The 72,089-nt window shown below is 41.3% G+C and overlaps 1 protein-coding gene across 2 annotated transcripts; it reads left to right on the forward strand.

Annotated features, from left to right (window-relative positions):
• Positions 1-6,935: 6,935 nt before the first annotated feature.
• pik3cd (phosphatidylinositol-4,5-bisphosphate 3-kinase, catalytic subunit delta) lies at positions 6,936-60,248 on the forward strand. 2 transcript variants are annotated; one of them, XM_060938385.1, is made up of 23 exons: positions 6,936-7,215; positions 8,789-8,963; positions 9,604-9,832; positions 10,569-10,798; positions 12,259-12,438; positions 14,472-14,627; positions 15,442-15,531; positions 16,448-16,669; positions 21,312-21,408; positions 21,496-21,626; positions 21,748-21,792; positions 21,892-22,059; positions 27,480-27,601; positions 30,625-30,768; positions 30,850-30,949; positions 39,246-39,427; positions 40,497-40,606; positions 40,700-40,778; positions 40,981-41,148; positions 45,526-45,649; positions 46,781-46,926; positions 55,307-55,439; positions 57,767-60,248. In XM_060938385.1, exons 2-23 carry the CDS (start codon positions 8,820-8,822, stop codon positions 57,899-57,901), a joined length of 3,135 nt encoding a protein of 1,044 aa, XP_060794368.1. In that variant the 5' UTR covers positions 6,936-7,215; positions 8,789-8,819; the 3' UTR covers positions 57,902-60,248. The 2 variants fall into 2 exon arrangements, with proteins under 2 accessions (XP_060794368.1, XP_060794369.1); XM_060938386.1 differs by having other exon boundaries at positions 16,460-16,669.
• The last annotated feature ends 11,841 nt before the right edge of the window (positions 60,249-72,089 follow it).

The raw sequence follows: 72,089 nt of genomic DNA on the forward strand, positions 1-72,089 counted from the left end.
CATGGATGACAGATTAAATGGTACTGTTGCTCGGTGGTTTTTGTGTGTTGAACATGATGGCGAAGGTTGAGACTGTCCTGCAAATCCATCCATCCCATCCATTATCTGTAGCCAATCATCCTGTTCTACAGGGTCGCAGGCAAGCTGGAGCCTATCCCAGCTATGGGCGAGAGGCGGGTTACACCCTGGACAAGTCGCCAGATCATCGCAGGGCTGACACAGAGACAAACAACCATTCACACTCACACCTACGGTCAATTTAGAGCCACCAATTAGCCTAACCTGCATGTCTTTGGACTGTGGGGGAAACCGGAGCACCCGGAGGAAACCCACACAGAAACTCCACACAGAAAGGCCCTCGTCGGCCGCTGGGCTCGAAACCAGGACCTTCTTGCTGTGAGGCGACAGTGCTAACTACTACACCACTGTCCTGTAAATCATCTTGCACATACAGTGCCTTGCAAAAGTATTCATACTCCTTGAACTTTTTCACATTTTTTTCACCTTACAACCACAAACTTAAAAGTTTTTTATTGAGATTTTATGTGATAGACCAACACAGAGTAGCACATAATTGTGAAGTGAAACGAAAATGATAAATGGTCTTCAAAATTTTAAACAAATAAAAATCTGATAAATGTGGTGTGCATTAGTATTCAGCCCCCTGTATTCTGATACCTCTAAATACAATCCAGTGCGATCAATTGCCTTCAGAAGTCATCTAATTAGTTAATAGAGTCCTACTGTGTGTAATTTACTCTCAGCATAAATACACTTGTTCTGTGAAGGCCTCAGTGGTTTGTTTGGGAACACAGAACAAACAGCATCATGAAGACCAAAGAACTCACCAGACAGGTCAGGGATAAAGTTCTGGAGAAGTTTAAAGCAGGGTTAGGTTATAAAAAAATATCCCAAGCTCTGAACATCTCAAGAAGCACTGTTCAATCCATCATTCAAAAATGGAAAAAGTATGGCACAACTGCAAACCTACCAAGACATGGCCGTCCACCTAAACTGACAGAGTGAGCAAGGAGAGCACTGGTCAGAGAAGCAGCCAAGAGGCCCATGATCACTCTGGAGTAGCTGCAGAAATCCACAGCTCAGGTGGGAGAATCTGTGCACAGGACAACTATAAGTCGTACACTCCACAAATCTGGCCTTTTTGGAAGAGTGGCAAGAGGAAAGCCATTGTTGAAAGACAGGCATAAGAAGCCATGTAGTGGACACAGCAAACATGTGGAAGAAGTTGCTTTGGTCAGATGAGACCAAATTTGAACTTTTTGGCCTAAATGCCAAGTGCTATGTGTGGCGGAAAACTAACACTGCTCATCACCCTGAACACACCATCCCCACTGTGAAACATGGTGGTGGCAGCATCATGCTATGGGGATGCTTTTCTTCAGCAGGGACAGGGAAGCTGGTCAGAGTTGATGGGAAGATGGATGGAGCTAAATACAGGGCAATCCTGGAAGAAAACCTGTTGGAGGCTACAAAAGACTTGAGACTGGGAAGGAGATTCACCTTCCAGCAAGACAATGACCCTAAACATACAGCCAGAGCTACAATGGAATGGTTTAGATCAAAGAATATTCATGTGTTAGAATGGCCCAGTCAAAGTCCAGACCTAAATCCCACTGAGCATCTGGGCAAGACTTGAAAATTGCTGTTCACAGACGCTCTCCATCCAATCTGGCTGAGCTTGAGCTATTTTGCAAAGAAGAATGGGCAAAAATTTCAGTGTCTAGATGTGCAAAGCTGGTAGAGACATACCACAAAAGACTTGCAGCTGTAATTGCAGCAAAAGGTGTCTCGACAAAGTATTGACGCGGGGGCTGAATACTAATGCACACCACATTTTTCAGATTTTTATTTGTTTAAAATTTTGAAGACCATTTATCATTGTCATTTCACTTCACAATTATGTGCTACTCTGTGTTGGTCTATCACATAAAATCTCAATAAAAAACTTTTAAGTTCATGGTTGTAAGGTGGAAAAATGTGAAAAAGTTCAAGGGGTATGAATACTTTTGCAAGGCACTGTATGATGTATGTTTTGTGAATAAACAGTTTCTACCATTTAAGTGTTACCATAATTTTGACTAACCCTGCATTTAAATAATTTTACATACATAATGGACCGCTGATGCACATTTACACGTCAAGCTAATTAAAAGAACACGACATTCACCTTTCCAGTTAAAACATACAACAAAAGTAACACAGTTTCCTAGTAGACATAATGAACGTAATCGAAAGACAGTTTCCTAGTGACAAGGAAAAGTAGTTTGTCTCTCAGAGTGTACTTATATCACACTATATCATGCAGCACATTTAATAATCAAACCAGCCTCATGTCATTTTTGATGAAATACTGGCCAATGATTAAAGATGCTTCAGCTGAGACAAAAGCAGGATTATTTTTAGACTGTAAGGATGCACTTCAGTTTTGAAACTTGTCTCAAATCAAGCGTACAATCAACCTGATCTCGGGTAAGCTTTGTACGTTCTGTTCTAGTGAGTAGAGTTACATTTGGAAAGATGGAGCTCTGGATAGTTGAAAAACGGACAAGTCGTAGCTGGAAAGTGTGTGGGGGCGTCTCTAACAACTCCTGCTTTGCATACTTTTGCAAACTCAGAAAATCACGCCTTGCATCAGCAGTCAGTTTACTGGAAGCCCACCACAGAAGTAAAATTGGGCAAATGTTATTTAAGTATCATCATATTTTTTTTCCCTCTTACATTTTCTGAATGACAAGTTGAACTAGACTGACCTCTCTATGGGCCCATAATTATAAAACTACAAGCGGGGTAAAACCAGAAATTGAGCTTCCTTTATTTTCCCACAGGAACATACTGTACTTCTGCCAAATTTGTCACATAAACAGAGGAAATATGTAAGATACATGAAACTGATGAGTTAGTAGCTCTTTGCACAAATACTGGACATGGCCAAACTGTAATAACCTACACTTGAGGACAGAAACAGACAGACAGTCATGCACAATCCAAATGCAATAATACTACCACCACCACAACAAACAACACAGTGGTGTAGTGGTTAGCACGGTCGTCTTACAGCAAGAAGGCTCTGGGTTCGACCCCAGTGGCCGGCGAGGGCCTTTCTGTGTGGAGTTTGCATGTTCTCCCCATGTCTGTGTGGGTTTCCTCCGGGTGCTCTGGTTTCCTCCACAGTCCAAAGACATGCAGTTAGGCTAATATGGGATGGCCTTGGGCTGGGGTGCCTTTGAGCGACGCACCTAACTCCCAACTGTTCCCTGGGCGCTGTTAGCATGGCTGCCCACTGCTCTGGGTATATGTGTGTGCTCATTGCTCATGTGTGTTCACTGCTTCAGATGGGTTAAATGCAGAGCATTTTTTAAGGATTTTCCACTAGGAGACCAACTGGTCTGGGCAATACAATCACAGGCCCCAGAGTCCATGTGGCTGCACCGCTGCGGCATATTCTGTGATGCAAATTGCTGCATTACGAATCCTCGTTTCAGCCAGCATAATATCAACATACACTACAGTTCAAAAGTTTGGGGTCACCCAGACAATTTTGTGTTTTCCATGAAAAGTCACACTTTTATTTACCACCATAAGTTGTAAAATGAATAGAAAATATAGTCAAGACATTTTTCTGGCCATTTTGAGCATTTAATCGACCCCACAAATGTGACGCTCCAGAAACTCAATCTGCTCAAAGGAAGGTCAGTTTTATAGCTTCTCTAAAGAGCTCAACTGTTTTCAGCTGTGCTAACATGATTGTACAAGGGTTTTCTAATCATCCATTAGCCTTCTGAGGCAATGAGCAAACACATTGTACCATTAGAACACTGGAGTGATAGTTGCTGGAAATGGGCCTCTATACACCTATGGAGATATTGCACCAAAAACCAGACGTTTGCAGCTAGAATAGTCATTTAGCACATTAGCAATGTATCAGGGGCGATTTCTCAGAGACAAGGGAAGCCGAACTTCCCCTAAAATTCTCTCCCCAAACTGCGGCGTCTACGACGTTGAATTCTCATTAAAACAATAAGTTGCATAACATATGCCCAAGATTGTATTTACGTTCATAACTATCCCTATGTCATCCTGTAACTTATTTGAGTGATGTCTGACGAACTTGCAGTTCGCTATGAGAATCACCTTTGCTGCCAGGCTGTAACCTTTCTTATTTCAATGGGCTCTATGGACCGGCAGCAGTGTTGCCAGATTGGGCGGTTTTAAGTACATTTTGGCGGATTTGAACATATTTTGGGAAGGAAAACGTCAGCAGTATCTGGCAACACTGACAGGCAGCCGGGTATCCGTTGCAGTCTATGAGACGTCTCTGAACAGCCAATTTCGGCTAGTTGTTATTGGTTAACATCGACAAAATCGTCACTTCCGGGGAAGCCGGGCATCTCTGGGAGTAAATGGGACACGGGCGGCATATGGGCGGTCCAAGAAGCCGGGCGTCGGCGAGGAACACGGAAGCATGATGTCGAGAAAGTGTAGTCGTGTGCCAAAGTGCTGTCCGAATTTCTTTTCATATAAACGTTTCTTCTCATTGATGTCTCTGTACATTACTCTGTAAATAAATGTAAATATTACTCGTTGTGCTCCGTTAACTTTCATCCATTCTATCAGTTTGATCATTCGTGAATTCACTCGTTTATTTCATTTGTAGTTCAATCAACGTGGTTGTAGGCTAGCTTGAGCCTTATTGGGATCTGCAGTGCTAACTGCTAACAGCTGGTATCTAGCTGCTATAATGCCAAAGTACGGCCAGTCATTTTGCCCCGCCCCTGCCTCGCGCTCCGTCCGGTGCGGTAGTGATGTCCCGTTGCTCGCGCGCCACAGCAGAGACCCACGCGACCTTCAGCCGGTACAGTCGCTGTTCTTTTACCACCTCCGTTATTCTCATCTTTCCAGTGTGTTCTTGATTTTTCCATTGTGTCCTATTTCGCCATATCAAGACCCAAAATGGTATCGTATTATTCATATTTAAGTGAATAATCAATTCAGTCATCATAACTTGCCATTTTTAACCCAAGCAATCAAAAAGAGGAAATTTATTCAATATTTTCAAAAAATTTTACAAAAACATTTGAACTGTAATAAAAAAAAATTCCACAGTGGAGGCCAGATAAAGCACGACGCTATCTTTACTCTTATTAAACACGATAAAAGAAACATTGAGTGTTGGGTAAATGCAAAAAAAAAATAGTAAAATTAGAAAATTTATTTTTTGACCATAATGTCCCAAATGAGAGACCAGTTTCTGAGACAGACCCACATAACAACAAATTGACTCATAACATCTCATCTCATTATCTCTAGCCGCTTTATCCTTCTACAGGGTCGCAGGCAAGCTGGAGCCTATCCCAGCTGACTACGGGCGAAAGGCGGGGTACACCCTGGACAAGTCGCCAGGTCATCACAGGGCTGACACACAGACACCCATTCACACTCACTTTAGAGTCACCAGTTAACCTAACCTGCATGTCTTTGGACTGTGGGGGAAACCGGAGCACCCAGAGGAAACCCACGCGGACACCATGCAAACTCCGCACAGAAAGGCCCCTCGCCGGCCATGGGGCTCGAACCCAGGACCTTCTTGCTGTGAGGCGACAGCGCTAACCACTACACCACCGTGCCGCCCTGACTCATGACAAATAACAAATAATTGAAAAAATTGTATTACGTAGACCTAAAACTGAGCTTCCCCTATTTCAAAGCCCACCAGCCGCCACTGCAATGTCTCATCTCATTATCTCTAGCCGCTTTATCCTTCTACAGGATCGCAGGCAAGCTGGAGCCTATCCCAGCTGACTACGGGCGAAAGGCGGGGTACACCCTGGACAAGTCGCCAGGTCATCACAGGGCTGACACATAGACACAGACAACCATTCACACTCACATTCACACCTACGGTCAATTTAGAGTCACCAGTTAACCTAACCTGCATGTCTTTGGACTGTGGGGGAAACCGGAGCACCCGGAGGAAACCCACGCGGACACGGGGAGAACATGCAAACTCCGCACAGAAAGGCCCTCGCCAGCCCCGGGGCTCGAACCCGGACCTTCTTGCTGTGAGGCGACAGCGCTAACCACTACACCACCGTGCCGCCCCCACTGCAATGTATAGAGTGTATTTCTGATTAGTTTAAAGTGATCTTCATTGAAAAGAACAGTGCTTTTCTTTCAAAAATAAGGACATTTCAAAGTGACCCCAAACTTTTGAACGGTAATGCAGTGCCAAGTTTTCCTTGTTAAATGTATACTTACATGGTACTTGGTTAATTAATTGCAACTGATTGAACCAAATGATAAGACATAACTTGGTTTAAAATTTGGTCTCCCAGTGAAGCTGGTTTGGCATTGACTAAGAGACCAAATCTAGCCACTATGTTAAAAAATGCTCATGCAGAGAGGAAATTTCACAAGTGTGTGATGAATAAAGTTGTGCTTTCTTTCTTTCTTTCTTTCTTTCTTTCTTTCTTTCTTCCCCCCCCCAAAAAAAAACATGTAATGTGATCAAGCCTAGCTAACACAGTTACAACTTACAAACCAAATAACATCATAAAACTATAGTTACAAAATACGCATGCAAATCAAGTTTCATGAAACCTGCCAGGTGAAAAGGGGAAACATATAAACAACCCACTACAGCTTAGTCAAAAGAGGTCATTGGTGTTCACTACTACAACTCATTCTGTAAAAGTCTAGGGATCGTCCTGATTGTCCAAGACCTTATTGTAAAATCTAAAGAGTAGTCTAATGGTCCAATTTATCCACAAATCACATTTCAGTCGAATACCGAACAGTAAAAAAAAAAGATTAGATTTGTCTTGGTGTATAAATATAAAATAACTCCAGAGGAGGAAAAAAAAATAGCTGGGTTATGCGTTCGAGTTTAGTGAGAGGTTTTGAAAGATGATCCCTAGCTAGCCAGAACGCGTGCACACAGCAGGGTTCCTCGCGCAGTGCGTTCTTTGCCTGTCACTTCCCCACTCAGGAGAACTTATCAAACATCAGCCATTCAGCGGAGGCAAAATAAACCAACAAATAAAGACTCAGGAGGGAATCTGTACAGCTGAATGTTTGTGGGAGTCTAGATCAGTGTGAGCGCTGAACGGAAAAGGAGCTTTTTTCTTCAGTGTGAGCGCGAGGAGCCTGTGATTGGGTTCAGCATGGATTAATAAGCAGCCGGTGAGACTCGAACAGGCAAGTAGAGCACAGCTTTCATTCCCCTCTCGGATCGTTCCTGCTCAGTGAAAGTCCATCAGGCCGGGGTTTGTCCTCTGACGCATCAGTGAATCAGGAATAATGGAACTGGTTTGCTTTTTCTCTCTCAGCCAGTCTTTATAAACAGCCTTTGATCTGTCCTGATCTAATGCATATCTGACACTGTAATGAAATATTGTTGCAATGATCAGGATGTGATTTATTTATTTATATATATATATTTTTATTGCTCTACTAACATGATGTCCAAAAATGCACCAGAGAACAAGTTCTCGGTTTCCTATGATGGCTGAAATACAAACAGCCTGAGAAAGTCCTGGCACTGAATCACATAAGGAAGTGTGTGTGTGTGTGTGCGTGTGTGTGTTAATGCATCATCACTTAATTATATTGATTCCTCCTATCAATATTACTGAGTGTGACCATTCATAACACTGGATGATATGCACATGTACTCTTCTTTATACACTTAAAAACACACACAAATATGCTATTCATGTCTGTGCTAGCCTTTAATTCCATTTGTATCAATATTCTTTCCTATTTCTCTGTAAGATTTGAGCAAACAATGAATATTATCCTATTATTATTATTATTATTATTATTATTATTATTATTATTATTATTGTTGTTGTTGTTATTATTATCCCCTCTCTCTCTCTCTCTCTCTCTCACACACACACACACACACACACACACACACACACACACACATCCTATTCATGTCTGTGCTATCCTTTTAATTCCATTTGTATCAATATATCTATTTACTATTTCTCTGTAAGATTTGAGCAAACAATGAATATTATCCTATTATTATCTTGGCACACACACACATCCTATTTATGTCTGTGCTAGCCTTTATAATTCCATTTGTATCAATATTATTTACTATTTCTCTGTAAGCTTTGAGCAAACAATGAATATTATCCTATTTATTATTATTATTATTATTATTATTATTATTATTATTATCTTGGCACACACACACACACACACACACAAATATCCTATTCATGTGTATGTTAGCCTTTATAATTCCATTTGTATCAATATTATTTACTATTTCTCTGTAAGATTTGAGCAAACAATGAATATTATCCTATTTATTATTATTATTATTATTATTATTATTATTATCTTGGCACACACACACACAAATATCCTATTCTTGTGTATGTTAGCCTTTATAATTCCATTTGTATCAATATTATTTACTATTTCTCTGTAAGATTTGAGCAAACAATGAATATTATCCTATTATTATTATTATTATTATTATTATCTTGGCACACACACACACACACATCCTATTCTTGTGTATGTTAGCCTTTATAATTCCATTTGTATCAATATTATTTACTATTTCTCTGTAAGCTTTGAGCAAACAATGAATATTATCCTAATAATAATAATAATAATAATATTATTATTATTTATTATTGTTCTTGTTGTTATTATTATCTTGATGGGAATTTTGGTTCACTGATCTGGTAACGGTTTCTTTTACATATTTTGCATCACATACTGTGTGTGTGTGTGCTCCGAGCAGTGCAGTTGCCCTTAGATGAACGACCTGCACCATGCCACCAGGGGTTTACTGCGACCTGCAGGATGTGTGGGAGAAGGAGGGTCGGGAACAGGTCACCATGGAGTTCCTCCTGCCAACGGGCATCTACCTCAGTTTTTCCGTAGCATGCAGTGACACCATCGCCACAATCAAAAAGGTAAAAATGGTCTGCACTGTACTGACCTGCATTTAAAGCTTGGATCTTAAAATACAAGGAGGAAAAATACTGTAGGCGTTTGTGCTGTGCTGTACTGTGTGCTGTAAATTTTATTTCTCAATAATAACTTTCAACCCAACTCTCTTATATACGTAATGTAATGATCGCTATAAGGGTATGGTAGGAAACATTGTTCAGATTGCCCAAGTTTTACACTTCGCTTCACGCTTCAGTGGATAATCTCACGTCGATACTGTAGACTTGTACCCAAGAACTGCTGCTGTAATCATAAACACTGTTCTGTGCTCATCTCTGTACTGTTTGACTTTACTCTTTGACAACCATATGCTACTGTACGGTATAATCCCACTATCTGGTGTCACCCAGAAGAGAATGGGTTCCCTTTTGGCTCTGGTTCCTCTCAACGTTTCCTCATTACGTCGTCTCAGGGAGTTGTAATAATAACCTCTGGCTTGCTCGTTATGGCTCGAAATGTCCATCTAGATTTCTTTAAAGCCACATTGGGACAATATGTGTAGTCAAAAATGCTGAATAGAAATTTGACTTGCTTACAGTACACGTAAAGCTTAAACATTTCTCAAAAAATAAATAAATTCTAACTAGCCTGAATGTCTGTCAGATGTTGTGGAAGAATGCCCGGAGCGAGCCTCTCTTCAGCATCCTGAGCGATCCCGATGCCTACGTGTTTACCTGCATCAACCGGACAGCGGAGCGGGAAGATCTTGAAGATGAACAGCGGCGCCTTTGTGAGGTGCGACCCTTCATGCCTGTCTTCAGGCTGGTTGCACGTGAAGGAGACCGAGTGGAGAAGCTCATTAACACCCAGATCAGCCTGCTCCTAGGGAAAGGTCTGCTCTTCGATTTACCTGCGTCCTACTCCTCTCTTCCAGCTTGTAGTGTGGTGCTTTAGGACAGTGAGGGCAGCCAGTCAGCGGGCAGACACACATAGTGATGAACTTAAGTATAGTAAATTAAAATGTTTATTGTCGGGCACACACATCGACATGCCAGTGAAATATTTTTGAATGCAGGCGTTTTATTACGGTTTGATCAGAACTACAGCCACAACCAAAAAAATCAGATTATTTAAGAATAAATATGAGTCTTGGGCCAAAGAACCGATTAACTGGATGCTCTCAGATACTGACGAGATTGGAAATTAGTGCTGTGAGTGCTTAATTAGAGCGATTTTAATATCTTTCCAATTACATCTAGCACTTCTAAATTTGCTTAAAATTGATTTGGAGAACAGTGGAAGCACCCAGATTTGACATTGCCTGCAACAGTTAACTAAATCAATTGATTTATTCCTTTATGTGACATTAATATTATTATTATTATTATTATTATTCTAAAGAGTGTATACATTTGATCTAATTGTTTGATTAACTAGAATGTTAATATGGATCGTCCAAAAACTTTGGACTGGGTCATAGTGCATCATAAAAACAGGAAGTGTAAGACAAGATCACTTAAAAAAACAAAACCCCAATAACCTATGGTTCCAGTAGAATGACAGTTGCAGCATGTTATGTTATTTTTGCTTCATAAGCATCTGTTTGTATTTGTGTCTTGCGTTTGTAGGCCTGCATGAGTTTGACACTCAAAAGAACCATGAGGTGAATGAGTTCCGGATGAAAATGCGCTCCTTCTGTGAGGAGAAAGCTCAGGAAAGGCAGCTGTTGCCATGGCACCAGTGGATGGAGTACAACTTTCCCTGTGACTTAGAGCCGGTCTCCGTAACGTCTCAAAGTGGGCGGTTGCACACAAGCATCAAAAAGATTTTTATCAACGTCAAGTTTGAGGCCAGCGAGGTGAGTCGATGTGGTTTCTGAGTCCAGGCCCATCTGCTTGGTTTGACAAGCAATGTTTCGCTTCATAACCTTCAGTGTGTCTACTTGCTAGCTTAGGAGACATTCTTCAAGCTTGCAGTGTGTGGATCATGCTTGCCACTTTGTACGTTCGCTGCTAATTTTAGAACGATGTCTTTTAAACACTTAAAAGAGACTTTGAAACTGTGGTAATGTCACAGAGCAGCATGTGCGCTTCCATCCAAGGCCTGGTGACCCAGATTTCCTGAATGAAGAATTGTGTAAAGTAGTATATTTATACAACAGCATGTTGCATGTGAATCCCCCACCCACACTGCCTGTACCTTCAACTTTGCAATTTTTCTGTACAATAAGACTGAGAGAGTGTGAGTGTGTTTGTCAAAGGAAAAAAGTCCAGCACACCAAAATCCTAACTCTTTTGTGTATCTACAACATCTCTGCCTCTTTGCAAAAGGGTTCCTGTTAGTAATACAAGTACTTTCCAGACTGTTTTTCTCATTGACCCTTATAATATATGCTTTGAGTCAGGGATAAAAGACAACGATGTGTGTTAACGATGAAAAACTAATCAGTGACGGGGTAGTGATGCGACGCAGAGTTACAGTTACAAGCCTAAAGTTGATTCTTTACTAATAATAACACATCGTGAAGTGGTTTATTTCTCTACGCAAGCTATTATAATTAGAAATTGATGAAGAAATGTATATTAATTATAAAAAAAATGTTTATAGTTTAATTTAATGTTGTGGAACGTCTGCAAGACAAGTTGGTTCCTGTTATCACTTGCGTCGTCGCAAATCTAATCAGCAGTAACCTCACTAGCCTTGATTTTCCTTCTGTCTTGAAGTTACAGTAATAAGACAAAAAAAGCAGCTAGGAAAAAAAACCCCACAAAGTCCTTTGTCCTGAAGTGGTGTAACCGCCGGAGACGTCTTCCCTAAATAAATATCTTCCGTAAAATGTTCTCATATCTGCGATGATACGTTTGTTCAATAACAGCTAACTTGGATTATGTGGAGCGTCTGATAATTCATGCCCGTTCAGCTGTTACAAGAGAAATAATAAGAGATAATGTACTCGAATGAGTGTATTAATAGAACCCTGCGATTTGAATTAAAGGTAGGACTGCTGTCGGAGCTGTGCTTTTAAAGAAAATTAATCAGTTCAACAGTCGTGTGGTGTAAGAAAGAAAGCACAACTTTATTCATCACACGGTTGTGAAATTCCTCTCTGCATTTAACCCATCTGAAGCAGTGAGCACACACACACACATACCCAGAGCAGTGGGCAGCCATGCTAACGGCGCCCGGGGAGCAGTTAGGAGTTAGGTGCCTCGCTCAAGGGCACCTCAGCCCAAGGTCGTCCCATATTAACCTTAAATCGTAAACAAATTGATTCGGAGCAGTCTTTAACCAATCATTTTGTTACCGTTGCTCTTTCAGGAGAGCTTCATGCTGCAGCTGGACCCTCAGGATCTGCCTGTGGTCCTGATGAAGAGCGCGCTCAGGAAAAAAGCCACGGTATTCCGGCCAGTGAAGCAGGAGAAGCCTGAGGATTACACCTTACAGGTCAATGGGAGATGGGAGTTCATCTATGGAAAATACCCCTTGTGCAGGTTTAAAGTGAGTGCGCTGGATCTAGCATAGTATTTTAAATTCTCAGGTTTGCTCTGAAAGAAAAAAGAAGGAAGTTCAGAGTTGTGTATAGTTAGCAGCTCCTGCAGAAGTGTAAAGAATAAACCCAGTCGCTTTGTACTTGTGAAAATTCTTCGAACAGCATGTTGAGTTCAACTCAAGTCCTACTGAAGCAATTTATTTATTTTAAGATTGTAGCTCTACATTTAAAATTGAGCTAAAATCTCCGTTATATATTATTTTTTCTTTATCCGAGTTGTTAACGGGGTTAAACTGGACATTCAGAGTTTTAACCCTGCTTTAATAGACGTACTGTAGCATTCTCAGGGATCCACTGCAAAAATGATTTCTGTCTGCATTCTCGTAATATGTTTATTATTCATTTAAAAATGTCTAATATCTCGGTTTTTATCTTCGAGCAGTTGTTAAACAGGAACTTGTTCTTGAATCTAAGATTCCTGTTCTTGGCTGGCAGGAGTGGAACCCAATATGCTCTTCTTCTGTTGCATGCTGAGATGCTTTTCTGCTCACCGTGGTTGTAAAGAGTGATTATATGAGTTGCTATATCCTTCCTGGCAAAAAAGCGCGAACCAATCTGGCCATTTTCCTCTGATCTCTGTTATTAACTAGATGTTTGTTTCTACTCACTGAACTGTCGCCCACTCCCTCGATGTTTTTTTTTTTTTTCTTTTCTTTTTCACACAATTCTGTGTAAACTCCAGAGATTGTTGCGTGTGAAAACCCCAGGAGATTAGCAGTTTGTGAAATACTCAAACCAGCCCATCTGGCTCAAACCAACACCCAAGCCATAGTGAAAGTCACACTTTGAGATCACAGTTTTTCCCATTCTGATGTTTGAACATTGTGAACGCTAACTGAAGCTCTTGATCTGTATCGGCATGATTTTATGAATTGTGCTGCCGTCAAAGGATTGGCTGAGTACATAACGGCATAAAACAGCAGGTGGATGGGTGTTCCTATGGCCAGTGTGTGTATATGTTTCTGCGTTCAAGGATTACTTTTCCGAGCTACAATTCTGTAATTAAATTCGGAAAGGCGTTGCGTTTTCGGTTCTTCTTTGTTTTTCGGTCATGTCAGTATCTTGTGATTTATTTATGGCGAAGATAAATGATATTTTGCATTTTCCAGTTTTTCTATGAAGCAGTTTGAAACTATATAATTGTCGTTGATCTTTCCGTACTGTTGCTGTAATGGGGCTCGTCTCTGCTTAGGGTTTACAGTACATGAAATCAAAGGTGGGTGAGCTCAGGCTTAATTTAACTCCTGGTTATTATCAGTATGAATAATTTTTGTGGAAATAAAAACACAATCTGTTTGGATGCACGTGCTATTGGCAGGTACTGTATATGTGCCTTACATAATGTATGACTGTATATAAAAGGTGGATGAGATTTTTTGGTTTTATAGCCTTTTAAGAAATATATGGTTTACTTTGTCGTTCGCAGGTCAAATACGTTTTATGTTCACGATAAAAAATTAAAATTGCATCATCGTATTTGCGCTTGCAGTAAAAATGTAATATGGGTGCTTTTTATGACCCGAACATAAGGACCATTCCAAACTTTAATCATCATGCTTCGTGTCTGTGTTTTCTGCTCTGTCATAAGAACTTCTTCTAATTAAACTGATGCAGCGACGGCAGGCTTTCAAGCTTACATGTGTTTCGGCTTGTCTGGCACTGCTGAGGCAGTTGTTGATATTGAAACTGCCTGTACCTGCAGAGATGAGTCATCCACCTTTAGTAGGCTTTTAAAAGTCAACTACAGAGAGAGTGTAATGTGATTTGAGCTGCATTACACTAACTAAATGAACAGGCTGCAGGATTTCATGTTGATGACTCTTGTCCTGGTCTTGCTCTGGTCTGAGTCTGTGATGGGAGTGAAGCAGACCCCTCACTCGTGCTCCCACAGATCCCTTCGTTTACGTCACGCAGCCTATTCTGAGCTCTGGTAGAGGAAATTCTTAATCAGATGGCTTATGTGTGTTTCGTATCTTTGCAGTACATTTTCTCATGCTTGTATGGAGGCCTGACTCCCCATCTGACCATGGTGCATCATTCCACTATCTTGAAATACCAGGAAGAGCAGGGTGGCTTAAGCAACCAGGTCTCCAAGAGCCGCTCTCAGTCTAAACCTCCGCCTCTGCCTCTGAAAAAGGTAAGAGAAGGTTATTGCACTGGGGGGGGAGTGTCATAAACAAGGGAACTACTTTCTTCTTCCTCTTATCACGGTCAGAAATAGTGACCTTCTTGGAACCTAGTTCCTTGTGAATAAACGGAATCGTTTGCTTTATTTATCGAAGTCCTGTTATAGACAGTCTCAAATGTGTGTTGAAATAGAAAGAGGCCTATTATTAATTTTTTACTTCTTTTTTTTTAATTATTAATTTAATGTTATTAATATTGTTGGGGACACTTAAGTAATGAACGTAATATTTGAATAGTTGGGTTATGTTCATAATCCAAAGTCGGATCATGTGTGGGCGGTTTTTAATTTTAATTTATTTTTTAAAAATGAATTATTAACTGTATCCACACAAAGTTTGAGAACCCCAATTTACAGATCCATCATAAGTAAAAGTCAGTGAACGCATTATGCGGAAGCACAGCATTGTGGGTATTTGGCTATTTTAAGCTGTTCAAATTTTAAATCTGCTTGCCTTTCATTGATTCTTCCTCATACTGCTTATGATAGGAAAAGCAGTAAAATAGTAGTAAAACTGACTAAGTTTGGCCAAAAGTATTGGTTTCGTACTATGTTAGTTCCTCTTTTTGCCTTTAAGTTTTGTTTTCTCTCTAATCGAAAGACTTCTGTCACCTAGTACATTTGCGTCTCGTACGCCAAGTATGAAATGGCACTCATGGTTCTGGGAGTTCAAAGCTTTACAAAGCAAATAATAAACTATATCGTATCACTGATTTGCATTCTTCACTCAGCATGCTTTTCTGAATGCCTGGACTTCTTTCAACAGCAAAACACATCATCACTGTGGTCCATACTGGAGCCCTTCTACATCCACCTGCTGCAGGGAACTCGGGTCAACGCCGATGAGAGCATGAAGGTCAGGCTCCCAGTTTATTCATGTTTATTGTTAGCATAAGACTGTTGTGGTTGTTTACCAGGCTTCTAACTGTAGCATGCCACAGCCACTGTTGGAAATCATGAAGTGTGGTCATGTGACCCTGACCACATATTTCCCATAATTCATCAGAAGCGGTTGAGTAAAACATCAAAACAGGAAGTGGGGAGTGACTATCAGGCTTTTAACGCTCTCTTGGGCCTAGATTCTTAGAAGAGGACAGCGGTGTTGCTCACACTCGCCACTTGCATCTCTGTTGGTTTTGTTGTTGTTGTTGTTGTTGTTGTTTTTTTTAACTCATCAGAGAAGTGAAAAGTCATGCAGGGTCGTGTTGCTTACTGAAAGAATAAACTGTTGTACAGAAGGTCTAAATTTGTTCTGGTGCTTTAGAATGAAATGCGAACCAGTATTTGCAGTTGTCTCATCATAATGAACTGTGAAATATGAAAGTGCATGGTGTGAAAGAGCTAAACATTATTTTAGTTCTAGGGCATTAACTTGGATGAGAATTGCCCTCGGCTGATTTACGTTAATGTGTACTTTGTTAAGCGTGGAGTGCCTGTTCATTTCCGGATGTCAGTTGGATTTGTCATGTCATACAATTACCAGTCCTGTCTGCTGCTGCCACCAGAGGTTCTCCATGATAGCCATAGGGGAAACACTCACTTAAATATTTCCTCTTTGCTATCATGGAGGGCTTTCTATTCGGGTTAATGATAAAACTGGGAAAGTGGCCAGCTGCACGCTAGTCATGAGGCCTTGTGTCGTTCAGTCATTCATTCATTTTTAACTGAGCATGTCAGACATTTCTGAAACCGTGTTTCCGTTTTTCCATTCCCCTAAACACTTGTAAACTGTTGATCCCAGAGTGGTCTCTGTTTTTTTTTTTCCCACTCAGCTGGTGGTTCAGGCGGGTCTTTTCCATGGCAGTGAGCTTCTCTGTAAAGTGGTAACCAGCAGCGAGGTCAACGTGTGCTCAGACCCAGTGTGGGACCAGAAGCTGTCATTCGACATCTCCCTATGTGACCTTCCTCGCATGACACGCATCTGCTTTGCCCTTTATGGCGTGCTCGACAAGCCCAGGAAGCAGCGGTCAACCAAAAAGAAGAACAAAAAGGCCGTAAGTCTTTGAAAAGAGCAAGATCCAAATTGTTTTAATCAAATAAACTGCCGGAAATTGTCGGGGCCAACCAGCGGTGGTCTTTAGCTTGCCAAGAAAATGTGATGTGTGACAGGCAGAGTGTGATAGTCAAATCAAAACCCCAGTGACCGTACAGACACCGTCATTTTAGTAGAGACAGGAGGGGATGCCACAGCAAAGCTACAGGTGGCTGTGTGTGTGTGTGTGTGTGTGTGTGAGTGTGAGTGTGTGTATTTGTTTATGAGGATTTGTACCAACCACCTCTACTTCTGCTTTCTTTGCCACTTCCCTTTCATAGTTCGGGTAGAGAAGTCTGCTTAGGCTGAGGAGAGGAAATAAGACTTGCCTTTCTGTCTGTCTCTATGCCTCAGTGTGCTTATTTTAAACACCACAAAGCCATGTTTCACTGGGTTTAAGGTGAAATACAGTGGCATCACTTACAACAAAAAATAATATTGATGTAATTAATCTCTGAATATATTCGCTCTTAGTTTTAAGTCAATTATTTAATTTTTTTTATTATTTGATCAAGCTAGTTGTATTAAAAAAAAGTTCATAAAATAATAGATTGAAGTAATACAGTGCAGATTTTATAAAACCTGAGGCTCATTTACCATATTATATGATTCATCGTTTATAATCAGTACTACAAATACACTAACTTGCAAGGTTATCAAAGGTTCTCCGTCGCAAAGTATCTTGCGTAATGGTGGACGTGGAACTGGATGATACAGATATCAATGGTTTTTTATTACACAACTTCTCTGTTATTCACGGAAATGAATAAGTAGTTCATACTTTAAGTTGTATTTTTGTACCAAATTCAAAGAACCCAAAGTATATATTTTTTTAACTTTTACACTATTATTTTGTTGGTACTTGTAATATACATTGTGTGCCATTAGTCCTGCCTTAACATATTAGTATACAGTACCAGTCAAAAGTTTGTACACCCGACTCATTCATAGGTTTTTCTGTATTTTGACTATTTTCTAAATTGTAGAAAAATACCGAAGACATCACAACTATGAAATAACATCTGGAGCATATATGGAATTATTCTATCCACATTCACGGGATATGAGAAATCGCACGCTCTGATTGGCTACTCTACGACTAAGCTATCAGCTCCTATACCGTGAGTAGAGAAAAACAAAATGGTGGAGCGTGTTGCTGAACCAACCGAGGACGAAATTAAAAACTCTACTCAAAAACAAAACACCAAAAAATAAAAAAAAAAGCAACAAAATATGGAATAAAAGTATTTGATGGTAAGAATGTATCTTGTATTTTATTTTTCAAGAATTATTATTCTTATCGCATTTTTCACAACTTGCGCCTGTCGTTTCGCCGGTTTGTTTACATTCTAAGCGGAAATGATTTTGTCGGACGTTTTGTATAAAGTTTTTATTAATCGGATTTGCAAAAAATAAAAATGCTCCATTTCTCAAAATCCAGTGAATGTGGATAGAATAAAACAGTTATTCCACTCAATCTCGTCGTACATGGCTTATAGCCAACTTGGTGCTACGCGCCTCGTCGGCTGTCAGCTCATGTACGACTTTGCACACTATTGGAATTGTCTTAACCAGCTTCATAAGGTCGTCACCTGGAACGCTTTTCAATTAACAGGTGCCTCGTCAAAAGTTAATTAGTGCAATTTCTTGCCTTCTTAATGTGTTTTGAGATCATTAAACAAAAATAAATAAATAGTAAATAATAAGAATACAGTAAATAGCCCTATTCCACAACTGTAGTAATCCATATTACGTGAAGTACCGCTCAACTAAGTAAAGAGAAACGACATCCATCATTACTTTAAGACATGAAGTGACCTTTAATTAATAAAAGTAAAGAAAAAAACCATTGAATTAGAATTAAACTTTTGACTGGTGGTGGGTGGGTTTTATTTATTTATTTATTTATTTTTACAATATCATCCACCCCTAGATGAAAGGAACAAATATTATTTGGTCAAATGAAAGGCAGCAGGGAAAAAATGGAAAATTTATTTATTTTTATTTATAATGACATTTGATTAATAAGACAAATTTGAAGCTGGAGGAGTCTTCCCAAGCAAAATTATTAATATTAATTGATCAGTGCACTGGCTAAGCATTTGTTCATATCTGCTTACTTCAGGGATTAAATGATGACTTGACCAAATGCCAAATTAACAAATCATTCTTTTAAGCAATACATTTCTTTTTGCATCCCTTTCATATTTATCAAAGAATATTAAACTCAGTAAAAGAGTGAATTTAAAACATTTAGTACAAAATTATACTTTAACACCCAACTGCATGTATATTACAGTGAGTGACACTGTGAACTGGTTTGTGATATAAAAAAGTAGTGATATGTCATCTCCGAAATATGGGTCATTGTGTAAGTTAACACATATTTGTAATACAACCCTGATTCCAAAAAAGTTGGGACAAAATACAAATTGTAAATAAAAACGGAATGCAATAATTTACAAATCTCAAAAACTGATATTGTATTCACAATAGAACATAGACAACATATCAAATGTCGAAAGTGAGACATTTTGAAATTTCATGCCAAATATTGGCTCATTTGAAATTTCATGACAGCAACACATCTCAAAAAAGTTGGGACGGGGCAATAAGAGGCTGGAAAAGTTAAAGGTATGAAAAAGGAACAGCTGGAGGACCAAATTGCAACTCATTAGGTCAATTGGCAATAGGTCATTAACATGACTGGGTATAAAAAGAGCATCTTGGAGTGGCAGCGGCTCTCAGAAGTAAAGATGGGAAGAGGATCACCAATTCCCCTAATTCTGTGCCGACAAATAGTGGAGCAATATCAGAAAGGAGTTCGACAGTGTAAAATTGCAAAGAGTTTGAACATATCATCATCTACAGTGCATAATATCAAAAGATTCAGAGAATCTGGAAGAATCTCTGTGCGTAAGGGTCAAGGCCGGAAAACCATACTGGGTGCCCGTGATCTTCGGGCCCTTAGACGGCACTGCATCACATACAGGCATGCTTCTGTATTGGAAATCACAAAATGGGCTCAGGAATATTTCCAGAGAACATTATCTGTGAACACAATTCACCGTGCCATCCGCCGTCGCCAGCTAAAACTCTATAGTTCAAAGAAGAAGCCGTATCTAAACATGATCCAGAAGCGCAGACGTCTTCTCTGGGCCAAGGCTCATTTAAAATGGACTGTGGCAAAGTGGAAAACTGTTCTGTGGTCAGACGAATCAAAATTTGAAGTTCTTTGTGGAAATCAGGGACGCCGTGTCATTCGGACTAAAGAGGAGAAGGACGACCCAAGTTGTTATCAGCGCTCAGTTCAGAAGCCTGCATCTCTGATGGTATGGGGTTGCATTAGTGCGTGTGGCATGGGCAGCTTACACATCTGGAAAGACACCATCAATGCTGAAAGGTATATCCAGGTTCTAGAGCAACATATGCTCCCATCCAGACGACGTCTCTTTCAGGGAAGACCTTGCATTTTCCAACATGACAACGCCAAGCCACATACTGCATCAATTACAGCATCATGGCTGCGTAGAAGAAGGGTCCGGGTACTGAACTGGCCAGCCTGCAGTCCAGATCTTTCACCCATAGAAAACATTTGGCGCATCATAAAACGGAAGATACGACAAAAAAGACCTAAGACAGTTGAGCAACTAGAATCCTACATTAGACAAGAATGGGTTAACATTCCTATCCCTAAACTTGAGCAACTTGTCTCCTCAGTCCCCAGACGTTTACAGACTGTTGTAAAGAGAAAAGGGGATGTCTCACAGTGGTAAACATGGCCTTGTCCCAACTTTTTTGAGATGTGTTGTTGTCATGAAATTTAAAATCACCTAATTTTTCTCTTTAAATGATACATTTTCTCAGTTTAAACATTTGATATGTCATCTATGTTCTATTCTGAATAAAATATGGAATTTTGAAACTTCCACATCATTGCATTCCGTTTTTATTTACAATTTGTACTTTGTCCCAACTTTTTTGGAATCGGGGTTGTATAACTGGGAAATATTGAATGACCTCTTGATGATGATAAACTCTGTTCATGTTTTATAATCTGTTTGACCAAATCATTTTTGAACCATTAAATGGTCATTTTTATTTTCAAAAAATTTTATATCCGACAACTTTCCATTCTTTTACCTCAACTATTCATTTACTTGTTGTCAATTATTTTTAAACTCGGGATTTAAATAAAATGTTGCAATTTCCCTTTTAAGCAAGTCCCTTGAGAAAGATCATATGCACGGAAACATTCATGATCACATGTGTATTATGCAAAATAAAATGAATGGATGATATTATGATTGTTTGGAAAAGCATGCTGAGGCAATAATGCTGACATTTAGGACACGTGTTGTTCATAAAATCAAAATGAATGAGATCATTGTTCATTGATCCACTGCACTGGGCTGTACTGGCAAATATTTGGTTCTAGTTTTTATAATAATATTATAACTTGATGTTATTATGAATCCACATCACCACTTTGCAGACCCCCTTTTGGAAATTGGTCTCTTCGATAATGATTTTAGATTTATTTTATGTGTGTTCTGTGTAGAAAAGTAAAGTGGGGTGTTTATGTGTAAATGTGCTTCTTTCAGGACTGTCCTTTGGCCTGGGTGAACACGATGTTGTTTGACTACAAGGACCAACTGAAGACAGGAGAGATCTTCTTATCCACTTGGCCGTCAGCTCCAGGTCTGATTATAAATACAAATAACAAATTTATTATTATTAATAATAGTAGTAATAATAATAATAATAATAATAATTTCTTTACTGAAGATGACAAAGGTGATCTGCTGAATCCTATGGGCACGGTAGAGAGAAATCCCAACATCGACAGCTCTGCAGGCCTCCTTATTCGCCTCCCTAGTTTCAAACCTCATCCTCTCTACTACCCTCCCCTGGAAAAAGTAAATCGGGCTTCACTGTTTTTGCAATGGCTCGCTGATTTACAGTAGCCTGATATTTCTACTTGCGAATACAAGAGTTTGTGCTTCCAGCTTGTTTTATCTCATTTCTTGTCTTATGTAGTTGAACGAGGTAAACGGTGAGAAGGCAGCTGTCACGAAAGAGGAGGTAAGAGTCAAAAGATCTTTAATTTTCCTTTTAAATGAAGTACCTTCATGTACAATTGCTTTTCATATATGTTGTGATATTACTCTGCACCTTGCTCAGCACCTGAAACTGAAAGAGATAGTGGACAATAAAAACCACACCGAGTTCTTTGAGGATGAGAAAGAGCTGTTGTGGAAGTTGCGTGGAGAGGTGAGAGCAAATTACCCAGAGAGCCTCTCCAAACTGCTACTCATCACCAAGTGGAATAAACACGAGGAAGTAACCCAGGTACTACAGTCAGCAGCATAATCTGTTATATACTGTGTGTGTATATGTATGTGGTCCTGTGTAAAAGTCTTAGGCACATGCAAAGAAATGCTGTCGACCAAAAATGGCTTAAAAAATAATGAAATTAAATGTTTCAACATTTAAAAAATACTATAAACAGTAATCAGTAAGCCATAATAAATGAAACAAAGTCAGTATTTGGTGAGAGACGCCCCTTTGCTTAAAAAAAAAAAAACAGTCTCCGGTCCAATGAGTGCGGTTTTATGCGGAAATGAGCTGTAGGTTTTACTGAGCATTTTCCAGAACCAGCCACAGTTCTTCTGGACACTTTGACTGTCGCACTCGCTTCTTCATTTCGCACCAAAACCCAGCAGCCTTCATTATGTTTTCTTTTTAAATCTGAAAAATGGTCTCTTATGTGATATGCTGCTCAGATACAAACATTTTTTTTCCTGGAACATTTAATTTTGTGCTGGAAACCCCCCCCCGAACGTTTGGAACTCTGAAATGTTTTTGTACCGACTCGATAATGTAGAAGTCATAAAATAGAAATCTATAACAAAGTTTGTATTAAAAAAAAAATAGGGTGGCTAAGACTTTTGCACAGTACTATGTATGTATGTTTGCAGGGTGCGATTTGTCAAAAAAACAGAAGGGGGGATGTTTTTTTTTTTTTTTTTAAATCATGAAATGTCACAAAATTAAGGTAACAATAGGCTAACAGCTCAGTAACATCCGATGATATCAAATGAATAACACTAAATGAAAACGAACACTAAACCAGAGACAGTAAATTCATCTTCCTATCTCTCTGACTAAATACACGAACACTAACACACAACAAAGTTCGCATTGCTTGTCGCGTTGCTGTGATGTTTCTCTCCTTCCGGATTAAATGGACAGTGACTCGAAAATCACTAAAATACATGAATACTAAATGAACAGTTTGCTCTGATGGCGCAGTTATTGTGCACAGCTTTCTGATTTAAACTGTTTTTTTCTCATCCTTATACTTCCTGTTTCATGGACTGTAACGGATTTGCTTATTTAGTAATTTTAATACAGAATTTACTTTGAAATTATAATCAGACACTCCACCCCCCCCCACCCCCCCCCCCAAAAAAAAAAAATCGGCCGTGAAAAAGGCGGCATCCGCCAAAAGGCGCGCTGTTTGCATCCCTGCAGATATATTGATACATTGTAGATAATAACAATATCTTTGCGTTCTATAAGAACGCAAAGATATTGTTATTATCTACAATGTATCTATTTGCTGGGGACGTCCGTGAACATCAAAGCTGCCACTTCGGGTCATTTTGAAAGTGAGTGCAATGTAGACCATAGAAAACTGTGTCACAACATGCCTGTCATGTCAACTTCTTTTTTGGTTTGTTTGTTTTATTGACGGGGTTGTCCCCGAGGATTTTTTTTCAGCAGAGATAAAAACCAGAGGGGGGGAAGATCCCCCCCAGCAAATCGCACCCAGTATGTTTGTATACACAGTTTTAGAATTTTGAAAAATTTAAAGCAAAGGTTCAATATCTTGACTGTTTAGCCTTTTAAAATTCTGCATTATTTGTGACTATTTAAAATGGATGCAAATTTGTTATATTGACCCCATTAACTCAAAAGGTCAGATTTTCCTTGAGTCTTATCCCTTGCATTGAAAAAGTTCAGACGACACTCACACTTAGAAAAAGTTTATAAAACGGGGGAACTTACAAATACTAAGAAATTCTGAAATTCATGTAAATAGTCTACTTTTCACTCAAGTTGTTGCATATATTATAATTTCTTATTAATCTTTTTTATTAAATTAGAAAAGAATGCAAAAGAGAAGCATGGGCTCAGATTTTTGGATCCCACTGTACATAAAATAAATAAGCAAAACTACATTAGTCCTGTGTACTTGATAGTAGTGTACAGGGGTGGGTTTCCCAAAAGCCTCTTAACACTAAGAGCGTGTTCATTGTGCTGCTTGCGCTACCATTTAACGATGACCTTTGAGCTAAAATTTCTTTTGGAAAACTCGGCACAGTATGAACCAAAAGCTAAAATGGACACATTGTCAATTAGAAAACTTTAAGCAGATATGCAGAGCCTTTATTTTTAAATAAATTTCTGAGTGGATAGTATCTCCATCCTTGACTCTTGTATGCTGCATAAATGGGAATAAAAAAAATTTTTTTCAAGAGTTAAAATCGACCGCAAAGTTGGCATTGGAGCTGCCCCGCTGAGCCAGCCAGCCCTGAGTGCGTGACATCACAGCGGTAATCGGTTTTAAGGCCGAGGCCTTTTACAGCTATAGACCAAAGTCATATAAATAAAAATTTATGGTGAAAGTAAGAAATCCCGTTACCAACTTGCTCAACTGAGACTGATTTGACCTCATTGATTGTGGGTTGACTCTCATTAAAACAGGATAGGTGTTATAACTTATGCAACATACATGTACATGCATGCATTTTCACTGATAAAACGTATAAGGTGAATTAAATAATCAGATGAACTGAGACCAGGGCTCGAAATTAACTTTTTTTCTTTGTGTCCCCCAGTGGTCCCGAATTCTGTGTTGTATTGTCCCGAATGGAAGCAATAGTGTCACCATTTTTTCCTCTCTGAAATAACCAGTGGTTAATATTATCATATGAAGTTACTATTATATTTGTAACGATGCGATTTTGAACCCTTTATATCATTTTTACAATAAGTCACAAGACACAAGCGACACATGTCCTATACATCATCTACTTCAAAATTACAGTTATTGCATTTTCAGTTTATTAAACTTTGGCGATCTCACTGTATGAATAGATACCCGTTTATTTAAAGGGGCCAATTAGCTCATTCAGAAAATGTTTCAACTCCCTACATCTGCAGTACACTTTAGTTGAAAATAAGACCCCTTTTATGTTCATTTCATCTGCTTATACCTTGAATATCTGTTGGCATATATAAGGCCAACTTATCATTTTCACCATTACCGTTATCCATTTTTATGTAATATACCTGTTGCCCCATTCAGAGATGTTTTGAAAGCCATCAGCCATACCATCAATGGATGAAATGCCCTTGAGCAAGGCGCCTACCCCAACATTGCTACAGGGACTGTAACACTGTAAAAAACTGTAAAGTCACTTTGGATAAAAGTGTCATATCATATAAGTGCAAACAAAGCAGAGAGACGTTATGTCTGGGCTTTCAGTTTCTTCCCCGCGGTCGGTCCGCTTCAACCACTTCAGCATTTTTGTTCTGGCAAGAGTCGGCGCAGCGTGTGCGGTAGCAAATCCATTCCAAGTCCATATAATGCGGACTCCGGCCGAAGATTCTAGAACAGAATGCGCTGCTCTGTAGCCTACGGATGCAGGTGCATCGAAAGTGTAGCTACTAATGTATTTTTCGCTGTTAACGTTTTAAAATTAAAATTGACAAATTAGGTGAATGTCTACGTATGTGTCACGGCTTTGTAAATAATATTAATGTAGAACTTTTTTTCTAGATCTATTTTTTTCATTGTCCCGGGATTGTCCCAGATATGATAATTTTGTGTCCCGTTGACATTTTTTATGGTCCCCGGGACGTCGGGACACCGTTAGTTTCGAGCGCTGACTGAGACGATCACATTCTGAAGCAAATTAAATCATCTTATACCGCTAACTTAAACACACAATACAAGTTACATGTATTAATCTAAATGCAGGTAAACAATGTGTTGTTTTTGTTGTTTTGTATCCAAATGAGAGTCGGAGCTTACCCGTCTGTGTTCTCGCTTCTTGAAGGCCGATCTTGTGGCCGATTGTTTTGAACCAATCTGATTTACAGTTGTTCATTCAGCTCTCCATTCATTCACTTCTCCCATGTAAGGGCGAGATGGCAGCGATATCTAGTTTAGAAATCAGACGGCTGGTCCACTCATTCTCTCCATACTGAGTACTCCGCCATTACTGCTCGGCTCAGGCAATTACTAAAACCCGGGATGGAACGGGATGTCACCGGTTTTAGCAACAACCGCGGGGAGGTCACTGCCCGTGCAATATGTCCTGTCCCGTTTCATCCCGGGTTTTACCGACAACCCTCGGCTCACACTCCGGGAGAACTGGTGCAACTGAACTCACTTTCCTTTAAAAAAAAGAAAAGAAATATCTTGTTTTCTTTTTCTTTAATTGTTGGTACTGCACCCTCTTTCAATACTGGCTTATAGCCAACTCCTCAACAGATCAGAGGTCTCGTACAAGTCTTCAGTAAAATGTGCAGAGCAGAGGAGAGACCACTTCGTAGGCGCCCAATGTGCCTGTGAACTTCTCGCAAAACGCATCCAAATCTTTGCAGTTTGAACATTCTTGGGCCATGAATGCAACGTAAATCCACCTACTGTCGTGTTGCTGCACCCGCCAGCAACACATCTACGTGGCATGGCGATAAATTAGCTCAAGATGGAGGATCGGAGTTGCAGTCAGCTCTGTGTTTTAGTATAGCGGAAATGGCGATGAGACCGATAGACTTCCTGCTGTGACGTTACGGATGTCGAGGTCATTCACTCAGACCGCTACCTATATAAATCACTTTAATTGTAAAAATTACTATATTAGATTTATTGTTAACGCTTAAAACTATTCCTATGCCATTCTTGAGGTCTCAAGGCATTTATAAATGAAAGTGAGGCCATGGCTCTGCGTATATGCTTTAAGTTGCACTTAATTTACTAACTTGTGACTGGACTCGCACTTCAGGGTTTATAACTCCTAACCCTTCAAAGACTTTGCTCCACAATTGTGACTCAGTCTTCAAACCTTAACAATCACTTGTGACTATATTGAGTATATAATGACTTGTGAATATATTGTTGTTTTTTTTGGAAAATACTATTCAATATATTTCCAAATTGTGTCCGTATACTGTATGGACAATTTGAAACTTAATGTTGTTTAATATAGTGATTGAGAATACAGTGCACTGCATAAGTATTCACCCATATTGAACTCTTCTACATATTGTAGTGGAGTAAGGCTTGAGTTGGACTCACAACTCGAACTGACTTTTATACTATGGCCTGTGGCTCAAGAATTTCAGTTAAAAGCTGATTTTTGCCAGCAAAAATAAAAACACTATGAAGTACATAGTCCAAATTGAACAGGATTCTAAATAAATTTGACCATTCATCATATTCTTCTGTGCTTCCACGCTCAGTGAATCATTTAAGATTCAAAAATGCATTCAGGTTCAAAACATGACTCGGACTGTACAGCTTGGGCCACATGATGCATCTCAGGCTCACAAAAGATCTCAAACAAACCTGATCCGTTCAGATTCCAATTTGAATGAACAAAACGAGAGTCGGAAGTGTTGTCTAGTGGCTAATTGAAATGGGGAGATTTTCTGTAGCAGTGTTTCTCAGTAATGGGGCTTGTGTTTTATTTTAGATTGTGGCTCTATTACGGAAGTGGCCCGACCTACCAGCTCTTCACGCTCTGGAGTTGCTGGACTATAGCTTCCCCGACCCCCATGTTCGCTCGTTCACCATTCGCTGCCTCAGGAAGCTGCGGTAGGTACCGTGCAACCACATAAACTGCATTTTCACAGGTCTCTTAGCCCTGTCTTTGCCTGCTGTCTTACCCAACTCTCAGAACTGCTTTACTGTGAAATATTTCAGTAGAAATACCACGGGACCGTATAGATATGGGCAAAGTGTTCATCATTTGACTGTCAGCTTTGTGCAGGCTTGTGCAGAGGCTCATGCCTTTTATAATGAAATGAAGAAGAGAAAGAAATTAAAGTTACAGCAACAAGATGCTGAGTGTGTTCGGTTACACCTTCATTATAGCAAGTCACAAACATAACTTCTATTCAGACATTTTTCTGTGTACATTTTCTGTTTTGGATTGTTGTCTTTTTGCCAATAATCAATCCCTTTCTTTTGTTTGTTTGTTTGTTCTTTCTTCTCTCTCTTTCTTTCCTTTCTCTTTATCTTCTCTCTCTCTCCCCTTTTCTTTCTTCTCTTTCTTTCCTTTCTCTTTTTCTTTCTTTCTTCTCTTTCTTTCTTTCTCCTTTCTTTTTCTTTCTCCTGCTCTTTTCTTTCTTTCTTTCTTTCTTTCTTTCTTTCTTTCTTTCTTTCTTTCTTTCTTTCTTTCTTTCTTTCTTTCTTCTCTCTCTTTCCTTTCTCTTTATCTTTCTTTCTTCTCTCTCTTTCTTTCCTTTCTCTTTATCTTTCTTTCTTCTCTCTCCCCCTTTCTTTCTTTCTTTCTTTCTTTCTTTCTTTCTTTCTTTCTTTCTTTCTTTCTTTCTTTCTGTCTGTCTGTCTTTCCTTTATCTTTTTTTATCTTTTTCTTTCTTCTCTCTTTCTCTCTCTCTTTTTCTTTCTTCTCTCTCCCCCTTCTTTCTTTCTTTCTTTCTTTCTTTCTTTCTTTCTTTCTTTCTTTCTTTTCGTCTCTCTCTATCTTTCTTTTTCTCTCACTTACTTAAACATTTTTTTCATTTTAGTTTTTTTGCCCATTCAAAATTAAAGGGAGTAAAAACTTTTTGCAAACGGAGGTGACAGGTTGGTTTATTAACCCAAATGTAACTATAAATTCTAAATAGTAAAACAAAAAGATTAATTAGTTAATTATGAATTTATTTAGAGTTGCTGAAACAAACGTGATTCATTACTGCAGGGATTTTCGATCCTGTTATTTCGCCACAATTGTTCGAAATACATAAAACGAACACTTGCTTTTTTACGCTTTTTTAAGTATCCATACCACCTACTGTATACCTTGGTCATATCCAAACTGCTTTTCTTAAAGCATCTATTTTTTATTATTCTTTCACTTTTCTTTTGCATTCTATTGCATTTGATTCTCTTGCGATGTCTGTTATGATCACGCATTTCCTCATCTGGTCAAGTTAAGCATCTCCAAGACGAGAATGAACAAACCATATAGGATTCACAATTTACATATCTAGAATGACCAGGCTGAGAAAAAAAGAAAACAAAAACACTACCAATGCATTAGGAGATGCTACACAGGCATTACACCAGTATATACAGTACATCGGGCCCGGCGCCATGGGGGGGCCAAAGGGGGCGTCACCTCCTCGTGGCTACAGCCCCGCCCCCTCAACGGAGACTCAGATCACTTAATTGTTTTCTTATGAAAATATAATGTATTATAAACGTATTAATAATTTGCATTTTCAAATACGAAATATTAAGTGGTTGCACATTGCACAAAAATACATTTCACATAAATCACTACTAAAACTGGCACGGTAGAACAAATCTGATTGGTTGTTATGATTCTTACATTGCAATCGTAGAATTCAACTGTATTAAGGTAGGATTATGGGGGTGTCGTGGCTCAGATGGCTAAGGCACCATACCATAAAATCCGGGGACCCGGCTTCGATTCCGACCCGAGGTCATTTCCCGATCCGTCCCCGTCTCTCTCTCCCGCTCATTTCCTGTCTCTCTACACTGTCCTATCAAAAAAAAAAAAAAGGTAGGATTATTTCAAAAAGCCTGAATTTAATATTAACCCTGTTTTAGACATATGTATCAATCCTAACTACTGGGGACTAGTTATTGTGGGTGTATGTGTGAAATGTTGACACAGCCGCACACACGCAGACCTGTGATAAGGACAGGGGGAGGGGTCGTGCGGGCGGGGGTTTTACATGCACACTTACAAGTGCACTGTCTCTGCAATATCCTGCAATATGCAGTCAGTTTACGGGAGTAGTCTTTCCCCTTCTGAATTAAACGAATTCAATCACAATATTGTGAATCCATTTTCTTTCTTTGTAGGCTAAGTTTATCTCCGTTTATGTCGGTGTATGTGTTCATATATGGTCCGCTTTGTGCACAAATAGCGTAAGAATATGTGTCGTTGACGTCACCCCCCCATGCAGCGGGGGTGAAAATTCATCACTTCAGAGTGTTTAGTCCCGTACACGCCTAAACTGGGATCGCGGATTAAGTGGTTAGCGTTGACTCGGTGCGAGTCAGGAAGGCTATTACTGGTGCGGCCGCGGGGGTCTGTTGATTTTTTTAAATTATGATTTTGGCCGCCGAGCCAAGTACCTTAGACTTGCATTGACGTTTTGTTTTCACGCCGCGGAGCTATTTGTATGTGTTTTAAATGTAAAGGACTTGCCTGTAGGTTTGTGTGTGTTGTTTTATGTTTGGCATCTTTCCGGTTGTAACGCGTGTCTGTGAGAAAATCGGAGGGGAGGGTTAACAGGTGGGCACGGGGGTTGATAAAACTGCCCTGGTAATATGCCACATGATTTTCCCGGACTAAAGCAACCTTCGGGGCCGTGGTTTTGTGGTTGGCGCAGTTAACTGTTTGAAACACGTTGTCAGACCGCCATCACTACTACACACTATATGAAAAAATATTTGCCCCCTTGCGATTTCTAATTGCCCCCTTAGTAAACTGTTCCTGGCGCCGGGCCTGCAGTACATAGGCTACAGTGCACACCTTTTAAAGCAGCACTATACATTTCTGCCAAAGTCATTTGTAAATAAAGTTACTTGTCAGTTCTAACAGGTGACTTTGACCCCATGTTCTTTGTCTTCATCAACAGTGATGATGAACTCTTTCAGTACCTCCTGCAGCTGGTACAGGTTCTGAAGTATGAGCCATACCTGGACTGTGACTTGACCACCTTCCTCCTGGAGCGAGCTTTGTCCAACAAGAGGATAGGTCACTTCCTGTTTTGGCATCTCAGGTAAACTTTTTTGCTCTGGAATTCTTTGTTTTTGACGGAGGATGTTCCGTTGTGATTAAATGCTTTTTATTTCTAATAAAGGTCTGAACTTCATGTGCCCTCTGTCAGTCTGAAATTTGGCCTTATTCTGGAGGCTTACTGCAGAGGAAGCATCTACCACATAAAGAGTCTCATGAAGCAGGTCAGTAGTGATATTTTTAGTCCTGTGTTCCATTTAGTATGAAGCTGACTAGGTAGGCTGCATTGTTGAGCAGTATCACTGGCTGCATTGTTGAAAAGATAATGGCTGAGCGAAAGGCTGTTATTTGGAAATCAGCATGTGGACGAGTGTCTTCTATGTTATTTGTCCCAAGTTGAAAGCTGCATTGTTGTATGTATTGTACACTTCATGTTGGAGGCAATCAACTTTGAAAAAGAATGTTGCCTCAATTAAGGAATCCAACATAACTTCTGTTCTAATACCTACCGTTATGTTACGGTTCATCATAATTGTAAACTTTTTTTATTTCTTTAACTCTGTGTTTGCTCAATATAGATATCTGTAGCTGTGCAAACCGATGAGAAAAATATTTTATGCTGACTTCATGCTAGGGGTTATGACTTCTAATAACACTGAAGCGTGTCATGATCTACTCGGGTTCCTTTTTACAGATGGGTGACCCAAATCAACATGAAGTTTGGTCACCACAAACCACCAGAACAGTTTCAGTGTATCTTAGTACAAATTGTACAAATCTCTGGAACTGCACCAGTGTGTTGAACACCGTTCTTTCACTTGGTATTTTGATCATAGTGGTGGGTGGAGAACACGATCACTGCAAGATTTTTCTCACTCAGAAATCTCCCAGTTGGGTTGAGATCTAGGACTGTGAAGGTCATTGCATATGATTCACATCATTTGCATCCTCATCAAACCATTTAGTGATGAGCCCTCGTGCCTTGTAGGAAGGGGTGGAGTTTATGGATGAGATCACTCCCATGAGGATAGAAATGTTTTGTTACAGGATACATTTGTAGTGACCTTTCCTCTAAAGGAACAGGTGGATCCAAACAACAAAATGCAGCAGTATAACTGAGCCACTGGTTACCCCCCCCCCCCCCCCCCCCCCCCCCCCTTAATTTGTCTGTAGTTCTCATCTCATTATCTGTAGCCGCTTTATCCTGTTCTACAGGGTCGCAGGCAAGCTGGAGCCTATCCCAGCTGACTACAGGCGAAAGGCGGGGTACACCCTGGACAAGTCGCCAGGTCATCACAGGGCTGACACATAGACACAGACAACCATTCACACTCACATTCACACCTACGGTCAATTTAGAGTCACCAGTTAACCTAACCTGCATGTCTTTGAATAAAGATACTGACAAGTTGTCAACAGTTTATTAATGTTTCTGTCATTATTGAAGAAGTTCAGAAGAATTTGTCAAATTGTACAGGTACAGGTCCTAAACTAGAGGTTGCCGAGAGAGTCAGATTGCTAGTAGAATAGCATCTTAAATTTGCCACTGATCACCCTGATCACTGATCACAAGAATTTGTCAAATTGTACAGGTACAGGTACCTAAACTAGAGGTCTGCGCGGGTCGGATTTTTCAGTCCCGCTCCCGCCCGCGCCCGCATTGTGCAGTCCCACTCCCGCTCGCGCCCGCAAAGAATTATGATTTTCAGTCCCGCTCCCGCCCGCGCCCACAAAAAAATTATGATTTTCAGTCCCGCTCCCGCCCGCGCCTGCCATATTTTGTCCCGCTCCCGCCCGCAAATCCTGCATGATGCAGACGTTCGCATTATTTCTCAGGAAAGTTCTTGTCTTGACAGCGTGATGGTGCCCCGCCCCCTACTTTGAGTGGATTTCAGCATAAATATCTACAGCTCATGTTGTTATTATTTACCTTGTTTTGGAATTCAGCATGTACTGTCTCTAATAACAATAATAATAATAATTAGTGCTATCAAACAATTAAAATATTTAATCGCGAATCACACATTTTTATCATAGAAGAAACCATTGCAATTCTCTGATCAGCATAAAAAAGTGAATGGGCTTGCTTTGTAGCAATGGTGTGTGTGTTTTTTTTTTATTTCAAAGCAGATCTAGTAAGAGAAGTGAATTGATTTACTGCTTGCGTTAGTCTACAACTTTAATCAGAGAGACATGTTACACAGTGACGGTAGGCTTGACTCAATGCCATCCCAGAAATCCTTCCTGTAATATGCAAATTTGGCCGCCTCTGATTGGACGGCCAAATTTGCATATTACAGGAAGGATTTCTGGGATAGCATTGAGTCAAGCCTACCGTCACTGTGTAACATGTCTCTCTGACTAAAGTTGTAGACTAATGCAAGCTGTAAATCACTTCACTTCTCTTACTAGCTCTGCTTTGCAATAAAAAAAAAACACTTCACTTCTCTTGCTAGCTAGGTGTGAACTGCGAGTCATTAGAGTGATCAAAGGATTTCCCGTTAGGGTGATCAGTGGCAAATTTAAGATGCTATTCTACTAGCAATCTGACTCTCTCGGCAAATTTAGACATCTTAAAATGTTTTTATTAATGCCAAATAAAATGTCCAGCACAAATTATATATGATAGACATAAATTAATAATTTATACATTTTATTTCAAACACATTTTTAGTTAGCGGGACTGCAGTTTATCACCGCTCTCGCCCGCGCCACATATGTGCACTCCCGCTCCCGCCCGCGCGCGCATATGTGCACTTCCGGTCCCGCCCGCGCCCGCAATGAGCTTTCAAAATTTGTCCCGCGCTGCACTACTTTGCGGCGGGTCCCGCGAGTCCCGCGGGACTCCCGCGGGAGTGCAGGGCTCTAACCTAAACCTCTGTACCGGTACCTGATGTTACGTTTAGGTACGCAGCCCTAGTTTAAATGTTCTCATTCCACTTCATTTGATACAAATGTGATTTACAGTTTGTTTAATATCAGCGTCTGTTTCAAGTGGTTTGGTATTAGTCTTCTTTACTGGCCCTACTGGGTGTGATGGAGTCCAGTAACTGGCTGTCATTTTACTTTAGAGTATAGATGTTCTGCAGTGAAGTTCTCTCATTCTCTCTTAGGATAATGATCTGAGAATTCAATTCTAACAGTTATTAAAACTAGGCAGACTTGGGGGCGTCGTGGCTCAGGTGGTTAAGGCGCCATACCATGAATGCGGGCGACCCGGGTTCGATTCCGGCCCGAGGTCATTTCCCGATCCCTTCCCGTCTCTCTCTCCCGCTCATTTCCTGTCTCTACACTGTCCTATCCAATAAAGGTGCAAAAAGCCCAAAAAAATATCTTAAAAAAAAAAAAAAAACTAGGCAGACTTTAAAGAAACAACCAAGGGCAGGCGACCCTTCAGATCAGACCCTTGCTGTGACATTAGTTAGGTTTTTTTTGTTGTTTTTTTCTATTTGTTGCTCACATCCTATTTAAGTACACTTAAACACAACTCGAACCCAGACCTTCTTGCTGTGAGGGACATGATCAATAACAGGGTCATGTCATGCGGCCCAATGCAAAGTGGAGCTGCCAGTGGCGGCTGGCCCATAGGGGGCGCTCGGGCGCCGCCCTCCCAGATGTGGAGGGGAAAAAATATCTCATCTCATCTCATTATCTGTAGCCGCTTTATCCTGTTCTACAGGGTCGCAGGCAAGCTGGAGCCTATCCCAGCTGACTACGGGCGAAAGGCGGGGTACATCCTGGACAAGTCGCCAGGTCATCACAGGGCTGACACATAGACACAGACAATCATTCACACTCACATTCACCAGTTAACCTAACCTGCATGTCTTTGGACTGTGGGGGAAACCGGAGCACCCGGAGGAAACCCACGCAGACACGGGGAGAACATGCAAACTCCGCACAGAAAGGCCCTCGCCGGCCACGGGGCTCGAACCCGGACCTTCTTGCTGTGAGGCGACAGCGCTAACCACTACACCACCGTGCCGCCCTTGTCTGTAGTTAAAATGAGTATATCTGAAGGTTTGTAGCTGCCTCCAGGTTACAATATTCTTCAGTATTTCTCCTAATCATCAATAGTCCTTTAATTGCCAAATGTATAAACAGTAATGCAACAGCTATGTTCTTATATAGATGCTAAAAAATGATTGTATTGAATTTGTAGAAATGATACAGAATGTGCTGTTTATCAGCGAGGCTCCAGATCTCAGGTCTTAGTTTCAGAGTTAAAGCACCAACAAGATTTTCATCTGCACAAGACTCCTGCTGCCAGAATATCCACCAGGACAAAATATGTAAACAAATTACTTCAAAATCATTTCTTGGATCCACAGACTCCCAGTCAGCTACAGGACTTAGTTCAGTGTTTTACTTCCTGCTTAATAAATCACTTAATGTCCTTGGAGCTAAATTTGTCGAAACCCTGATATATAGGATGTACGATATCAGTAGGGTCTGGTAAGGTAATAGTGTCCAAAATTAGCACAAAGCACCATGGCTAACCCTGTTTCAGCTACTATTCTGCACTCAGCTGGTCCCAGAAGATGCCAGATGTGCACAGACACTGACCATTTTCAAATTCGGGCTGAAAAATTTATGGTCACATCTGTGGTTTAAAGTAGCTAAGCTCCTTATTACTCTGCTCCTATAGCACTTTATCATTCATTTTCTATTTCTTTTACTTAATTCTCATACAATTTATCTTTATTTGAATTATTTAAAGGAGAACTGAAGTCATTTTTAAACTTGCTTTATTTCTTAATTAACGTGTTATTCAATTACGTTTTCGGTTTTAGTAGCCTTATATCATGACTCGTATTGGCAACTAATTGCAATTAAATATTATACTTATCGGCCTCGATGGTATAGTGGTTAGCGCTGTCGCCTCACAGCAAGAAGGTCTGGGTTCGAGCCCCGGGGCCGGCGAGGGCCTTTCTGTGCGGAGTTTGCATGTTCTCCCCGTGTCCGCGTGGGTTTCCTCCGGGTGCTCCGGCTTCCCCCACAGTCCAAAGACATGCAGGTTAGGTTAACTGGTGACTCTAAATTGACCGTAGGTGTGAATGTGAGTGTGAATGGTTGTCTGTGTCTATGTGTCAGCCCTGTGATGACCTGGCGACTTGTCCAGGGTGTACCCCGCCTTTCGCCCGTAGTCAGCTGAGATAGGCTCCAGCTTGCCTGCGACCCTGTAGAAGGATAAAGCGGCTAGAGATAATGAGATGAGATGAGACTTTTCGGCCTATTCGGTTTTTAGCCGTGTTGAATTTAGTTCGTTTGGTCCACGGCAGGCGTCGCTTATCCGCACGATCTTCACGAGAGTTGTGCGAGACTTTGAAACGTCAAGTGTCAGCCAGGTGTCCGTGCCGCCATTTTGAAAACTGTTTTCCAAACAGAATATTGCACAAAAACGAGTTTAAATTATGATTACTGCCTACGTTTTTCAAACTTTCCTGATTGCTATCAAAACAAACAAAACTTCCGGCTTGATTACATCAGCATTCGAAAGAGGCCATTCGAGTTCTGTATGACAATTCAAAGAGCGCAGTCTTAGTGGATGGAAAAATATCTGACATGTTTTACATCACCACTGGTGTTTTGCAGGGAGATGTGCTTGCCCCTTTCCTTTTCATCATAGTGGTAGACCATCTTATGACCACAGCCACCAACAAGTGCAACTCAGGTCTTATTACTCACCAAAGGCAGTCATGAAGAATCCCTGAAGTCAAATTAAATGACCTGGACTTTGCTGATGACATATGCCTGCTAGAATCAACAATGGAGGGTGCACAGAAACAACTAAGCGCCACAGCGAATGCAGCAAAATCAGTTGGGCTCGAGATAAGTGTTAGCTAGACTGAGTATATGATGTATAACCTGTGCCCTCAGAACCACCTCCAGGTTAATGAGGAGGAAATCAATCATGTCTCGGACTTCCGCTATTTGGGTTCCATGGTTGCTGACAGCAAAACTGATCTAAATCGGAGACGGAGATTAGCATGGTCAGTTTTTTGGAGGCTGGAGAAGTATCATGATCCCATTGAAATCAAAACTCGCCACCTTTAGAACAACCTGTCTCTCCGTTCTCCTGTATGATTGTGAAACTTGGGTTATCTCACAAGACATGAGTAATAAAATCAACTCGTACACAACCTCGTGTTACAGGATAATGCTTGGCATCAAACGCACTGACAGAGTCTCTAACCTGACCATATACCAACGCCTGGAGGTGGAGCCACTCATCAACACTGTACAACACCGCCAACTGTCCTTCCTCGGTCACCAACTTCATCTGAACACAGACGAGCCAGCAAGGACTTATGCCTTGTATGTCCCACAACATGGCAAACGAAGGCCTGGTAGACAAGCCACCTTGTATCTGACCTACATCCGGAAAGTCATGGGTGAATCCCTTGCCAACAACAAGCTGAAATGGAGGAAGCTAGTGGTCGGCTGCTCCGCAGCCAAACGATGACGATGATTCGAAAGAGGGCGCGCGTGTCTTTTGACAACGTTGGCAGATGTTGGTCACTTTGATTTCCGCTGTACGTTTAACTTCCATCCTACGATGTCTCGTACAGGTCTCAACGAATCTCGTTTACGGCCATTGCTTTGACATATGGACTGATATATTACATAGCATATTTCAAACACTCATAACTTGCTATAGCAGTGACAAAATAGCTATCAAAAATGCATTCCTATATTTTATAAAATGAGAAATAAAATTTTGATAATAAAAAATTTGCCTTTGGCTCTCCTTTAAATATTAATTATTATTTTAATTAAGTAATGTTAACTGTTTATTCTTTGTCAAGCTGAATCTAAATTTCCTTATGGATGAAATTCTGCTATATACGAACCCCATTTCCAGCAAAATTGGGATATTTTCCAAAATGCAATAAAAACAAAAATCTGGATTTGTTCATTCACGTGAACCTTTATTTAACTGACAAAAGTACAAAGAAAAGGTTTTCAGTAGTTTTACTGACCATCTTAATTTTATTTTGTAAATATAAGCGAAGTTAGGATTTGATGCCTGCAACATACTCAAAAAAAAAAAAGTTGTGACGGAGGCAAAATATGACTGAAAAGTTTCTGGAATATTCAAGTAACACCATTTTGGAAGATTCCACAATAAGCAGGTTAATTAGTAACAGGTAAGGGTATCATGATTGGGTATAAAAGGAGCATGCACCAAAGGCTTAGTCTTTGCAAGCAAAGATGGGTCGTGGATCACTCCTTTGTGCCAAAATTTGTGAGAGAATTGTTAGTCAATTCAAAAAGAATATTTCTCAACGCAAGATTACAGAGAACTTAGGTCTTTTAAAATCTACAATGCGTAATATTGCGAAGAGATTCGGGGAACTCGGAGACGTCTCAGTGCGTAAAAGGCAAGGTCAAAAACCACTTTTTGAATGTGCGTGATCTTCAAACCCTCAGGCAGGACTGCCTGAGGAACCGTCATGCTAATGTGACAAATATAGCCACATGGGCTCGGGAGTACTTCGGAAAACTGTTGTCACGTAACACAGTCCACTACTGCTGCATCCAGAAATGCAACCTGAAACTGTATTACACAAAGAGGGAAACCATTCATCAATTCTATGCAGAAATGCTGCTGATTTCTCTGGACCCAAACTCATTTCAGATGGACTGAAAGACAGTGGAAACGTGTGCTGTGGTCAGAGGAGTCCACATTTCAACTTGTTTTCGGGAAAACCGTATGTCGAGTTTTCAGTGCCAAAGGTGAACATGACCATCCAGTTTGTTATCAGAGAAAGTTGCAAAAGCCAGCATCTGAGATAATATGGGGGTGCATCAGTGCCCATGGCATGTGTGTGAAGGTGCCATTGACGTGGCGGGGTATACTGGGATTTTGGAGACACACATGTTGCCATCAAGGTGACGTCTCTTCCGGGAATGTCCATGCTTATTTGAGCAGGACAATGCCAGGCGTCCTTCTGCACAAGCTACAACAGCATGGCTTCGTAGACGCAGAGTGCGTGTGCTTGACTGGCCTGCTGCCAGTCCAGATCTGTCTCCTGTTGAGAATGTATGGTGCATCATGAAAAGGAGAATCGGACAGCAGCGACCACATACTGTTGAGCAGCTGAAATCTTGTATCAAGCAAGAATGGATGACAATTCCAGTGGCAAAACTGCAACAGTTACTATTATCAGATCCCATATGATTTAAAAAGTGCTATTAAAAGGAAAGGTGATGTAACACAATCGTAATGATGCCTGGGCATCAAATTCTAATTTCACTCATATTTACAAAATACAATTATGTTGGTCAGTAAACTACTGAAAATCTTTTCTTTGTACGTTTGTCAATTAAATAAATGTTCACGTGAATGAACAAGTCACAGATGTTTTGTTTTTATTGCACTTTGGAAAATATCTAGAAATGAGGTTTGTTAATTTTATTCTAGAAATGGGGTTTGTGCCTTATTTGTGCTTCTGATCACTAAAACACATTGTAGTTAAAAAGACTGAGGCATCGTGTTGTTTTGTATCATTGCAGAATGAGGCTCTGAGTAAAATGAAAGCTCTGAATGACTTTGTGAAGTCAGGCTCGCAGAAGTCGGCGTCCAGGTCGCAGATTACGGAGGACATGAAACTGTGCATTAAACAGGACACGTACTTGGAGGCACTGTCTGGCGTCGTGTCCCCCCTCAACCCGAGCATCATCCTCTCTGAAATCTGGTACAGCTCACATGTAACTCTGCTCAACAAAATGCAACATTCATTATACCTAGGATCCAATAATGCACCAAGAGGAGAGTCTTCTTCACTATTGCACATGAAGATTAAAGTGATATGCTTACAGTACTACTGCCGATTTGTCATATATAACATCAGGATTTCAAGATATTCTGATTAATTTACATGCTTAATGCAAGGTGTTAATAAAATACTAGTTGTACAAACTGTTTCGTGAGAAGTCTCAGTTGTTGAGCAATTTTACTTTCCGTTTTTCCAGATAACAGTAATCAAAATGTGCTCATTAAATTATTTTTTTCATAATAGCAGCTTTTATAGCAGTTCTAGCTAGAAGGCAAAATCACAGGTTTATATTAATGCATATGTATATTATCATTTCCATAGTAACATTTAACCCTGGGCTTTGGATGGTGGCTGCGCAACAGATTTAAAAACAAACAAACAAACTGCGACGACTTTTCCGTAACCATTACAAAATTCTGACACCGGAGACTTTTATTTATTTATGTATTTATTTATTTAAAAGAGTCTCCGGTATCAGAATTTTGTAAAAGTTATGGAAAAGTCATTGCAGGATTTTTTTTTTTTTTTTTTTTGGGGGGGGATGACAAGCTGAGCTTTGCCTTATTTGTCTCTTACTTCAAAAAAAAAAAAAAGAGAGAGAGATGGATGTTCCATAATGGAAACTGTAGCTATAAACTGATAAAAATATAATGTTTTGTTCCTACAAAAAACAAACCCAACAATAATAAATAAATAACAATATATTGTTGGCAAACTGGTGCGGTATAAAAAGCTTAAGACTTTGGTGCTTGCTGTTATAGGAAAATAATCTATAATAATATAATTGGGATGATAAGCGCTTCATCACACCACCACGTCGTTGATTATTTTTCTATGGTAGGATGCCCTGTCATGTTTTATTTTTTACTTGCACAATACTTCAACAGGGGATTTGCTTAGAATGTGTGAATTATGTATTCTCGTGAGTAAAGCATGCTGAATATGTACTGTTTTTACCTAAATAATTTTTTTTTTTTTTTTAACTCAGCACGGACAGGTGTAAGTTTATGGACTCTAAGATGAAGCCTCTCTGGCTGATGTACAAGAACAAGTGTGTCCAGTCAGAGGCTTTGGGCATTATCTTCAAGAATGGAGATGGTATGCATGAAGAAACTCCTGTTTTCTTATAACCAACCATCCCTTGCAGTTTTTAATTGAAATACCCCCTTAATGACCTTGTGCTGCTTTCAGATCTCAGACAAGATATGCTAACCCTTCAGATGATCCAGCTAATGGATGTTCTGTGGAAGACAGAAGGGTTGGATCTTAGGTTTGTAGCTGTTCATGAAATCTCTGCACTCTCTTGAAGCACCTGTATTCGCTGCATGTTTACGGGTTCACTAGATTGAGTTTACGGTAACTGAAGATTGAAGATAAAATGCGTATAAATGTGCTCTAGTCACAGTTTTAAAGCTATCAAGTGTAGTTTGTCAGCAGACTATATTTCTGTTTTTGTACCCCGTGTGAAACAGAATGATCCCCTACGGCTGCTTGTCCACTGGGAATAAGACGGGTCTTATCGAGGTGGTGAAAAACTCTGACACCATTGCAAACATCCAGAGAAATAAGAGCAACAGCGCTGCCACTGCTGCCTTCAACAAAGATGCTCTTCTCGACTGGCTCAAATCCAAGAACCCAGGGTGAGTGCATCACACTCAGACATTTTCAGTCCATGCTATAACTGCTTGTGAAGAATATATAAGTGAGATGTGCTCATTTACTTCTGCTAACCACCCGACATGCACTGTTTATCAGTGATACTGCTGAAAGCAACTCTCTTAGTTTGACTCATAACTAAACCACAGTTTGGTTATGATCACTGTGATCACGAAAATACTCTGGGGTTCACTCTGATTACAAAAACACTGTGTAGTTCAGAAGAATTGTTTGTTTATGATTACGATGGTCAATAAACCACTATGTAGCTTAAAAGATTGTTTATGATCATTATGGTTACTAAGACACTGTATAGATAAAAGCGCATTTGTTTATGATCACTGTGATCGTTCAAAAGATTAAGGTCACCGTGTTCACAAACGCACTACGAAGTTAAGTTTGTTTATGATCACTGTTTACTAAAACACTATTCAGTTCAGATTGTTTATGATCATTCCGATTAATAACGCACTATATAGTTACAACCATTTGTTTATGATCACTGAAATGGTACGTATTTGAAATGTCATTTGTTTGTAATCACTATGAGCAGTAATACATTGTAGCTTAAAGATTGTTCTAATTTAATAAAACTATATACATAAAACAACCATTTGGTTGTGATCAGTGTGATCACTATAATATTATGTAGTTAAAACGACCATTTGTTTATGAGCACTATGAAACACTTTGTAGTTGTAGTAAATGATTGTTTATGATCACTAAAACAGTACGTAGTTCCTTGCGATCACTAAAATACTCTTGTTAAAAACACAATTTATGATTATTAAAACACCTGTAGTTAAAAACGTTGTGATCAATACATTTTATAATTTGACTGTGAGATGAAAGCAGGCATCTTAAGACACCTTAAGTATTCTCTGCAAAGAGCCAGTGTGCCCCAACCCTTGATTAAAATGAAACTCTTCAACCACATTGTGACTTGGCTGATCTAACTGAAGAGTCTCTGACTAAAGCATCATTTTTGCCAACTGCACAGTCATCTTGAGAGTCACAGTAGCAACAGTGAGAGCAAAGAAGCCCAGGCATGCCTGTCCCCAGCTTCTTCCTCCAGTTTCTGTTGTGCAGATGCTTCCAGGCCAACCAAGAAATACAATCCCTGTGCAAATCCTGCGTTGAGCTGATTGGCCATGTCTAGGACACCTCCAGTGTTTGGTTCCCAGGTTGCATCCTTATCCTTTTCGGATACCTGGACCACCTCAACTGATTCCTTTCAAGAGCTCTTTCAATTCAGAGCTACTCATGGACTGCCAAACTCCTCACTCGATCATAAAAAGTGATCCCATGGAAATCATTTCAGTTGCTTGAACATGCAGTCTGATTCTTTTGGTCACTTGACCATACAGCTCTGGAAAAAAATTAAGAGACCACAGCAAAATGATCAGTTTCTCCTGGTTTTACTATTCATGGGCATGTGTTTGAGGAACATGAACATTTTTGTTTTATTCCACAAACTACGGACAACATTTCCCACAAATTCCGCATAAAAATATTGTCACTTACTTGCATAAAATGACAACTGGTCAAAATACCAAAAAAGATGAAGTGTTTTCAGAGCTTGAATAATGCATAGAAATCAAGATCATATTCAATTTTAAACGCAGCACTAATGTTTGAACTTAGGATGAATTCAGAAATCAATATTACGTGGAATAACCCTGATGTTTAACTACAGCTTTCATGCATCTTGCCATGCTCTCCATCCGTCTTTCACGTTGCTCTTGGGTGACTTTATGCCACTCCTGGTGCAAAAATTCAATCAGGTCAGTTTTGTTTCATGGCTTGTGACCATCCAGCTTCCTCTTGATCACATTCCAGAGGTTTTCAATGTGGTTCAGATCTGGAGATTGGTCTGGCCATGACAGGGTCTTGACCTTGTGGTCCTCCATCCACACCTTGATTGACCTGGCTGTGTGGCATGGAGCATTGTCCTGCTGGAAAACCCAATCCTCAGAGTTTAGGAAATTGTCAGAACAGAAGGAAGCAAGTTTTCTTCCAGGATAACCTTGTACATGGCTTGAGTTGTGTCCTTCACAAACAAAAATCTGCCCCATTTCAGCCTTGCTGAAGCACCCCCAGATCATCCTCCACCAAATTTCACAATGGATGCAAGACACTGTGGCCTGTAGTCCTTTCCAGGTCTCTGTCTAACCATTAGATGGCCAAGTGATGGAAAAAAACTGAAAATTGGACTCATAAGAGAAGATGACCTTACTCCAGTCCTCTACGGTCCAATCCTTATGGTCTTTAGCAAACCTCAGTCTGGCTCTTCTTTGCTTCTCACTGATGAAGGGCTTTTTTTTTTTTTTTTTAAAGCTTTGCATGACTTCAACCCCACCCGGAGGAGCCTGTGTTGAACCGTCCTTACCACCCCCAGCTGCCATTTGCCATTCTTTTTGTGGGTCACTTGATGTGATCCTACGGTTAAGGAGTTGACGATCATCCCGATCAATGGAGAGTCGTTTTCGCCTACTGCTAGTCTGTAACTTTGTTGTCCCCAATGTCTGCTGTTTGACCTTGTTCTTATGAATTGCCGTCTTTGAAATTATGAAGATGGATGCAACCTGACACTCGCTGCATCCCTCTGCCAGTAAAACCAGAACTGAACCCTTCTTTTTTTCACTCAAAACTTTTCTTTTTAACTCTTTTGGCATGATGAATAGATGATTTTTGTATTCCAGTTAAATTTAAGGTACTACTAGTACTGTTTTTGCCATCCAAACCTGTCCTATTGCAAAAGGATAGTGATGACCACAGCAGTGGTTTTTATACTTTTCCTTTTTAAACAAGATTTGGTTCAGGTGATCACCCAATCAGTACCTCATTAAGTAAAATGAGGTGTACTTGTGTTGGAATGACATGGCTGCCATATATAGAGATGCTGATTTAAGAAAAATTGAAGTGGTCTCGTAATTTTTTCCAGCACTGTAGGTGGCTATAGTTATGCATCCTGATGGCTCAGCTCACCACTTATGGCTCTTCACCAATGTGATATGCCATGAACGAGCATGGCATAATGCCAAGATTGCAAAAACCTTTAACTAGAAATATACCGGAATCAAATGACTCACTGTTGTAGACCCGGAACACCATTCTCCTTAAGCGTCCTGTGCAATACCTGGGTTTAAAGGTCTTTCCAAGCGCACAAAGACTGGATAGAACAACTCGGGTTTTCTAATAACATTCTTGACTATTGTCTGTATTTAATTTATCTTCAAGTATATAGCAGTTTAACTGAAGGCTATAGTGAATTCACTTAAACTGACTTTGCAGTATAATGCAATCGAATACGAAGGGCCGAAGTCAGAAATTCCCAGCATAGACACACCTTCAGTTTTGACCTTTCGTTTATAGTGGTTGAGCAGATAGTTTACTGTGCTGTAGTCACTGGATTATGCAATTTCTGAACTGGTCTCGCTGTGTATGTGTGCATGTGTACATGCACATGTTTATGCAAGATGCACTGTCATTCTTTTACCACACATATCTCATTGCATTGTTTTTTTTTTTTTTTTTCCTGTTGGTGCTGGATGTTGAACGGGAAAGGCATTGATTGCGCCTATGAAATAAGAGACATATTCCCATTATAGAAGTATCCAGTCTGCTCCGCAGGGACAGGGTGTTGTGAAGAAAGATCCCCCGGCTCGTACTTGCTGTAATAGCTCTGTGTATTTCATGCAAATGGGATGTTGTTGAGCATTCTCTATTATTTATTAAGCATTTGTTTATGTATCACACGTGATGTGTTTAAATAATTTAAATAGAGCCTTGATGCATAAGTCATGATGGTTGTTTTTGAATATTGCGTGACCAGGTCAGAAGGTGATGTTGAAATTATGCTCCCAGGCTGCAGGTGAATTAGTTCTAGTATTAAACAGTTAAAGAGTCATGTGTATGCACTGAAAGTCATAAAGCATTCAGGGTAAAGCACGGTCCAGGTTATTTAGGGACTGAACTCAGAAAGGTGACTCATTAAATATTAAAGTTGTAGTTGTGTTTTTAAAAGAATGTCTCTCCGGTGAACCATGAAGTCCCTTTAACTTCCACTATGTGAAAGGCTCGAGGTGAAAGCGTTTATCTGATGAGGTGAAACAGTACTTCCTGTGACTCAGCACTTGTGTATGCATGTGCAAATATGTTGTATGTGTGACATGGAAAAAAAATTATTACTTATTTACTCAAGTACCAGCACTGACTGCTGTTCCTGGCAGTGTCTTAGCTTGTTGATTATCGTTGGACTTTGGCCAATCTGCACTGTACATTACTCTGGAAAAGGACGTCTGAAAAATTCCAGGAATGTAAAAGTAAGCATTATGAAATGGTGTTTCTTTTGCCAACAGGGATAAACTGGATCAGGCCATTGAGGAGTTCACACTGTCTTGTGCAGGCTACTGTGTAGCTACTTATGTTTTGGGAATTGGGGACCGCCATAGTGACAACATCATGATCCGGGAGAATGGTCAGGTAGGAGCGGAATACAGTCCTGTGTGTAAACAACTTTGAGAGATTTGAAAGGTGTAATGGACTTCTGCAGTAACATTGCTGACCATAAGGAGGCACTATAGTGCAATATTGTATGAAACAGATCAGTATAGAAATGAACATCATGTTCTAATACTTGTAATGATCTTAATGCTTATGTTTGAATGGACAAAATGGCATCAGACTTCAAGGTATAGTTCAATAAATGTCCATAATCATGTTCTAGACCAGGGGTTCTCAACCTTTTGCAACCTGGGCCCCACCAAATCTGGTTCATTGCAGTTGGGGGCCCCTCTTCTCGCCCCGCCCCCATCCCCCCCCCAAACACACTCACCCGCAGTGACGCCACCCGACCTACAGCACCTTATATCGACCGATAGATAGATAGATAGATAGATAGATAGATAGATAGATAGATAGATAGATAGCCCTGGGCTAGATTATTATTATTATTATTATTAGTAGTAGTAGTAGTAGTAGTAGCAGTAGCAGCAGTAGTAGCATTATCCATAGTAGACTAGCAGTAAGAAAACAACAAAAACAACAAATTATTTGGGTAGAGCTGAAATGGGGAAAGCAAAAATACAGTGTGGGGTAGTAGTCTTTAAAAAGACTGTTTGGGTTTTGCGCTGTATCGATGGATTGATGATAGTAGACTAGCGAGAGTCGGCACGAGTTAACTCGGCAAGAAACCAGACTAGTGTGTGTGTGGCAAGCACTCACACGGTGGCCACGGTATGCAGACTCACTCACGTGACGTTGCGTCATGTTCGCGTCACGGGCTTAAAATAACCTACACACAAGATTTTATGATAGATTGATGATAGATTTTATAATAGTATTGATTTGTATGTAATAGTCCAATGTCCTGCATTTTGACATGGGTAAATGTGTTGCATCTGCTTAGCTACTATAGCCTGTTAGCCCCAGATTTTTTTTTTCCTCCATACATGAAGCCTACTCGCGACCCCCCTGGAGTACCTCCGCGCCCCACCAGGGGGGCGCGCCCCCCCGGTTGAGAACCACTGTTCTAGACCATTCTCATTAGCCTTAAAGCTAATTTTGTGCTGTTTAGTGTTAAGTTTCACCTGTAATTCTTTCTGTCCTTTCTAGTTATTCCATATAGATTTTGGACATTTTTTGGGGAACTTCAAGGCCAAGTTTGGGATTAACAGAGAACGTGTGCCTTTTATTCTGACTTACGACTTTGTCCACGTCATTCAGCAAGGCCGGACAAACAACAGTGAGAAATTCGAACGGTCAGTACCTGCATATGCTGTTTAAATTAGGGCTGCGTACCGGTACTGTGTACCGTGAAAATCGATTCGGTACAGGTCCAAAATACCGGATCATGAAGTACCGGTACTGTACCGATATAAATTTACACCAAGTATCTGCTTATTTTGTGACTGAAGATGCGTAAATCCTACCACAAAGACGGAAATTTAGCACTGGAAAAGACGTAAAATGCCGCGCTGAAACTTGAAATCAGAGCCATCTTTGATTTGAGATCCTCTCGCCACAGTCTCACGAGACATTGCGAGAGCTTGGCTGATCCAGCGTTCTGATTGGTCAAAAAGACTCAAAAGCAGGTCAGCCATTTTTCCTTTGCTGGCATTGGCAGTCTTTGCTGCTTTGTGTAATTTTGCTGCGTAAGTTAAAGGCCGCGGACTGCACGTAGTCTGTAGTACTCTAGTGTAGTCACTTCTCGCTGTGAGACAACTTATGACTTTTTGTCCCAAGTTAACTATAGGGTGACTGAGAAGTGAGGTAGGAAACCTAGTTATGTTCGGTTTTCTTTGAATAAAGATACTGACAAGTTGTCAACAGTTTATTAATGTTTCTGTCATTATTGAAGTTCAGAAGAATTTGTCAAATTGTTCAGGTACAGGTCCGGACCTGTACCTAAACCTCTGTACCGGTACCTGTACCTGATGTTACATTTAGGTACGCAGCCCTAGTTTAAATGTTCTCATTCCACTTCATTTGATACGAATGTGATTTACAGTTTGTTTAATATCAGCGTCTGTTTCAAGTGGTTTGGTATCAGTCTTCTTTACTGGCCCTACTGGGTGTGATGGAGTCCAGTAACTGGCTGTCATTTTACTTTAGAGTATAGATGTTCTGCAGTGAAGTTCTCTCATTCTCTTTTAGGATAATGATCTGAGAATTCAATGAACCGCTCATGGAAGAATTTACTTTAAATTATGTTCTGTGTGCTGATCTAGATTAGTGCTGGGCAAACATGCCTACTCTACTAACTCCAGAATTATCACACATCATGTTGCGGCTTTCCACACGCATACTTTTCCAACCCCCTCTTTTTGAAATCGGAAGAAATGGTGGGGTCCCACACAAATCGAGCCTGATATATATTTCTTTAACAGACCGTAGGACTTCCTAACAGTTATTAAAACTAGGCAGACTTTAAAGAAACAACCGAGGGCAGGCGACCCTTCAGATCAGACCCTTGCTGTGACATTTAGGTTTTTTTTATTGTTTTTTTCTATTTGTTGCTCACATTCTAATTAAGTACACTTAAACACAACAGTGCTGTTATAGGAACATGATCAATAACAGGGTCATGTCATGCGGCCCGATGCAAAGTGGAGCTGCCAGTGGCGGCTGGCCCATAGGGGGCACTCGGGCGTCGCCCTCCCAGATGTGGAGGGGAAAAAATATCTCATCTCATTATCTGTAGCCGCTTTATCCTGTTCTACAGGGTCGCAGGCAAGCTGGAGCCTATCCCAGCTGACTACGGGCGAAAGGCGGGGTACACCCTGGACAAGTCGCCAGGTCATCACAGGGCTGACACATGGATGCAGACAACCATTCACACTCACATTCACACCTACGGTCAATTTAGAGTCACCAGTTAACCTAACCTGCATGTCTTTGGACTGTGGGGGAAACCGGAGCACCCGGAGGAAACCCACGGGGAGAACATGCAAACTCCGCACAGTAAGGCCCTTGCCGGCCACGGCCCTTGCCGGCCACGGGGCTTGAACCCGGACCTTCTTGCTGTGAGGCGACAGCGCTAACCACTACACCACCGTGCCGCCTCCTCCCAGATGTGGAGGGGGAAAAAATATTTTATATATATATATATTGTAACGCTCCCTACGTGTGGGTGGAGCACTAAGGACGGCAGGACAGAGATCAGGTTTGCAAAATGGCTTTATTGCCACACTTTTCAGTGAACAATCTTATGGGCTAGACAGACAGCCACACACAGCCAGCGCCTAGTCCGGAGATCAGCTCCTCTGCTCTCACTCTCCCTCCTTAAATAGGGCGCTGTCACTGGGAAGACACACACAAACACAGGTTAATTGTTCTCAGGTGTCGTGATTCTGCCACTTACCTTCCCTGACTCCACCCTCCTGTCACAGACCGGTGCTTGACCACGCCCCCGCTGCCACATACCCCCACCGCCCGACTCAGGCCGGGCGGCCGTCCGGCCTGCAGCCGACTCCCCCCCCCCCCTTGACGGGAGAGGAAGTCCGCCACGACCATCTGCGCCCCCGGCCTGTGGACCACCTTGAAATTAAAGGGTTGGAGCGCCAGATACCAACGGGTGATCCGCGCGTTGGCATCTTTCATGCGGTGGAGCCACTGGAGGGGCGCGTGGTCCGAACAGAGGGTGAAAGGGCGCCCCAGTAGGTAGTACCGGAGGGCGAGAACCGCCCACTTGATGGCCAGACACTCCTTCTCTATGGTGCTGTAGCGCCCCTCACGCACCGACAGCTTCCTGCTGATATACAGGACAGGGCGGTCCTCCCCCTCCACCTCCTGGGACAAAACCGCCCCCAGCCCCCTGTCCGACGCATCGGTCTGCAACACAAAGGGGAGAGAAAAGTCAGGGGAGTGTAGAAGTGGCCCCCCACACAGTGCAGCCTTTACCTCTGAGAAAGCCCGCTGGCACTGCTCCGTCCACTGGACCGGATCTGGTGCCCCCTTTTTAGTGAGATCAGTCAGCGGGCTGGTGACGTCCGAATAATTAGGTATAAACCTACGATAATAGCCAGCCAGCCCCAGGAACTGTCTCACCTCCTTTTTGGTCTTGGGCCTCGGGCAGGCCGCAATTGCTGCCGTCTTATTAATTTGGGGACGCACCTGCCCGTTGCCCAAGTGGAAGCCCAGGTACCGTACTTCCACCCGCCCAATCGCACACTTCTTTGGGTTGGCTGTGAGCCCCGCTCGCCTCAGCGACCTAAGGACGGCCCTCAGATGTTCAAGGTGCCGCTGCCAGTCATTGCTATAGATGATGATGTCATCTAAATATGCTGCCGCATACGTGGCGTGAGGGCGGAGGACTCTGTCCATCAGCCGCTGAAATGTCGCAGGCGCCCCAAACAGCCCAAACGGAAGGGTGACGAATTGGTGTAAACCAAACGGTGTGGAAAAGGCCGTTTTTTCTCGGGATAGTGGAGTCAAGGGGATCTGCCAATATCCCTTCGTCAAATCCAGTGTCGAATAAAATCGAGCAGTGCCGAGTCGATCGAGCAGCTCATCAATACGAGGCATTGGGTATGCGTCGAATTTAGACACCGCGTTGACTTTTCTATAGTCCACACAGAACCGGACCGACCCGTCGGCCTTGGGTACCAAGACCACCGGGCTGCTCCAGTCACTGTGGGACTCCTCGACGATGCCCATTTCGAGCATGGTCTGAAGTTCTTCCCGAACCACCTTTTTTTTGTGTTCGGGTAGCCTGTAAGGGCGGCTACGCACTACCACCCCCGGGGGTGTCTCTATGTGGTGCTCTATGAGGTTAGTGCGACCGGGCAGGGGCGAGAACACATCCGAAAACTCGGTCTGCAACTGGGCGACCTCCGTGAGTTGGGTCGGGGAGAGGTGGTCTCCACAGGGGACCGGAGAGGTACGTGATGCCAATGTTCCTTTTTGAACCTCCGGCCCCAGCTCCGCCTTCTCCGGAACTACCGACACCAACGCCACGGGGACCTCCTCGTTCCAGAGTTTAAGCAGGTTGAGGTGGTAAATCTGTAGCGCCCCACCCCTGTCCGTTCGCCTCACCTCATAGTCGACATCCCCGACTCGCCGTGTGACCTCAAAGGGTCCTTGCCACTTGGCGATCAATTTGGAGCTCGACGTGGGCAACAGTACGAGTACCTTATCTCCCGGAGTGAACTCTCTAAGGCGCGTACCCTTGTTGTACAGGCGGGCTTGCCGTTCCTGGGCCTGCCGCAAATTCTCCTGAGTTAGGTGGGTGAGCGTGTGGAGTTTTGCGCGCAGGTCCATAACGTACTGAATTTCATTCTTACTTTGTGAAGGTCCCTCCTCCCAATTTTCCCGCAGCACGTCCAGGATGCCGCGCGGCTTACGCCCATATAATAATTCAAACGGGGAGAACCCCGTGGAGGCTTGGGGGACCTCTCGCACTGAGAACAGCAAGGGTTCGAGCCACTTATCCCAATTACGTGCGTCCTCACTTACGAATTTTTTAATAATATTTTTGAGGGTGCGGTTGAATCGTTCTACCAAACCGTCCGTTTGTGGGTGATACACGCTGGTGCGGATCGGCTTAATCCCCAATAACCCATACAGTTCGCGCAGTGTCCGTGACATAAACGTAGTGCCTTGATCAGTCAGAATCTCTTTCGGGATTCCAACTCGGGAGATGACGCGGAAGAGTGCCTCTGCAATACTGCGTGCTGAGATATTGCGCAGAGGCACTGCTTCCGGGTATCGCGTTGCATAGTCCACCAGAACTAATATAAAGCGGTACCCTCGTGCTGACCGATCTAATGGCCCGACGAGATCCATCCCAATTCTCTCAAACGGGGTCTCGATTAACGGTAGAGGGCGCAAAGGCGCTTTTGGAATGGCCGCTGGGTTTACTAACTGGCATTCGCGGCATGCCGTACACCACCTACGAACATCGCCGCGAATCCCCGGCCAATAGAATCGGGCCATTATTCGGGCTAGTGTTTTATCCTGCCCCAAGTGTCCAGCCATGGGATTAAAGTGAGCCGCCTGGAATACCAATTCCCGGCGGCTTTTCGGAATTAAAAGCTGCGTGACTCGCTCTTTAGTTTGAGTGTCCTGCGTCACTCGGTATAATCTATCCTTCATAATAGCGAAGTAGGGGAAGGACGGGGTGGCGTTCGGCGGGAGCGTTTGACCATCGATTACTCTCACTTGGTCAAACGCATGCCGCAGAGTCTCGTCTCGCGACTGCTCTAATGGGAAATCCGCGAGGGATTCCCCAATAGAGAGAGGAGGAGCCGGCGGCTCCTCACTCTGACGCGGAGATGACGTAGACGGCTCTGTGACAGCTGCTCCCGCCAAAGCGACACCGGGACCTCCCCCTGTCAAATGCCAGGACCCACTCTCGACTAGGCGTGTCATTAAACCCCGAAATCCCGGCCAATCAGTCCCCAAAATTAAAGAGTGGGTAAGGCGAGGATTAACCGCCGCCTTCACTATAAATTTTTCCCCTCTGAAAATAATGTGGACCGACACCAAAGGGTAGCTGTGAACATCCCCGTGCACACAACACCTTCACCCCTTGTGCTCCCCCCAATGCCTCGTTTTGAACCAGGCTTTGGCGAATTGAGGTCTGATTACAACCAGAATCCACCAACGCCTGATATGTAGCCCCTTGGATACTCACCGGTATGCGATACGCTCCGGCCCGATCGAGGGCGGCTTCTGGCGCGTCGGGGATCCGAACCACCGCGCCCACTTCCATTGCTGTGCACTGCTGATGAAGGTGGCCCGGCTCCCCGCAGCGCCAGCAAACCGGCCCGGGCTTTCCCTCTGCACCGGTGATCTGGGGCTCACTCACCTGAGGTGGGGGAGAGACAGACACAGAAGGGAGAAACGGGAGGGCACCGCGGGTGCGGCGGGCCGGCTGGGGTGGAGCCGGCCCCCGCCTCCGCGGTGGGGGAATGGGGCGAGGACGGGACACAGGAGGAGAGGGAGAGAGAGAGAGAGAAGAGGAGAGAAGAGACGATGCCATCTGCTGTCCTGCCGCCGGGACAGCCGCCAGATGATCCTCCGCCAGCTCGACTGCCTGATCCAGCGACGCCGGGCGGTGGCACTGGACCCACTCCGCGGTTCCGGCTGGTAAGCGGGCGACGAACTGTTCCAGTACCACCTGGTCGACGATTCCCTCGGCGTCGCGATTGTTGGCCCTCAGCCACTGCCAGCAGGCGTCCCGGAGCTGCTGGCCAAACGCGAACGGCCGGCCAACTTCCTCCAGTCGCAGCGCGCGGAAGCGCTGGCGCTGTTGCTCTGGGGTGCGCCCCACGCGCTGGAGGACGGCCCGGCGGAGGTCCGCGTAGGCCAGCCGGCGGTCGGCGGGGAGCTGTAGCGCGGCCAGCTGTGCCTCTCCCGTGAGCAGGGGGAGGAGGCGCGCCGCGCGCTGCTCCATCGGCCACCCCGAGGCTTCGGCGACCTGTTCGAACAACGTGATGAACGCCTCGGGGTCGTCCTGCGGGCCCATCTTGGTGACGATGAGGGGAGACGGGCCCGCGGCCGGAGCGCTGGTGGACCCCGCCGACGCGAGGAGATGCCGGAACGCCTCGCGGTCTTCCTGCTGGGCCAGCACCAGGGCTTCGAAGCGCTGCTCCTGCTCCTTTCGGAGCGTGACGAGTGCCTGGTGCTGGCTTTGCTGAGCCGTGGCGAGGGCGTGGACCAGATCGGTGAACGGGGAGGATTCCATGGGGCTGCTGATTTGGTGCTCCACGTCCCGGGTTTCGGCACCACTGTAACGCTCCCTACGTGTGGGTGGAGCACTAAGGACGGCAGGACAGAGATCAGGTTTGCAAAATGGCTTTATTGCCACACTTTTCAGTGAACAATCTTATGGGCTAGACAGACAGCCACACACAGCCAGCGCCTAGTCCGGAGATCAGCTCCTCTGCTCTCACTCTCCCTCCTTAAATAGGGCGCTGTCACTGGGAAGACACACACAAACACAGGTTAATTGTTCTCAGGTGTCGTGATTCTGCCACTTACCTTCCCTGACTCCACCCTCCTGTCACAGACCGGTGCTTGACCACGCCCCCGCTGCCACATATATATACACAAATTTTATTATCAATGGCAGTTTTACTTAATAGTGTGTGCCTACATGCAATCTGAATACTGACTCTCATTCAACAGTGAATTTCCACCGACAGACTGGTATCATTTCTCTTCTTGGGTGCTCATCAAAGCGCCCCAGAAGTGCAGCGAAATAGCCATCGTGTATGGTTGCTAGGGAAAAATAATAAATATTTGGCCAATCAGCATCACCGAATTTGGGCGGCACGGTGGTGTAGTGGTTAGCGCTGTCGCCTCACAGCAAGAAGGTCCGGGTTCGAGCCCCGTGGCCGGCGAGGGCCTTTCTGTGTGGAGTTTGCATGTTCTCCCCGTGTCCGCGTGGGTTTCCTCCGGGTGCTCCGGTTTCCCCCACAGTCCAAAGACATGCAGGTTAGGTTAACTGGTGACTCTAAATTGACCGTAGGTGTGAATGTGAGTGTGAATGGTTGTCTGTGTCTATGCGTCAGCCCTGTGATGACCTGGCGACTAGTCACTCTCTCACACACAAATCTTACTCACCTTAGAATCAGAGACACACACACACCACCTCTCTCTCTCTTTCTTTTCATACACTCAGTCCCACACTCACCTTAGAAACCTTCCCTCTCTCTCTCTCTCTCTCTCTCTCTCTCTCTCTCACACACTCATTCACACACACACACACACACACACACTCACTCTCTCTCACGCACACTGTTGATTTGTATAGATTCAGCTGAAATCATACCCTTGCTGTAAACTTCTCTCAAGAACTTGAGTATTGTATTTGATACCGTTCCTTTCCAAAGCATAAATGGAGCCTAATATAGCTGTAAATTGTTAATTTACTTTATCTGTGAAACTGCTGATTTTGAGAAGGAAATTAAATTATTATTGTGGAATTGTTGTCATTTTCTGACTGTTCATTTGAATGCTTATACTGGACTAGGCAGGGAAATCTACTGGCACACCAGCCCCACCAAGAATTTTTTTTCACTAGCCGGCTCTGGGAGCTGCCACTCAAAAGTTGATTATTTTCCCAAAACACATTTCACTGGTCTTGCACCACAGCAGTTTGCCAGGCGATACACCTTGCTTACTGTTCCAAAGTGCTGACACTGGAGAAACTTTCATTAGATCAACATTTTTCCCCTCTCTTCCCCAGATCTTATTCTTTTTTATATTTGTATATGCAAATACCTAATTTAATTTAATTTATCTAGAAGTTTTTTCCCTATTTCTATTCTCTGTTTATCCTGTAATGATGCTACTGGGATTTAAATTTCCCTGAGGGAACCCACCCAAAGGGATCAATAAAGTTCTATCTAATCTAATTTTTCTGTGTTAAATAGCGACATGTTTTTAATCTGTTTACTATTGGTCTTAGATTATGTGGAGCGTCCAGACATGTACAGTACCTGTTAATTAGCTGTTGCTATAGAAATAATAACATATATATTAGAATATGAACATGTGCTTCACATTACTGTCCAAGTTACTCCTATAGAAATTTATCAACACCTTCTGACCAATCAGAATTGAGAATTGAACACCACTTGTGTGTGTGTGTGTGTGTGTGTGTGTGTGTGTGTGTGTGTGTGTGTTCCACAGTTTCCGTGAATGTTGTGAACAGGCGTATAAGATCCTCTGTCGAAACGGAACTTTATTTGTGAATCTCTTTGCCTTGATGAGAGCTGCGGGACTCCCTGAGCTCAGTTCCTCCAAAGACATTCAGTACCTAAAGGTAAGAGTCAATAAAGTGGTTTCGTTTTTTTTTTTAAGAACAACAGGATGTATACTGAAATTATTTTACAGTAAAAAAAAAAAGGTTTAAACATTCAAAGACCTTTTAATGATAAACAAGTATAAAGACATTCAGGTACTGAATATATGTTTCTGTATAAACACTTGGCAATGGTTTTATATGGTTGAGGTAGAGGAGAGCTGAACAGTTCAAGGAAATCTCTGGGATTTTTTTTTTTTTAAACCTGGACCCTATTTTTCCATCTCTTTGCATCCAAATATTTATTATGGACAAAACCTATTGAAATCGGTCCAGTATTGAGTTAGAACGCTATAACTGACATCCATAAAATAGCTATACAGTCATCAGGCGATCATCTGTGTCAAAGTAAACCCCTTGTTTTGGCCACTGACAGGCTCAGGATGTTGTTATAAGTGTCTGATGATATGGAAAGAATCCCTACAGAGATGCACCTGTTTGTTTACCTCAATAACTGCAAAGAAATTGTAAAACAAGCGTTGCCAGGAAACGAACCTCGCCCGGCAGCACTTATTTTATACCTATTTGTTGATAATAGTAACATTTCTCAATCATCAGCTGTCCGGTTATAGTCCTATGAAAAGCCATGACCTTGAGTTTGACATTTCAAAGTCATTCAAGGTCAAAGGTCATGGTGCCAAATGAAAGCCCATATGGCACTTCCTATAAGTTAATAATGGTAAATTATCTGTCTACCATCAACCGTTTTCAAGTTACAGCCCTCTGAAAATCTGTGACCTTGAGTTTGACCTTTCAAGGTCAGAGATCATGGTGCCAAATGAAAGGCCATATAGGAATTCCCATATGTTCTCAATAGTAAACATTTTGTCTTTCAGCAGCCGTTTTTGAGTTATAATGGAAAATGTTATTTTGACCGAAAGGTTGACCTTTCCGGTGACCTTGACCTTCACTTTGACCCGATTACCCCCAAATTTAATCAGGTAATCTACAGACCACTGCCCACCTACCCTGAAAATTTGAAGTCAATTGGTGTAACTGTCTAGACGCTAGACTAATGCCGCTTTTCCACTACCAATGCGGCTGAGTTGGGCTGAGCCGTGCCATGCTGAGTTGGGCTGAGTCGAGCTGAGCGGGGCTGTTGGCGTTGCATTTCGACTAGAACCGCGCTGAACCGTGCTGGCTGGAAGTGGGTGGACACATTGGGTGGAGTTAGCGAAAGTGGGTGGACGTCACGTGATGTCGTTAGGCGGCGCAAACAGTGACATCAGTGACCTTTTAAGCAGTAGTCTCACGACCTGGATAGTAAACAATAAACATGGAGGACATGGAGTCGTTAGTGTTGCTGGTCTTGGTGCTGTGGCTTGTTGTCACCGACAACGCCAACAGATACTGGCAAGAGCGTATAGATGAGGTGAGGCGCATAAGGCTTCAGAAATTCTCGTAATTCTTCTTCTTCCGGGTTTACGGTGTTTACAGATCCCAGCGTGCTCGCGGGGCGTGCGTGGGCATGTGAGGACACTCCTCCTCACCAATCAGTGCACAGGGGAGTGTCTCCTCACACCCCTAGCCCCACTCGGCTCGGTTTGGCTCGCTTCAGCCCTACTCCAAAACTGTGCGAGTTTTGGGTGCTAAGCAGGGCTGAAGCGAGCTGAGTCGTGCTTTTCTGAGGTAGTCGAAACGCGAGCCGTGTCGGGCTGAAGTGAGCTGAAAAAGGGTAGTGGAAAAGGGCCATAACAGACAGACACACAAACAAACTGCACTGATTACAATACCCGCTTACTCCGTCACGGGCGAGGTAAAAATGATAATTTCTACACTCTGTTTTGCCTTTCTCTTCTTCTCGTCTCTGATGCAGCACCCCATTCAGTGCCTGTAATCAATTATTGCACGAGGGCTGTTTTCTTATATTTACAAAAGGAGTCATGCAGCATTTATTAAAAGTCTATTTCTAAAGTAAATGATATTAAATATTTAGCTGATTCTGATCGTATGGATGTGTCTGACAACATGGAAAGGATCCCTTTTGTAAACATCAGAAAACGGCCCTCGTCTCCTCGTGTTATGTTTAAAAAAATAAAAAAAAATCCCAGAGTTTTCCTTTAAAGGATTAGAGACAGACGATGATTTGGTTCCTCTCAAGGTTTCATGTTAACTCGGGAAGTTTTTCCTTGCCACCTGTGTTGCTTTATTCAATAAAGTTTGAACTGAATTGATTGAATTGAATCGAATCAGCTTGATTGCATTGAATCATATGAATCTAACTGAAAGGATTTGAAATGAACCGAAATAAATCATAATGGTGTAATGTTTCTGGAACATTCCCAAAGGATTCCTTAGCACTTGGCAAATCTGAGGATGAAGCACTGAAGAATTTTAAAGTGAAGTTCAACGAAGCTCTGCGAGAGAGCTGGAAGACTAAGGTGAACTGGATGATGCACACTTTTGCCAAAGATAACAGATGAACGCTGGCGTGTTGAAGCAGAGGCTTTGGCATGCCGTTCAAATCAAGTCCTGTTTTGAAGCCAGGATTTGAACCAGTTCAAGTTTCAGAACTAGTTTGTTGTAAAGTGGAAATTCATCTCTTGTCTGTCTATTTTGCTTCGTTTAACTGTTCATGTTTTCACTGCAATTCAGTGGAGGGCTCTAGCTACAAAATGGAGTACGTCTCTGTATGAAATTAGTTGTGAGAAATGTAAAAAATTGTACAACTCATAATTGGCGCTAATTTATCCTTCGTCACTGACCTGATGCTTTGTAAGGCACTGGAAAATATTTAGAACTCTGAATATATGATCTGAAAGAGTGTTTGTATTTATGACTATTAGTTGTACAGAAGAGATTGACTACTGGCCAGGAGAATGAAACACACTGAATGTGTTTCTTAGAGTTTACATTCCATCTTGCATATAGTTTTACTTTATCTATTTGTACTTGAATATTTTGGTTGTACATATTCCTTATTTTGTGACTTGTATTTTGGTATTTAAATTTTTGAGCAGTATTTTGGATTATTTTTTAATTACGTGTATAAAGGAAAATCATGAGTTTGTATTGGGGGAAAAGCAGAACTGAGCCTGAAATGTTTTGTGTCTTGGATATTTGTGACCTGTGGAATGAGATATTTATTAAGATCTAAAGAGTTTCTGCGTGAGTTCTCCTCGTGTGTGTGGGGGTGGGTGGGTTTCCTCTGGGTTGTCTAGTTTCCTCTCAACTCACAAAAACATGCTATTGGGTTGACTGGTTATGTTAAATTGCCCCTAGGTGTGTGTGTGTGTGTGTGTGTGTGTGTGTGTGTGTGTGTGTGTGTGTGTGTGTGTGTGTGATGCTCTGCACTGGACTGGTGTCCTATTCATGGTGTTTTCCTGCATCATGCTCGGTGTTCTTGGTAGAGGCTTTGGATCCACTGAGCCCCTGACCAGGATAAAGAGATTACTGAAGATGAATGAATGAATGAATGAATGAATGAACACTTTAGGTACTGTTGTCCAGAGACATGTTGGTCCGGCGTTTTCCAAAATGTATTGGCTATGTGTGCACTCCACGAAGACAGATCAGTTGAATTGATCTACCTCTTTGGTAAACATCAGGGCAAGGCGAGAAAGAAGTTTTTTTTTTTTGTCCTGGCAGTTAGAGATTTCTTAACGGTTGGAAACAACATTTGAGATTAACTGCACTCAACCACTTTCGAGTTCCTTTTGTTTGTGTAAAATCACACTCCTCTTCTTAATATTTAAGTGCAGCTATGTATATTTGATATTTTCATGTTGATTCGTTTTGATGTTTAGATTAAATCTGCCTTATTTTTTGAATGTTAGCGGTAAATATCATCATGTACCCTCCTTTAACCTGAATGTCATTAAATGTGTGTCTTTGTGTGTAGAAAAGGCAAGGGAAGTTGGTCTGTGGGCTACAAAAGTTGACCAACACGCACTCCTTGCGTTTCACTATTGTTTTGAACACACCCTTGACAAAATTTTCTCTCAGAAGTACATACTATAAGTCAAAGCACTGACCACTTGCAAAGTATAGGGGATTTGTAACAAGGCAGACTTTTCAGAACAAGTACAATGTACACAAGGCAATCTGTTAATTTACCTACATACAGGCATATTGGCTTGCTAATAAGCTAGTGCCCTGATTAGCTGTTTTGGTAACTAAATATACCAATAAAATATAATGATGATGTGATTTGTTTGGTGACATTTCCTTTTAACAGTGTACTGTACAGTAATATTATCTCACTGACTAGCCTTCTTATGATGTAGCTCCCTAGCTAACTTTTTAGTTAGCTAAAAAAAAGTAGCTAGCTAGCGAGCAAGAATGAAACAAAGCTGTTTTCCCGAATTCAGAAATTTCAGCCGAATTCCTTCGAAAACCAAGAGCTTTTCTACCAAGTTTTTAATGAGCTAATGAAGTATTTGAGCAGTGCGACAGATTCCCTCAGTGGAAAGGCAAGAATGGTGTGCTAAAGCAGTACTGAAATTCAGGATGAAAGTCACTTCAAATGATCTGTCAGTCACATGCTTCTCATCACTTTCTTTGTATTAAAATGACTGTAACTATTAGATTTGGCCACCAATTTGTTAAAACAACAACAAAACCCTCCATCCAGGAACACTTACTGCACCCTTATTTATTCGTCAACTTTTTTATAAAATGATGGCAGAAAAGGTCTGGAACTGGAGTCTGCAGTACTTTGGTTTTCAATCACGTTAGGAAATATCCGTGTGTACAAGGTGTTGCTAAATGTGCAATGCATAGTTTGTTAAAGAAATGCTTTAAATGTCATAAAGGACAAACTTTCATGAATTAGTGTCTGGTATTTTATTCTTTATTCAACACTTTTTTTTTTAACTAACCCCATTTCCAGAAAGGTTGGTGGGATATTTTCCAAAATGCAATAAAAACAAAAATGCGATATATATATATATTTTTTAATTTATGTGAACCATTATTTAACTGGCAAAAGTACAAAAAAGATTTTCAATAGTTTTACTGACCAACTTAATTGTATTTTGTAAATATAAGCGAAGTTAGAATTTGATGCCTGCAACACACTCAAAAAAAAAAAAGTTAGGACAGAGGCAAAATAAGACTGAAAAATTATGATATTCAAGTAACACCATTTTGGAAGATTCCTCAATAACCAGATTAATTCACGTGAACCTTTATTTAACTGGCAAAAGTACAAAGAAAAGGTTTTCAGTAGTTTTACTGACCATCTTAATTTTATTTTGTAAATATAAGCGAAGTTAGAATTTGATGCCTGCAACATACTCAAAAAAAAAGTTGTGACGGAGGCAAAATATGACTGAAAAGTTTCTGGGATATTCAAGTAACACCATTTTGGAAGATTCCACAATAAGCAGGTTAATTAGTAACAGGTAAGGGTATCATGATTGGGTATAAAAGGAGCATGCACCAAAGGCTCAGTCTTTGCAAGCAAGGATGGATCGTGGCTCACGCCTTTGTGCTGAAATTTGTGAGAGAATTGTTAGTCAATTCAAAAAGAATATTTCTCAATGCAAGATTACAGAGAACTTAGGTCTTTTAAAATCTACAATGCGTAATATTGCGAAGAGATTCGGGGAACTCGGAGACGTCTCAGTGCGTAAAAGGCAAGGTCGAAAACCACTTTTTGAATGTGCGTGATCTTCGAACCCTCAGGCAGGACTGCCTGAGAAACCGTCATGCTAATGTGACAAATATAGCCACATGGGCTCGGGAGTACTTCGGAAAACTGTTGTCACGTAACACAGTCCACTACCGCTGCATCCAGAAATGCAACCTGAAACTGTATTACACAAAGAGGGAAACCATTCATCAATTCTATGCAGAAATGCTGCTGATTTCTCTGGACCCGAACTCATTTCAGATGGACTGAAAGACAGTGGAAACGTGTGGTGTGGTCAGAGGAGTCCACATTTCAACTTGTTTTCGGGAAAACCGTATGTCGAGTTTTCAGTGCCAAAGGTGAACATGACCATCCAGTTTGTTATCAGAGAAAGTTGCAAAAGCCAGCATCTGAGATAATATGGGGGTGCATCAGTGCCCATGGCATGTGTGTGAAGGTTAATTAGTAACAGGTAAGGGTATCATTATTGGGTATAAAAGGAGCATGCACCAAAGGCTCAGTCTTTGCAAGCAAGGATGGATCGTGGCTCATGCCTTTGTGCTGAAATTTGTGAGAGAATTGTTAGTCAGTTCAAAAAGGACATTTCTCAATGCAAGATTTTAGGTCTTTCAAAATCTACAGTGCATAATATTGTGAAGTTTCAGGGAATTCTGAGACCTTTCAGTACGTAAAGGGCAAGGTCGGAAACCACTGTTGAATGTGTGTAACTTTCAAGCCCCCAGGCAGGACTGCCTGAGAAACCGTCATGCTAATGTGACAAATATAGCCACGTGGGCTCGAGAGTACTTCAGAAAACCGTTGTCACTTAACATAGTCGATGGTTGCACCCAGAAATGCAATCTGTAACTGTATTACGCAAGGAGGAAGCCATTCATCAATTCTATGCAGAAATGCTACTGATTTCTCTGGACCCAAACTCATCTCAGATGGACTGAAAGACAGTGGAAACGTGTGCTGTGGTCAGATGAGTCCACATTTCAGCTTGTTTTTGGGAAAATTGGATGTCGAGTTCTCCACGTCAAAGGTGAATATGACCCTCCAGTTTGTCATCAGAGAAAGTTGCAAAAGCCAGCATCTGTGATGGTATGGGGTGCATCAGTGCCCACAACATGGGTGAGTTGCATGTGTATGAAGGTACCATTGACGTAAAGGTGTATATTGGGATTTTAGAGAGACCTATGTTGCTATCAAGGTGACGTCTCTTCCCGGGATGTCCATGCTTATTTGAGTAGGACAATGCCAGGCCTCATTCTGCACAAGCTACAACAGCGTGGCTTCGTAGACACAGAGTGCGTGTGCTTGACTGGCCTGCTGCCAGTCCAGATCTGTCTCCTATTGAGAATGCATGGCGCATCATGAAGAGGAGAACTGGACAACGGCGACCACGGACTGTTGAGCAGCTGAAATCTTGTATCAAGCAAGAATGGACAAAAATTCCAATGGCAAAATTGCAACAATTGCTATTATCAGATTGCATACGATTAAAAGGTGTTATTAAAAGGAAAGGTGATGAAACACAATGGTAATAATGCCTCTGTCCCAATTTTTTTTGTCAATATTTTTGTCTCATTTGTTTAACTGGGTTCTCTTTATCTACTTTCAGGACTTTGTGTGAAAATCTGATGATATTTTAGGTCATATTTATGCAGAAATATAGAAAATTCTAAAGGGTTCACAAACTTTCAAGCACCACGGTAAATACTCTCACTGAAGTACAAGTGCATTTATTTACTGTAACTATTTTTAAATATCTTTTTTTTATTCTTAGTGCATTTATTTTATTGTACATTCAATAACCTGAATTTACCCAGTTGCTAATTTTAGTATAGCTGAATGTTTTCTGAATTTTATATTTCTAGAAGCGTTTAAGCCAAAGAACATTCAGTCTATTTCTGGTGGCCTGTAATGGTAATTTAAATATAATATGCTTTCCTAATGGTTCCTGATGGCTAATCTATTTTTATTCTGATGAAAATAATCTACCCATGAAAGAAGGCTCTGCTGGTTTCTTGTGGTATTTTATTATCACCAGGAAGTTCCTAATGGAAACTTCCAGGAATCTGATCGAAATCAATAAGCTACTTCCTATTAAGGTTTATTATACAAACATTCAGAGATTTTTCTAATGGATTGTAATTTTTTTCACCAGGATTGGAGTGATATTATTTGAGATCATCAACTTTTACTCAAATATTGGCTTCCTCCATCACTTTGCCACTAAGTGTCTCTTACTCAAGTCTGCAGATATTATCAGGGTTGCCAGATTACAGCCAAATGGATCTATAAAAACATCCTAATGGACAGACAGTATTACAAAGTCATAATTTCATTCAATATTTATTTAAAGGTCCATAAACCGTCTCATCTTCCATATTATGAATAAACAGAATATATATTAAGAATAAATAGAAACAAACTTTGATAGAGTATGTATGTAGAGGTATTATTGAAAAGGAAAGAGAAATATAACTTGGCCACTAGAGCATGTTAAATTATGTAATACACTGGGGCATGCTGTTATAGGAAAAATAATCCATAATGAGATTGTGTAAGAGGACTTGACTTGAAATTAATTAATTTCCTGTATAAGCACATCCTGAAGGGTTTTATCATTCATATCACAGTGATAAAAGTGAAAGTTTACAATCAATCAATCAGTCAATCATCATGCTTTTTGGTCTGCCAGCCAAGTTATTTCCAGTTACTCTATCAGCTATCATGAAGTTAATAAGACAAGAAAGAAAGAAAGCAGCCTGTCATGTTTCTCAGAAACCAGGGAGAGTAAATTCCTCCATAAATGTTAAATAAATCTCTTCTTAGAGAAAACTGCACTGTATCAATGATTATACATTTCCCTTTGTTAAAATTTATGTTTTTAAAATCCATTTCTTATTAGCTCTAGATCAAGGGCATTTCTAGCTGTTGAAAAAAACAGGGGCTAAGTCAAATTTTCCTGGGGCTTGTATTTTTTTTTTTTTAAGGGAGATTGGCATAGATAAGTTGGCAAGGTTTTATCTAACTTTACAAGATAACATTATCATCCAGACACATTCAAAGGTTATGTCATCTTTATTACTGATTTTTGCACTGCTCTTTTTAAATGTATGTTGTAGGTGCTATTGGTAATTAAGTGATCAATCTCATTGAATCAGTCTCATTAAATAATACCTTTAATTTTGGTGCTTAATAATAAATTACCAAACAGCTAAATTATGGTATATTCCAAATTATTATGATCACTTACCGTATTACAAAACTCATATGCACCTTGGAATTCTTTGAGGTTGGGTACTTCAAAAATACTGGGACAACAAATAAACACACAGTTTCAATAATTAATTGAATTTATTATAACAAAGATAAAAATGAATAATGGCAGTTGAAATCTTTATATACAAATATGATATATACTTGATGAGCGTGTGTGTGTATGTGTGTGAGTGTGTTAGGGCTCACCACATGGGGGGTGACCACGTGTTTCTAAGTAGAACAAAAGAGTTAGCTTTGGTAGCTAAGATGTGTTTGTGTGTGGCCACGTGGCCTGACAAAGAGTTAGCCTGTGTGTGGCCTGAACAAAAAGTTAGCATGGACTGCTAGCTAAGGTGTGTTTGTGTGTGGCCTGTGGCCTAAGCAAAAAGGTTAGCCTAGCTTGCTAATGAGACAAAGGAATTAGACGTGTGTTTAGCTAAGGTGTGTTTGTGAGGCCTGTGGCCACGTGTTTCTAAGTAACAAAGGACTAGCCGGTAGCTAACCCACTAGCTCATAACACTACTAAATCCACTGAAATCTTGGTGAGGTCAAAATGTGTAATAAGGAAATTAAAGTGTTAGAAAGGGAAAGAGAGAGAGAGAGAGAGAGAGAGAGCATGCACAGCCTATCTATTAAACAATTGAGAGATTAACAAACTAGAACAATCATCCATTCGACACGCTGCGTGTCTACAGTGTACACAATTAAACCGTTCCTGAGTTTAAATTCATACTACTTCAATAAAAAAACTAATTCCTAAGACTAGTTTTATGCCCAAAATTTGCCAGTCTTACTTCCATATCTTGCCTCTACGCGAGATTATGAGAAGATGTTCCGAGACTTTTGGAGTTTCACCATGGTGGAGCACGTGAGTCGCTTCCGTGGAAAGCAGAGGATTTCTTGGTCCGACGCGTGGTCGCTCGTGATGAAAAGAAGTTCTCTGATCAGACAATGTGCACAGCTTTTTAATTAGAAGGATCCGGTCGCTTCTAAACTTTAATTAACTGCTTGAGCTGCAGTCCGCAAGTACTTATAAGGAACAAATGAAAAATTGGTTGTAACTCGACTGAGTTAAAAATCGCGCGATTCTGGATTTTTACCGTGGCCAAAGGTAAACAAAGAAAAGAAAACGCGCTAAATCGTGGATCTTGCAAGAAAGACAAGAAAAGACGTCTTTATCTTGGGTTTTCTGGTGCGGGGTATCTCTTTGTGCCCAGATGGCTTGACATCCAAGACGAGAGAGAGAGAGATGGAAGCGTTGTTCCGTTACTTATGCCTTCCTGGAGGATGTGACGTAGGTCAGCGCAGAAGTTGGCTGATGGGAAATGTAGTTTCTTAAAGGGACTGTGTGTTACCTACAATGTAGTTCACTTCAGTTTCTGTCTCCTTGTTATTAAGTTATTATCAACACTCATAATGTCTCAGAAAACTGCGGCATGTGTCAATTGACTATTGAATATCACTAGTAAAATGTATCATCAGTTTAATAAAAATATATAATTTCTCACTCACATATCTCTCCTTTACGACCACAAAGACACAAATTGTAAGCTACAATGTTATATCACAACATTCAAAATCCCAGATGACATCCCATCTCACAAGACTATGATCAGATAAATGTCTTCCAAGTTTCTTTCACACACACGCGCACACACCTATAAATACCATTTTCTCCAATGCATCCAGGTTCAGTTGACCGCAGCAGCTCATTTGTGGTGTCGGGACAACACAAATTTATGCTGATAATAATGTTGTATGGCAATAAATCAATCAATCAATCAATCCCTATATGTGACTAATATGCCAAAGGCTGGCTATGGTGTGGTCAGCTGGCTGGTTCTGTGTAGGCTACATGTAGCATTAAAACATATGATTAAATGATGTCAGAGCTACTATTGGTGTCTACATGAACACAAATTGTTGTTGACCTGTTAAATAGACTTAGTCGGGACAAATAGACCACTACTGTAGATATTCATTAATAGTCACTCGAACTTTTAAGCTCACCTGGCACGCTAATCGTACAGATCCTAAGCTGTAAATTCAACATAACCAGGCTACACGGAGCTGTTTTTGTGCATCAACATAATTTATAGTCTACATTGTTGATACATTCTATATACAGTGGTGCTTGAAAGTTTGTGAACCCTTTAGAATTTTCTATATTTCTGCATAAATATGACCTAAAACATCATCAGATTTTCACACAAGTCCTAAAAGTAGATAAAGAGAACCCAGTTAAACAAATGAGACAAAAATATTATACTTGGTCATTTATTTATTGAGGAACATGATCCAATATTACATATCTGTGCGTGGCAAAAGTATGTGAACCTCTAGGATTAGCATCTGATCTTCACAACACATGTTTGTGGAAGTGTATCATGGCACGAACAAAGGAGATTTCTGAGGACCTCAGAAAAAGCATTGTTGATGCTCATCAGGCTGGAAAAGGTTACAAAACCATCTCTAAAGAGTTTGGACTCGACCAATCCACAGTCAGACAGATTGTGTACAAATGGAGGAAATTCAAGACCATTGTTACACTCCCCAGGAGTGGTCGACCAACAAAGATCACTCCAAGAGCAAGGCGTGTAATAGTCAGCAAGGCCACAAAGAACCCCAGGGTAACTTCTAAGCAACTGAAGGCCTCTCTCACATTGGCTAATGTTAATGTTCATGAGTCCACCATGAGGAGAACACTGAACAACAATGGTGTGCATGGCAGGGTTGCAAGGAGAAAGCCACTGCTCTCCGAAAAGAACATTGCTGCTTGTCTGCAGTTTGCTAAAGATCATGTGGACAAGCCAGAAGGCTATTGGAAAAATGCTTTGTGGATGGATGAGACCAAAATACAACTTTTTGGTTTAAATGAGAAGCGTTATGTTTGGAGAAAGGAAAACACTGCATTCCAGCATAAGAACCTTATCCCATCTGTGAAACATGGTGATGGTAGTATCATGGTTTGGGCCTGTTTTGCTGCATCTGGGCCAGGACGGCTTGCCATCATTGATGGAACAATGAATTCTGAATTATACCAGCGAATTCTAAAGGAAAATGTCCATGAACTGAATCTCAAGAGAGGGTGGGCCATGCAGCAAGACAATGACCCTAAGCACACAAGTCGTTCTACCAAAGAATGGTTAAAGAAGAATAAAGTGAATGTTTTGGAATGGCCAAGTCAAAGTCCTGACCTTAATCTAGTCAAAATGTTGTGGAAGGACCTGAAGCGAGCAGTTCATGTGAGGAAACCCACCAACATCTCAGAGTTGAAGCTGTTCAGTATGGAGGAATGGGCTAAAATTCCTCCAAGCCGGTGTGCAGGACTGATCAACAGTTACCGGAAATGTTTAGTTGCAATTATTGCTGCACAAGGGGGTCACACCAGATACTGAAAGCAAAGGTTCACATACTTTTTCCACTCACAGATATGTAATATTGGATAATTTTCCTCAATAAATAAATGGCCAAGTATAATTTTTTTTCATTTGTTTAACTGGGTTCTCTTTATCTACTTTTAGGACTTGTGTGAAAATCTGATGATGTTTTAGGTCATATTTAAGCAGAAATCTAAAAAAATTCTAAAGGGTTCACAAACTTTCAAGCACCACTGTATACACCCAAGGTCAATGACTTACCATCTGTTTTCATCTTGAAAAATCCAACAATAGTGGATTGTTTTTTTTTTAAGTTGTCTTCCAACCAGTTCTGAATGATGTTCTTCTGTTGGTGGTCACCAAAGTTTTGAATGTGCACTGTGCAGCGCTCAATTATGTTCCTCATCCGTCTTTGGATGCTGCATGTCAAGTTCTGATCTATTTCAGTCAGTTGTTTTCTATGAACCCTTTGGGGTCTGAGGGTATTTTCTGGCACTCTCATGATTTTGGCATGCTCTGATTTTGTTGTCAATTTCAACAAATCTAAGCAGCATTTTCAAAGTTATATGACTTTTTTGTATTCAGCACAAGTTCAGCTACAATAATATCCATGCAGTATGTATGTCATGATTGTACTTTTGAAAAAATAACAGATAAATGAAGATGTTGTAAAAAGCAGTTTAAGAACTGTGTTGGAATGTATGAATAAGCGTTACCTTACCCATTGTGACAAACTGTTTTGATCACTTGAGGTGATTCTGTTCAGTCTTAGGAATGTATCAAGCACAAAAACTTAAATCTGCTCCATTGATTTGGACAATTAACTGACCATCAAAAAATTTATGTCATATTGTTTTGGGATAAAGGGTTAGTAGTAGGAGTTGTATTCAATGAGAAGGGTAAAAATTTCCATTCCTTTCCACGAGAAGAGTGAAAAACCCTCCCACTGCCAACTCTTAATCCCATCAGGTCAAGTCACAATGGCTAAGGTCATGTTTTTTCACACATTCCAACACAGTTCTAAAACTGCTTTCTAAAACAGCTTTATTTATCTGGTATTTGACTTTATTTTGGTATTTGACTCTATTCAGTGTGTCTTGAAATTAACTCTTGTCCTATTTTACTCAGTTCAGAGCCACAACCAACTCTGTTATACAATTACTCTGTAATTTTGCTCCCAATCCAACTCCAGATTTTACTCTCTAAACTCAAAATAGCGCAAAATGAAATATTTTTGAGGAAAATACTTTTAACTCTGGAAAAACTGCTCAGTCATTTTTCCTGTGTATGCACTACAGTGCACGCATATCAACTGATCTGCTCATAATAAATAGAAGAAATATTTACAACCCCGATTCCAAAAAAGTTGGGACAAAGTACAAATTGTAAATAAAAACGGAATGCAAAGATGTGGAAGTTTCAAAATTCCGTATTTTATTCAGAATAGAACATTGATGACATATCAACTGTTTAAACTGAGAAAATGTATCATTTAAAGAGAAAAATTAGGTGATTTTAAATTTCATGACAACAACACATCTCAAAAAAGTTGGGACAAGGCCATGTTTACCACTGTGAGACATCCCCTTTTCTCTTTACAACAGTCTGTAAACGTCTGGGGACTGAGGAGACAAGTTGCTCAAGTTTAGGGATAGGAATGTTAACCCATTCTTGTCTAATGTAGGATTCTAGTTGTTCAACTGTCTTAGGTCTTTTTTGTCGTATCTTCCGTTTTATGATGCGCCAAATGTTTTCTATGGGTGAAAGATCTGGACTGCAGGCTGGCCAGTTCAGTACCCGGACCCTTCTTCTACACAGCCATGATGCTGTAATTGATGCAGTTTGTGGTTTGGCATTGTCATGTTGGAAAATGCAAGGTCTTTCCTGAAAGAGGCGTCGTCTGGATGGGAGCACATGTTGCTCTAGAACCTGGATATACCTTTCAGCATTGATGGTGTCTTTCCAGATGTGTAAGCTGCCCATGCCACACGCACTAATGCAACCCCATACCATCAGAGATGCAGGCTTCTGAACTGAGCGCTGATAACAACTTGGGTCGTCCTTCTCCTCTTTAGTCCGAATGACACGGCGTCCCTGATTTCCATAAAGAACTTCACATTTTGATTCGTCTGACCACAGAACAGTTTTCCACTTTGCCACAGTCCATTTTAATTGAGCCTTGGTCCAGAGAAGACGTCTGCGCTTCTGGATCATGTTTAGATACGGCTTCTTCTTTGAACTATAGAGTTTTAGCTGGCAACGGCAGGTGGCACAGTGAATTGTGTTCACAGATAATGTTCTCTGGAAATATTCCAGAGCCCATTTTGTGATTTCCAATACAGAAGCATGCCTGTATGTGATGCAGTGCCGTCTAAGGGCCCGAAGATCACGGGCACCCAGTATGGTTTTCTGGCCTTGACCCTTACGCACAGAGATTCTTCCAGATTCTCTGAATCTTTTGATGATATTATGCACTGTAGATGATGATATGTTCAAACTCTTTGCAATTTTACACTGTCGAACTCCTTTCTGATATTGCTCCACTATTTGTCGGTGCAGAATTAGGGGGATTGGTGATCCTCTTCCCATCTTTACTTCTGAGACCTGCTGCCACTCCAAGATGCTCTTTTTATACCCAGTCATGTTAATGACCTATTGCCAATTGACCTAATGAGTTGCAATTTGGTCCTCCAGCTGTTACTTTTTATGTACCTTTAACTTTTCCAGCCTCTTATTGCCCCTGTCCCAACTTTTTTGAGATGTGTTGCTGTCATGAAATTTCAAATGAGGCAATATTTGGCATGAAATTTCAAAATGTCTCACTTTCGACATTTGATATGTTGTCTATGTTCTATTGTGAATACAATATCAGTTTTTGAGATTTGTAAATTATTGCATTCCGTTTTTATTTACAATTTGTACTTTGTCCCAAATTTTTTGGAATCGGGGTTGTACTCTTATTCGAGTTGATCTTCGGCTGGATCGAGTCGAAATTTTTAAAAAAAGGCACCGCTCATCATCAGTGTCACAGTTCTCAAGATTGAATTGAATTGCTGTCCTGAATCTGAATTGAATCATTAATTGATTTGCTGTCCTGAAATTCAATCGCTATCTTGAATCATCTGAAGCACATAAAATCCGTGGGCCATCTCGTAACAAGTTTTACCTCCAAATAGCCTAAATTATGTCTGACAGATTCTATCTTGCTTACAGTGGGCGTTTCCATCGCGAAAGAGAAACTAATAGAAACCAAAAGAGTGAAAGTGATTATCATGCCGTTACCATGTGAACAGTCTTTTATGAATGCCTAAGTGGGCACTCAGCACTCCGACTCTGGTGTGACTGAGTAAGTTGACAAATTTTATGTTTCATCTAATTTAGGTAATTTAAAAACTATAATATTATTTGGCAGTGAGCACATAGAAAAGTGTAAAGTATAAAGTTTCTGTCAATATGTTTATCATGCTTGTATGATAAAAAAACTCATGAAGATATTTATCTAAATACCTGACCTACTCATTCTAAACCTGTCGAGCTTCGCCGGCAAAGCTCTCGACCCCAAAGGTCTTACTTTTTTTGAGGGCGAAAATACCTGGAGCTAGGCTAAAAATACCTAGGGCTATAGCCTCGAGTGATAGGGCCTAATAACACCACTGCCCTAGATTATACGGCGCCACACAAATCCCTATGAATGAGTTGTTAGGATAATGTATTCAAACGAGTGCATTGATACAAACCTGTGATTTGCCTTGCAGCTGGAACTACTGTCCAGCTACTGTTATAGAAAATGAATAAACACCTTCTGACCAATCAGAATCAAGGATCCAACAGCACTGCTGCAGAATCAGGTATCTGTAACCGCTTATCCTGTTCTACAGGGTTGCAGGCAAGCTGGAGCCTATCCCAGCTGATTATGGGTGAGAGGCAGGGTACACCCTGGACAAGTCACCAGGTTATCACAGGGCTGACACAGAGACAAACAACCATTCACACCTACGGTCAATTTAGAGCCACCAATTAGCCTAACCTGCATGTCTTTGGACTGTGGAGGAAACCCACTCAGACACAGGGAGAGCATGAAACAGAAAACAGAAAGGCCCTTGCCGGCCACGAACCCAGGACCTTCTTGCTGTGAGGCAACAGTGCTAACCACTACACCACCCTGCCAGAACCAGGTACTGTATCTATCCATCCATCCATCCATTCATTATCTGTAGACGCTTATCCTGTCCTACAGGGTTGCAGGCAAGCTGGAGCCTATCCCAGCTGACTATGGACGAGAGGCAGGGTACACCCTGGACAAGTTGCCAGGTCATCGCAGGGCTAACACATAGACACAGACAACATTCACGCTCACATTCACACTCACATTCACACCTATGGTCA

The sequence above is a fragment of the Neoarius graeffei genome, chromosome 13 (genome assembly GCF_027579695.1).
Source record: "Neoarius graeffei isolate fNeoGra1 chromosome 13, fNeoGra1.pri, whole genome shotgun sequence".
NCBI lineage: Eukaryota > Metazoa > Chordata > Actinopteri > Siluriformes > Ariidae > Neoarius > Neoarius graeffei.

Excerpts from the sequence above, each read along its gene's own strand:
- pik3cd (XM_060938385.1), top strand. The coding sequence starts at position 8,820 with ATGCCACCAGGGGTTTACTGCGACCTGCAGGATGTGTGGGAGAAGGAG. Across the intron at positions 9,833-10,568 it reads CAGCCTGCTCCTAGGGAAAG|GCCTGCATGAGTTTGACACT; the intron begins GTCTGCTCTTCG and ends TTGCGTTTGTAG. Across the intron at positions 21,793-21,891 it reads CAGCTGTCACGAAAGAGGAG|CACCTGAAACTGAAAGAGAT; the intron begins GTAAGAGTCAAA and ends CACCTTGCTCAG.